Source organism: Amborella trichopoda, chromosome 11 (genome assembly GCF_054954075.1).
Source record: "Amborella trichopoda isolate Santa Cruz 75 chromosome 11, AtrichopodaSantaCruz75HAP2 v2.0, whole genome shotgun sequence".
In the NCBI taxonomy this organism is placed as follows: Eukaryota; Viridiplantae; Streptophyta; class Magnoliopsida; order Amborellales; family Amborellaceae; genus Amborella; species Amborella trichopoda.
In genome coordinates, this window is record NC_142346.1 from 4188638 (window position 1) to 4249446 (window position 60809).

The 60809-nt window shown below is 37.0% G+C and overlaps 5 protein-coding genes across 8 annotated transcripts; 3 read left to right on the forward strand and 2 right to left on the reverse strand.

Moving 5' to 3' along the window:
- Positions 1 to 1349: 1349 nt before the first annotated feature.
- LOC18441249 (Polynucleotidyl transferase, ribonuclease H-like superfamily protein) lies at positions 1350 to 13907 on the reverse strand. Of its 3 annotated transcripts, none has more exons than XM_006851368.4 (8): positions 13724 to 13907; positions 13495 to 13566; positions 7413 to 7536; positions 7230 to 7317; positions 6702 to 6839; positions 6245 to 6332; positions 5708 to 5828; positions 1350 to 1860 (listed from the first exon to the last, which is right to left on the reverse strand). In XM_006851368.4, the coding sequence occupies exons 1-8, from the start codon at positions 13809 to 13811 to the stop codon at positions 1680 to 1682; spliced, it is 900 nt and encodes a 299-aa protein (XP_006851431.2). In that variant the 5' UTR covers positions 13812 to 13907; the 3' UTR covers positions 1350 to 1679. The 3 variants fall into 3 exon arrangements, with proteins under 3 accessions (XP_006851431.2, XP_088706913.1, XP_088706912.1); XM_088850787.1 differs by lacking the exon at positions 1350 to 1860 and adding an exon at positions 4330 to 4712; XM_088850786.1 differs by lacking the exon at positions 1350 to 1860 and adding an exon at positions 4330 to 4746.
- Positions 13908 to 16918: 3011 nt separating this feature from the next.
- On the reverse strand, positions 16919 to 19799 carry LOC18441248 (hemerythrin HHE cation-binding domain protein). Its single transcript, XM_020671624.2, has 3 exons — positions 19064 to 19799; positions 18080 to 18234; positions 16919 to 17731 (listed from the first exon to the last, which is right to left on the reverse strand). Exons 1-3 carry the CDS (start codon positions 19521 to 19523, stop codon positions 17462 to 17464), a joined length of 885 nt encoding a protein of 294 aa, XP_020527283.1. The 5' UTR covers positions 19524 to 19799; the 3' UTR covers positions 16919 to 17461.
- A 7856-nt stretch (positions 19800 to 27655) lies between these two features.
- On the forward strand, positions 27656 to 33112 carry LOC18441247 (putative small nuclear ribonucleoprotein G). The gene is made up of 4 exons (XM_006851366.4): positions 27656 to 27859; positions 28044 to 28066; positions 32623 to 32744; positions 32831 to 33112. The coding sequence occupies exons 1-4, from the start codon at positions 27825 to 27827 to the stop codon at positions 32891 to 32893; spliced, it is 243 nt and encodes an 80-aa protein (XP_006851429.1). The 5' UTR covers positions 27656 to 27824; the 3' UTR covers positions 32894 to 33112.
- A 2970-nt stretch (positions 33113 to 36082) lies between these two features.
- On the forward strand, positions 36083 to 44702 carry LOC18441246 (rho GTPase-activating protein 1). The gene is made up of 5 exons (XM_006851365.4): positions 36083 to 36878; positions 42045 to 42165; positions 42523 to 42642; positions 43275 to 43505; positions 43850 to 44702. The coding sequence occupies exons 1-5, from the start codon at positions 36493 to 36495 to the stop codon at positions 44483 to 44485; spliced, it is 1494 nt and encodes a 497-aa protein (XP_006851428.1). The 5' UTR covers positions 36083 to 36492; the 3' UTR covers positions 44486 to 44702.
- A 711-nt stretch (positions 44703 to 45413) lies between these two features.
- Positions 45414 to 47550, forward strand: LOC18441245 (FANTASTIC four-like protein (DUF3049)). 2 transcript variants are annotated; one of them, XM_020671626.2, is made up of 2 exons: positions 45924 to 46284; positions 46487 to 47550. In XM_020671626.2, the coding sequence occupies exons 1-2, from the start codon at positions 46050 to 46052 to the stop codon at positions 46600 to 46602; spliced, it is 351 nt and encodes a 116-aa protein (XP_020527285.1). In that variant the 5' UTR covers positions 45924 to 46049; the 3' UTR covers positions 46603 to 47550. The 2 variants fall into 2 exon arrangements, with proteins under 2 accessions (XP_006851427.1, XP_020527285.1); XM_006851364.4 differs by having other exon boundaries at positions 45414 to 47550.
- Positions 47551 to 60809: the final 13259 nt, after the last annotated feature.

Consider the following 60809-nt stretch of genomic DNA (forward strand, 5'->3'; position numbering starts at 1 on the left):
ATCTTGACCTTTTGACAACCCAAATTTCGAGAAATTTAGCCAAAATTTTGACTAGAGAGTTGGCCTTCATGGAAACAATGGCCTAAGTTTTCATTGTGCTAGAAATGTACAGAAGGGGGACTATCTTTCTTGATATATTCTAACAAGGGTTGCTTCACTCTCTCTCTCTCTCTCTTGATTGTGTTTGGGTCTATCCTTTCTTTTGCACCTTTAAGCCTTGGGTCCTGAGGCAAACTCATAAATTATTAGGAAATATATACAATGAGACTACTTATCTTTAGTATAAGGTTGACACAATTAATCTCAACCAATGGATGTGAAATTGGGTAGCTACATTTATTTTATTGACCAAGCTCAAAGCTCAAAAGAAATTTTCTCAAATTTTATAGGCAATTGTGACCTCCATGTATGAAAGGTAAATGGTCTCCTTGTATCAACCCCAAATTATTATGTATTGACTCTTAATTGGCTTTATGCTGGCTTTGCTTCAAGATTTCTGACAACCCAATGATCCTACTAGAATGTTGCTAGACTTTCTGGAAGCCATTTATTGGCACTTGCTTGTGATAAACGTGTGAATACAAAATAGTACACAAGCCACTTCTGTAATAAATAAATCATCTACTCATGCATGGGCAACCTGAGTGTTGAACATAAATTCCACATGAGATGCAACAGAGCAAACCTCTCTCTCTCTCTCTCTCTCTCTCTCTCACGCGCACACATATTGAAAAAACAAGAACTTCAAAGCACTAAGTTACATCAGTCTACCATAAGTGAAAAAGTGTGACAGTTGATGCCTTTTAACAGTTCTTATACCCCAAATTCAGGATAAAGATTCAGCAACATCATGCATTTCAAGACAAAACCATGGCCCAAATTTCATGCAAGAGTCGCATAGCTGGTTCATTCAAAGCAAAGCCTAAGCTGGTTACTTTGATCCAAAATTCAGCTGAATTCAACAAATGTTTGATGCTTCTTCTCTCATTTTGGGCAAATTTAAATTAAATCTTGGATGAATTTTTGCGAAGCCCCACATATGCATATAAAAAATAAAGGCTTGGAAACTGAGCAAATTTTCAGTTAATTCAGAGCAAATCCCTTCACGGAATTTTGAATTTTCTACAAAGGGAAGGCCTTGGATATAAGATCACACATACAAAGTCCAGTGGTGGCTGTAAAAACATTTGAAAAATAAACAGAGGACACCATCAACGGTAAAGTCATTTCTATGTAATGTGCATGCACTTTGCCTTGTCCACTAGTGCGCAGAACCATGATTGTGTTGAAAGAAGCCAAATTAAAAAGGACAGTTCATTCATGACACAAAAGCTAGATAACAAAACAGATAACAGTAAAGATATACGATTGAGCTCTTCAGTATGCATGTTCGTTTTTGCAGACACAGTACACATCATGTGTATGACAGAGCAGTCTCACTGATCTCAGTCAACAGATAAGATAGATAAATAAATGAAAAGAAGTCCACTTCTTTTCATAATCCAGAAGGAAATGTGTGTGTACGTGTATGAGAGAGAGAGAGAGGGTTATAACAAAGGCAATACTACCCTAATATGTTTCGAGTCCAGGCCAAATCCAACTCATCAGTAAACCTTCTTTCTACTGAGAATCAGAATGCACCAATGATTAATAGAGCTTATCATGAAACATGCACTAAACTAAGAGAAATGAATGACCTGCTCAAGCTTGCGACTATGAAAAAACTTGCACCGCCCTTTCCCACTTGATTCAATGTCCTCAGTCTTTCTCTTGAGTCCTGTGAAGCCAACACTGCCTAATTTCAGTTGTCTTTTACCATTCCCATTACTGCATCCTTCATCATCTGTCGCATCTGACTCCCTGAATGAAACAACCAATTCAACTGAAAATTAGTGACACAAAAACCACATTCCTTTCCCTTTAGATTGGTAAGCTTCTTTTTTTTTTTAATGTGTGAGTGAGAGAGAGAGAAAGAGGGAGGGAGTGAGGGAGAGAGTTCAGTCACACAACCTTCATACAGAGCGTTGTGTGACTAAACTCACACAACCTTGATACAGAAACTACCCACAAGAAAAACTCCATACATAAAGGGTCTCACCATGTAAGAGAAAAGGACATAGCTTCTTTCTAAACACACACAGTGTTGTGTGCGGAAGCTCTAAACCCGATAGGTTGATTTTTGGTAAATAAAATACGAGAAATAAAACATGAAACACATACGACAATAACACAAAGATATACGTGGTTCACCCCAGAAGGGCATCTACGGCACGGCAAACTGAAATCCACTATACCAATGAAAGTTACATAAAAGATTTTGGGACAAAGAGTTACCTCTCTAACCTCGACAGAACACAGTCAAGCAAGCCCTATTAAACCACTCTCCCTTCTTTCTCTTTACTTCTGGCAACCATTACCGACAACACTAGATAGAGATGCGAGAGCAACGATCAACTATTTTTTAAACTCGAGGCAACCATTGTCGATATGTGGGTTGTTACAATACTATTTTTCAGCAAGAATGATGAAAAAATTTATTTGGCAAAAGATGAAGAATTTATGAAGCTATCCAAGAATTTATGAAGTTATCCAATGGATGTTGGCATAGTAAGCAAGTGATTTTGATATCAAGGTGAAGATTGTTGGATTTGGTGTTACCGAAAATCACCCACAATAAGGAAATCCCATATTATGTGGGATTGAGAATGTGAGATTGAGATTGATATTGATAAGTTTCCTAAAAGAAATAGAAACCCAAAAAGATTAAGACTCTTGGATATATCTCTTGGTTTTTGAGATATATGTAACATCTATAGGAAGTTTTCTATTTGGTATGGATTCCTAACTTTATACAGCGTTCTAAAATGCGGCTGCATCGCCGCATATGCGGTCGCATCATGTAGGATGCGCTCGCATCATGTAGGATGCGCTCGCATCCGCATCAGAAACAGGCGCATATGCACTTTTGACAGATGCGGCCACATATGCGCCGCCGCATCCCGCATAGGCTGCATCGCACCGCATCCCACTACTACAGTGTCTGCCGAAACTTTTTTTTGTTTTGCCCCTCGAGGAGGGCAAAATGATCTTTTTGACTATCCAAATGTTAGGGAAACTGTTTGGGGAGGTATTAGGGGCTCTAAACGAAGATTTTTAGCCACTTTTGTGGCTTTTTTTGCATCAAATCGAGGTAAAAAACAATTTAGGCGGAATTTTTTTTTTCATCGAAATCTTCGATTTGGCGGTTGTTTGATACTTGGAAGTTCATTGGATGCCTTTGATTGTTGATTTGGAGATGTTAGGGCGAATTTGTGATAAGAAATCGGGGATTTCAGAAGTCGTGAAGAAATCGAGCAATGCTTCACAGAGTCGGTAAATTTTTTTTCCTTCTTATACAATATTTACTATTATACATATTTTTGGAGCAATGGCTTCTTCCCAATCTTCTAATAATAAGGATCCAGCTTGGAAATATGCTAAACTAAAAAATCCCAAAGATAGAAATTGTGTAATATGCTTGCTCTGTGGAAATACTTATATGGTAGATACCTGCATACAGAATCTCCGACAGCTAATAGTTTTGAAGTTAATCATTAAACTAAAATACCTACTATCACATATATCACCTTCATATATTTTTTTATGCATTAACTTATTTTTTTAGATTTTTAAAAAAAAAATTACATTTATTGACCGTATCATCGCGATGCACCCGCATCCGGGCCGCATCACCGCATCGGTCCCCCACCGCATCAGGGTCGCATCCCACATTTTAAAACACTGACCTTATATATATGAGATGAAAGTGCAGAAAATTTGTGTGCCCTATTTGGGTCACCATATGGGAAAAGTGGCTTCCTCTAGAAAGAGAGAGGGGCAGGGCCTCCTGTGCATGAGATGCAAGGTCTCCCTTAAAGAGAAGAGAGCTTCCCATGGAGAGAAACATTGTGATGTGCCTCCTATAGATTCCTGAAGATGTAGAGAAGAAGATTTTCGGTGTTTCCCCTTTTTAGTGAGAGAAAATCTCAGCTGCTCAAAGTTCTCCTAGCCAGTGGTCTAGTTATGGTCTCTTCCTAGACAGTGGTTTAGTTATGGAATAGAGATGAGAGATTGGCAGTGGTGTTGTTTGAGAGAGCCGGTTTAAAAGGGTTTACTGGACTGGATTTTTGTCGAGGTTAGAGAGGTAACTCTATATTCCAAAATCTTTGATGTAACTTTCATTAGTATAGTGGATTTCAGTTTGTCGTGCCCGTGGATGTTGCCTTTCTAAGGTGAACCACGTAAATCTTTATATTCTTGTGGTATGTGTTTCACGTTTTATTTCTCATATTTTGATTGCCAAAAATCAACCCATCAAGTTTGGAGCTTCCGAGCACAACACACAACGCACGTGTGCACATACACACACACACGACCTCCATACAAAAACTGGTCTCATCACATGAGCCCAAACTTACAAGGCCATCTCTTTTCCTAACCCAAGAAGGTTCCCCTGTGGTCCAATATGTCTAGTTACTGCCATCTATGTTCAAAACACAGTTCAAAATCCCAAAGTTACACTCAAGACCCATCTCAATAAATCCAAGTTGTCAGACTAATACGTTGAGCCACTGATGCAGCCCATCCAACACTCCAAGCCCAAAAGCTTACTGAAGAGTCATATGAGCCCACGTAGCTATGTCACTTGGAGATGCATGTCCACGGTTTGTGGCCTGTTTCGGTACACCAAGCACACAATACCTGTCACTGAAACTTAGAGACTTATTACCCATATTGTTTTGAAGTGTCACTATGGACGTACGAAAGTATCAGTTAATAACCACCCCACCCCCTCTCTAAATGAAAAACTGAATTGTCATATTTAAAAGGCCAATTTTTAGAGTTTACATTGTATCCAAGTAAAGTACTGACACTTGCATTCACATCTTCATAGATATGCCATGAGTCTCATTTTCTATAGAACAGAGAAAATATACCATAGAGCAATGGACTATGGTAGCATTCCAACAGTCAATCTGCTGTCGATTCCCACTGATGAATGGTTGGAGATTAACTGGGCAATGGACTATGGTAGCATTCTAACAGTAAGTCTGCTGTCAATTCCCACTGATGATTGGTTGGAGATTAACTAAAGTGAGGCTTACAGCCTACAGGGACAATTAACTGGGTACAGTCGCCCCCATTTGGACATCCAGGTAGGAATAACAAGGCCTATCTAAGGTTACTTTTTTGCACATTCATGAAAATACACAATCAGATGGAATCTTATCTAAGTTTCGAGAGATAGTGACAAAAGAGTTAGTTTTTTAATTATTTTTCCTTTTTGGAACAGGGTCTTGCTTGATGGTCAGGGCTGAGAATAGAGGGTTTTCTTCTACCATTCATAAGGGTAAAACACCACTTATCTATGGCGTTTTGCCATTAAGCAGGGCTCTATTCCTTCTAAGTTGTATAAATATGGGGTGCCAAGCTAGCACGCCACCCATTCCAGCGCAACTATAAGACTGTCCTATTTCTATAACCAGAAAATGGTGCATCCAAATGGAGCCTCAATCTTGAACCATCTATCAGTGGGAATGCACATAAGATGTAGCCTGGGGAACAGGAATTCTAGATGACCTTGAGGCATCCACAGCCTTAATATTTCAAAACAAACAGTTTCCCTAAAAGAATAAAATCGATGAGCGAATGAAAACGCCAGACTCACCATATCACTTCAACAATGTCCTTAAAGTACGGATTGCATGTAGCCCAACTGAAGCGAACAAGTGAAGGGAACCCAAACACCATGTGCTTGTGATGATCAAGCCATGCTTTGGTTGCAGGGTCTGCATACAAGAGGAAAACAGGATCTATCAGATGAGAGTACTCCATGAGAGAAACAAGCTAGATAAGATCGTTAATTGTTGTTTTAAGAAAAATTATACAAGAATCCAATGGATTATGATACAGTCATCATCCAATTGCAATGAAATAATGGAGGGTGATCAAGAGATAGAGAGACCCAACAGAAAAGGCAAGACTGTGAGGTGGGCGCCACAGTCACTCCATAAGCATCTATGTTTCAATGGATGCACTATGGATTTCCAAAGTCAATTGGATGAACTTACCCAAAAAAAAGTCAATTGGATGACTCATGATTGTATACTTTCTGTTTTCTCAATCTATTAATGTGAGGGCTTAGTTACAAGAAATGAAAAGAATAAAAACAAACTAGGGAGAGCTCAAAAACTGTGTCAAGTACCTCCAGGATATCCAGATCCGAAATTCCTATTCATACTCTCTGCCACTTCTTCAAGTACCCAATCACGTAAAGCTCCGTCTCTAGTTACCTTAAGAAACAATAAGGTTTCTTGGGTCAATACCTTGGGAAAAAAAGTATTAAATAATAAGGCATCAAAGAAAAAATACAAACCGCATAAGAAGCAGGGAAAGTATACCATAATCCACTGGACAGTAGAAAACCATCAATTGGGATGGTTAATGTCCAGAGAGATGGACAGTAATGGAAAGAGTATGGCACCAACCAGAACAAGAAATGAGCAGAGGTGGTGCTCCCATTCATATCTACATCACTTCCATCATTCCACTAGATGATAATGACTCCAGTGGGATATAGTTTTCCAGGGTCCATTGGATTATAGGACACTTTCCCAAGTTGCATGTTAGAATCAAGAGCTTGAAGGAAATGAATGTAAGACCTTGGCAACAATGCTTGCCCCACTAACAACTGGATAAAGACTATCTGCTTTCTTTGCAACCACAAATTTTATGCCCGGGAATTTCCCTGACAATTTGATTCTATACTTCTCAGCATCACCCACGGTATCGACATAGACCTAGGCATTTGCAAGAAACAATGGACCTTTGATTATCATTAGCATTAAATGAAAGACAAAACAAAAGAAATTGTTACATTTTCTATTCTATATTTTTACTTCTCATTAGTAAAAAGCACAAAAATGACCAACCCACCAAAAGGGAAGCATAGTGTAATGGACATCATAGTCCACTGAGGTGATTGCCAATCAAATTATGGACAATGATGGAGAAAGAGTGCCCACCAAAATGGATACCCCGAATGGTGGTCCTTTCTCTTTGTGAGCTCGAATCAGAATTGCATGGTGATGGAATACTTGGATTATGGTTTTCCATAGTTCATTGGATTATGTAATTCTTTCCCAAGACAAAAGGTATTAATTGCTATATAGATACAATAGCATTTATACCTCCGTTAAAAGAACTCCCAAGCCGAGAACTCTACTGACGAGGCCCATTGCAGAATCATGAGAAATTTCGTTGAGATTAACTTTCACTCTGCTCCCATATGAAAAACATTTTGTGTCAAAAACCGCATTCGATTACCAATTGACCTAAAAAACGAGAAAAATTAAAATTTGCAAAGAGCCAACTTATTAAGCATTTTGGCTGAAAGCTCCCTTGGATCTATAATATCAGTGGCCCAACCAATGGAATCATCAGTTTTGAGATTCTCAAAAAGTTCTTCTCTCTTGTCCTCCTTCAGAGTCTTCGAATCTGTGGAAATTGATAAGCAACTCTCAAAATAAAATGGAGTGTAAAAGTAGGTAACTATTATGTATATTTCTTGTTTGATCGGTAACTTTACTTCATTGACAAAAATGAGTGTATGCATGTATTTTCTACAAAATTGAGATATCCCCATACAAAATGGGACATCAATAGTACGGACTAAACTAAAATTTTGAAATTACACAAGCCTTCTTTCCTACTCCCTCTTTGGAAAACATGTCTGCCTCCACATTTGCTTCCCTCCGAGCATGTAGGAAAGGTCACACTGAATAGTAATAATGATGTCAAGAATTTCTTCAAAACCACTTTAAAATTGCCATGGACATCACATTTATCCACTTCCACCGCAGGATGACATTGCTGGACATCTCATTTTATCATCATCAACATCATCTAATCCTTTTCCCAACTATTTGGGATAGGCTACACAAATCGTGATCCGCCATTTTGCTATATCAAGGGTCATACTCTCAGTGAAGCCATAAGTCGACATATATTTTCTCACTACTTCCAACTATGTCCTTTTGGGCCGACCCCTTGCCCTTTTTGAGCTTTCCATTTGAACCAACTCGTACGTCTTAACAAGTGCTATGTTGGGTCTACGCTGCACATGGCCAGCCCACCTAAGTTTACTCTCTCTCATCTTATCATCTCTCTCATCTTATCACCTATTGGAGCCACACCTAAGTTCTCCCAAATGTATTCATTTTGAATTCTATCCCTTCTTGTCTCACCACTCATCCATCTCAACATCCTCATCTCAGCTCTACTCATCATATGGATATGTTGTAATTAGACCGCCCAACATTTTCCCCCATAAAACAAAGTTGTTCTCACAATTATCTTATAGAACTTCCCCTCCAGCTTCATTGATATGCAGCAATCACATAAAACTCCAGTTGCACATCTCCACCTCACCCACCCAACTCTAATTCTATGTGTGACATATTCCTCAATCCTTCTATTTTTCTAGATTATCGACCCAAGATATCGAAAGTGCGTTCTTTTTAGCATTTCTTGGCCAACAATCTTACCTACCTCCTCATCTCTATCCCTTCTTGTCTCACCACTCATCCATCTCAACATCCTCATCTCAGCTCTACTCATCATATGGATATGTTGTAATTAGACCGCCCAACATTTTCCCCCATAAAACAAAGTTGTTCTCACAATTATCTTATAGAACTTCCCCTCCAGCTTCATTATTCACGGAAAGTTTTAGCAAAGGTTTATATTGACTGCCTACCTAACACAACCTATCTCTTTTATCTGGGCTTGGGAGAGGTTAAGGGAAGGTTCAAGGTCCTCACCCTTCTTAGACCAAGGACATCCCACTTATCACCTTCAACTACAACTTCGTACCAAGTATTGTCCCGACATTGTACTCTAACCAACAGGGCCCTTTCTTATGCGTCACGGCAGTTGACATTAGTCAATGGGCCTGAAAATGTCAACAGTATGCAGCCCCTACGGTCTCCTATAATCCCATCAAATGCCAGCCAGATGCCAATTACCTCAGGAACTATCATCAACGTTTAGCCTCACAAATACTTCAATTGGAGGCTTCAAAGTCCCATGTCTGGTCACTTTAGGGCTTTTTGCTATAGAAAACAACTGGTTTCGAGCACTGGACTTTTGCTATAGAGATCCATTGGGTTTCGAAGTCTCCCACTTCAAAAACCCCAGAACACTTTCTTAGTTGCTGCTCAAGATAGTTTTTGACTTTACTCAGCCCATATGCAATCTAGCCAGTGATTCAAAAAGCGGACCGCCTAGCGCCTAGGCGGCTGCCTACGCCCAGGCCTAGGCAGCCAATCTGGGCGGCAGTCTGTAGGCGGTACGGAACCCGCCTAGGCGGGCACCCAGCCCAAGGCCTGCGCCCCGCCTAGGCAGTATAGAACCCGCCCCACCCAGAGGCAGAAATTGTTTTTTTTCAAAGTTGATAAAAATTGATCAAAACATCACCCATTGATATTAAATTTAATTTTTGATGTTTTATAAATCTATTGGAGGCTTTTTTAGAAGATTTTGAGTCCTTAGAAGGATCTTTGACTGGGCAACCTTTTTGGATTCGACTGGGCTGCCCAGGTTCTGAGCGCCCACCTAGGCGCTAGGAAGCCTGGACCCCCCAGGCTGCCTAAGACCCACCTAGCGCTTTTTGAAATTATGAATCTAGCCTTGGATAGACTCATTTAAAAATCCAACTATTCCTTCCCAACCAATCAAACCACAGTATTAACCAAGGTTTGGGTACTAGGGGTAAAACTATTGGCTCATCAAAGCTTTACTATTATATGGAGTCTGCAGTTACCCACTGGATGTCAAATAGAGATAGCACCTCAGAACACATTTTGTTAACTGCCTCAGAATGTAGGAATAAATGCTCCATTGTTTCCGCCTCTTTTTTGCATATAATGCACCTTTTATGGAATGAGATTGTATACTATGAAACCATTTGTCAATGTTACAATGAAAGTCACAATTGTTCCTAGCCATTAGATGTCAAATTGAATGGTTGTGGGGGTGTCACGAAGTTCAAGAAATTCCTTTTTGAACTTTGAGTCTACTTATACAATCACAACCACCCAATTTGAAATCTGATGGATAAGAGTGATTGTGACCTCCTTGTATTAAAAGTAAGTGGTCTCTTTGTATACTTTTCCTTATGGAATTACCATTCCCCTCAGCAGTTATCAATGAAGCCAACCATCCAAAGCCTGCACTTTGGGAGGAGCTGAAACACTCCATACACTGCTAGCTATGATGAGGCCATGAGTTTCCCTAGTCAAACTATTATCAAGGAACTTGGCTGCGACTTTCCTTGGCATTGGGGTTCCATATCCTCTGGTCCTCCTTCCTTGCTGCAGACAAAAAAGATTGAAGTTCAGTCATCAGTCCTGCTAAGGCTGCAATCTCCTCTTCATATAGCCCTCTGCACAAGATCACATCCCATTCGACACTCTTTCCTGTCCCCTGGAGCATCTGTGCCACCCCCCTTGGTTTTAAGCTAAAGAAAATAGGGGAATGAAGCTTTCCTTAATTGGCTCAGAGTGAAGAAATACATCATGCCAAGACAGTATTATACGTCCATTCCCTACCATTATCCTTATGTTCATTATAAATTCACAGCTCACTCGATTCAAACCATTCCAAATACCTGACATTTGTGAGTTGTTACAAACTCTTTTTATCAAACAAATTACTAATCAATTCCATCTTGTCCGTGATCTTTTCCCAGAATTTCTCGGTCAAATCTCCCATCCTCCAGCACCATCTACCAAGCACGGCCTGATTTACTCTCCCAATCTCCATGTCCCCAATTCACCATGGCTTTTACGTTTACAACTCAATTCCAGTTTACCAGGTGTAGCCTTGGCATATATGTTGATCTGTTTTATAAGAATCTCTCGCAAGTCTTTCTTGGTCATTGACAATGAAATAGGGATTACATATAAAGACATACAAATCAAGAGGTAAATTGAATAAAGTAGATTTAATGAAAGTTATCCACCCCCGAAATGATAAGTACCTAGATTTCCATAAGTCCAGCTTCTTTGTGAATCTTTCCATGATGACATCCCATATGGCTTTGGGTGGTTTGCATGGGCACAGAGGCAACCAAAGATACATAATTGACAGCCTATCCATTCCACAGTCTAAGCACCTTGTGACTGCAGAAAGTTACCCCATCAGGGACCAGGATTCCAATTAGCTTGTTCTTGTGAGTCTAAGGCCTAGGAAGTCTCGACAAACATCCCGTGATTTCTCTTCCATGCTTGTTAAATAATTAGCATCAGTCTTTATGTTTCTCATGTTTACAGGAAGACAATCAAGGGGGCAGTGAATCTGGCATTTTATTTTGTGTTATTCCCTTGTCCTTCAACAATGATACTTGGACTGACATATATTATTTAATTATTATGTTGTGTGTAATTTATGATGTACTATTAGTCGAGATCTCCTAATAGTTCATTCACATTAAGTCAAATAATATGTCAACTTTATTTCTTTCTCTCAGTACCAAAGAATCTTAGATTAACGGATTCATCACCAATAATTCTCTTTCTTTATTTCAATTTTTCTATGCTTTCTAACTTCTCAGCAACACCACCACCATTACTATTGTTGCCGCTGCTACTGCTGCCAATTAGTAGTATTAGTAGCAGCAGCAATAGTAGTAGTAGCAGTAGTAATAATAGCAGCAGCAGCAACCCCAGTTGAGAATGAGTCCTAGGTTTTAGAACCACAACCACTTTCACCATCATTATTTATAGGACATCCACTTGAGTTTGAGTCCTAGATCTCAGAACATTGGTCAAAGTTAATCTTCCTTTCATCTAAGGTTCAATAGTTGCAATCCTATACCATTGTCTAGCATGATATGGCAGGCCAAGATTTAAGAACTTCTATTGAGACATTTCATTCAGCTGGCTGCAAGTTAACCAACAATGAGTTGATTCAGTAATTTTGGATCAATCCCAATAGTATTTTTTTCTGTAAAGGGTAGTTTGGTCATTGTAAAATGACTTCAAAGCTCATTTTGAGGGGAGAGAGTTGTATTTGTGAAGAAGAGCTCTTGTTGAGGTTGAGATTGAGGATTTTGGGCAAAACTCCGGCTATTATTGTGCCCTATTTTGCGTGATTTTATTGGCATTTTCATTGTTGGCAAAGCGGCATGATGGAGACGGCAATGGTGGTTGGTTCTATGGTACTTTTATGGTAGTCAAGAGGGGAACCAGTGGCACTTTGTCGATTGTGAAGTAACCCTTATATCTACCAAATCTTGTAATTCTTCCATAATAATGAAATCATTTCCTTGCCGGTTGCCCGTGGATGTAGCCCGACTAGAGTGAACCACATACATTTGCGTATTTGTAGTGATTGGATTGTCATTTGTAGCTTGTTATTGTGGTTTTAGGTTTCGTATTTTGCATCTCTTCGTTCCTTTTTAGTCTACATATATCTATTATACCAATATTGTTCTTCAGTATTTGGCTTTCTTGTGTTCAATTTGCTAGCGATAGGCCAGTTGGTTTTGAGGCATTGGAGATTTGTTTTGAGGTATTGGAGATCTGTTGTAGTGGGGGTTTCACCACACAAAAGGCAATCAAGTAAGTCTTATTTCCCAAATACACGAAAGATCAACGCAAACGCCATACTGTCACCAGAGCATTGGGTATCACAAACTTTTCAGTGGATGGTGGAGTCAGCTAATGAAAGGGATAGTACACTGCACATCAAAGAAGATCAACCCAGATGGGAAGCCCCACAATAGAACAATTGATAGAACAATTGATAGCCACAACTAATTTGGGATATCCAACTACTAATGTAGAATATCCATTAAGATTTGAATGATCCCTAACTCTTAATCTTTTTGGCTAGCACAAATAAACAACTTTGAGACTACAGTACTAGCACTTTCAAATTGATTCATAGGTTAATGCACGCTTATATCTACTCCATTTACTTGGGTATGTCAGCTGTGATTCAGACCGAAGATGCTTTGTTGCATTTCCTGACACCCTAATGCTTTGTTTCATTTCCCAACACCCTAACCATTAGAGGATCAGGTTCCAAAGAAGGGGATTAACAGGAACTATAAGTTAGATAAGTGGCATTTAGTGTACCCTTTTTGATATTATCATCTAGAACAGTGTTTAGAAGATCGCCTCGGCCCTTGACCTAGGCTAGTCACTTGGAGTGAACTCGGCAGAGTCCTCTAGATGGCCAAAAAACCCTAAAAAGTTTAAAAAAAAATACATAAAAAAAATTTTATGGACAACTTGGGGTAACTCGTAGGGCGAGGCCTATTTACTCGCCCAAGTCCACTACGATTCCGTCAAGTCCCAAAACAATGATCAAGAATTCATTATAGAATCATGGAATGAAAAACATACTACTCAACTTAAAGATTCATAAGACGAGTGAGAGATGTCAAACCTGCAAAGTTCAGGGAAGAAAGTTTGTGTTGGTAAGATAGGGCGCAGTATAAGCATCCATACACCATCGGGCCTATAAATAGTGCACAAACAATAGGTAGGTGAAACCAGAAGAATTCCAGGAAAAAGTAAAGGAGAAAAATAGAAACAAAACATTCGGGTAATAATACAAAAGAAACTCGAGAAAAGGCAACATAAATGGAAGAATCAGAAGAAAGAGGGCACAGTACCTAAAACAGGGCCTCTTCCGGCTTCATCGATGCCCATTATGCAGGGCTCAGAGGCCCAACTAGGTGGGGAACCCGAAGACGACCCCATCTCTCTCTCTCTCTCTCTCTCTCTCTCTCTCTCTTCTTCCCCCTCTCTCTCTACAGTCCTAGTATTTCAGATTTCTCACTCTTCGTCCTCTCCCTCTCTCTCGACAATTTTCAGTATTTCATATTCCCTCCAAAATACAAACCCCCCGCGCTCTCGTCCTTCCAACATGAGTTGGGGTCTTGGGGGACCTTAAATCAAGGGCAACTCCGTTCCCGGCTCGAAATTGAGCATTTCATTGATGAAAAATATTAAAAAAAATGTATTATAAACCTTTTTTTTATTTTAAAAAAATTTATATAGGTTCTTTTAAAAAAAAAATTACATATCCAGTCAGTTCACCAAAACCGGTTATCCGGGTGGTTAGGATTCTGACTGCTCAATTTTTCCTGCATTGTTGTCGACTATTTCCTAAGGTTTTGGCTCAAAATTGAGCATCAAGGCTTTTTTTTAGGATGATAATTTATTCTTTTGGCTTCTCTTTTTCTTCTCTCACTGGCAATGAAATTAAAGTTTCTTAAACTTAAAATTGGCTAGAGATTGACCTACGAAAATAAAGTTAAAGTTGTCAAGATTGGCATCGCCCACCCCACCAAAAAGACACATCAAGACATTTCTTTCTTAAACAAAAGTCAATATTAGGTAGGTGCTCTCATGCTTCCTAGTAAAAACACAATTTAAGAGTATTTCTGGGACATCGAATTATGGGCATGTTCCTGAGCGTAACAACCAAACTAAGAGGAAAAAAAAAAGAGCAGTATACATTTTGTATGTGCCTCTAAAAAAGATAAGATACTAGAATGAATAGAGACCAATTTTCAAAACGTTGATTAAAGTGTTTAGTGAATAGTTTTGTTTTTTGAAATTACTCATTAAGTGTTTAGTGAATTTTTTTGTTTTTTAAATTACCCATCTGGTGATACTAAAGTAGACCTAAAGATTTTGGATAGAAAAAATATTCCTAGATAGGTAATTTACTCAAAGGAATAAGTACAATGTAATCCTGCGAGAGCACGCAATACATTTTTAAAATATATTATATTACATAGGTTTCCTCAACCCAAACATCCCTCGATCGATCTCTCAGCACGACAAATCTTAATTTTAAGGATTTCACTTTTTAGAGCCCAATGTTTTTGCCCAGCATGAGAGAGAGAGAGAGAGAGAGAGAGAATCCCTATTTCTTAAGGAGAAATAATTTCGAATTAATGGTTCGACCTAATGTAAAACTCTCTCTCTCTCAATTTCTTAATAGGTCTCATTCTATACTTTCTTTAAATATAAAAGTACTTTTTTTTATCTAATTTCACATTGGATGATTGTAAGTAATTGTGACCATCTTGTGTCAAAAATAAATATAGTTTCATTGTTTATGCATTAAAAGCTCAATTTATTTCTTGTACAATTATCCCAGAGTCATTTTCCTTTTAACTTTCATGATATGTGTCTACCCTTCTTCTTTTTTTTTTTTTTTTTTTTTTTTTTTTTTGAACAATTCAACAAGAAAATTATCCCTTATCTTATGATAGGAATAAAATTCAAGACCTCGTGTTAAGGTGCATACCGCCCATACCACCTAACCTTGAGCCCATCCTTACGGCCTATGGGTCTATTCTTCACAATAACTTGATTTGAATGACTTCATTCTCTATCTCTATCTTTGTGGGTGGTAGGAGAGAAATGAATTTCATTAATTTAGTATAGAGATTCGGATTCATTTCCATTTATACTTTCTTTCGTGCTTTAAACTTTAATATAGAGATTTGGATTTATTTACATTTGTACTTTCCTTTGGGCTTTAAACTTAACAAAGATCCATCATTTCTATATGTATTAAAGTCTCAACTCTCAACTCGTAGTTCTTTTTTTTTGGGTAATTTAGTGACAAAGACAGTCCTACCCGTTTTTCCTAATAGTTTAAGAGTTTGATTTTTTTACCCAAGCCCATTTCCCAAATCTCAACTTGTAATATATGAAGAGTAACAACCATATGTTGTCGATTCTTTTGGCTACAAATCTATGATTTATGCTCTTGTCCATATTTACAGAGAAGGTAATGAGTTGGTAGGCCAACTTGCTAAATTTGGTGGCTCTCTACCCTTATAGTGGACGGACCGATCTCTTCATTGTAATTCTTTATCTTTATGCACATTATCAACAAATTAATTTGATATTATATTAAAAAAGGGATATGTTGTGTATTCTCACCATATTCAACATAAATTATATAGGGATTGTCTATAAAGAAACTATTTATCTTTTGTACATGGCGGTTATAATCATTCGAGGTCACAATAATTATTGTCCTTTAAATTTTAAAATGGATAGTTAACAGAGTATCATTGAATAGACACAAAGTTCCAAAGAAAAAACTTCGGACTTCATGATTTATCCCAAACCATCCAATTTGACGCCTAATAAGTATAAATGACTGTGACCTCTATGTACAAAAGATAAATGGTCTCTTTACAGACAAACCCAATTATATACTCTAGTGTGATTGCAATGGTGAGTCCAAACATGCAGACGCAAATGGAAACTTTTTCAATAAAAGTTTGATTGTCCGTTTGTGCTAAACAATAGTTGATACGCTCTATTTTGCAGTGGCAATGGGCCTAGTGGCCTATGTACCTAGCCTGGCCATAGTCCCTACTCCCCATAGGGCCGCGCCATGCCCAGCCGAGCCCTGATTGGGCCAAAAGGTCCCTGACCCAAGTCCTGGGGCTCTAACCCTATCAGGCTGCACCAAATAAAATTGGAAATAAAACCAAAAAAAAAAGAGGTATGGGCCGAACCAGGCCGGCATTTGCCCTGACCCAGCCCAGCCCTGCCCCTCAGGCCTAGTTGCCCAGCCCTCAGGCCACATTTCATGGCCCAGGCCTTAGTTATTTAGGGTCGGGCCACCCAGCGCATTGCCACCCTTAATTATATTATTTTTCCGGCTCAACAAGGACAACGAGAGTAGAAATTCCTTGTTCTAAGAACTGAGATATAGTTAAAATTCTGTTCTAAGAACATAGGGAGAGTTCAAATTCATTACTTTAAGAAACAGAGTGAGTGAGTGAGAGAGAGAGAGAGAGAGATTCAATTCATCATTCTAAGAAATGCACTAATCAAAAGCAATTCATCCATTATATTATTTTCCCGGTTTAGAGAGAGAGAGAGATCAATTATTTACATACAGGGGTGCAGAAATTACAACACCAATGTAGAAATTACACAGATCATGGGTCTTAATACGTTTCTGTTATCACTTTCATGTACCTCTCTTAAAGCTCATTATTACAAGGGCAAAAAGAAATGCCTCCAGGATAGAATTATAGCATATAAAGAGGGAGCGAAAACATAGAACCTACCTCATAGCCTTGTCGAAGTGAGACTGCCAGGGGTTTGATTCCTTCCTCGGCAGCCGAGAGAGAGGCGTCTCTGCAATACAAGCTCGTTCGTAGCTGGTTCTTTGGAGCTTTAGTCTAGCACCATAGACTGAGAGAAAGGATGGGTGTCTCTAAATGCAGGCCAGTAATTGCAAGCCAGTATGGAGCTTTAGTCTAGCACCATACATTGAGAGAGAGGATGGGTGTCTCTAAATGCAAGCCAGTAATTGGAGTTAGTCTAGCACCTCATGCCAAGAGAGACCAACCACCATTAACCCTTCAATAGTCTTTTGGAGCACGACCAAGCGATTGGATAATGCGAGTAACACGGTCTTTGTCTCCACACCTCTTTACCATTTCAATATAACAGAAAGCATCAATGGGAGAAAGGCCAGCAATGAAAAAGCTGAAGAGGTGAGAGTGGGTGGCCTCCATAACCTCAAAGCATTGACCCAAAGTACCCTCTTGCATCTCCCTACTCAGGTCTGCTGCCTCTAAAAGTGGAAGCAACTTTCTCTCCTCCTCGTCAAAATGCTCTTTACAATGAGCCTAAGAGATTGAATATAGAGCACAAGAAAATAAGAAGACTGAGAGATCAAACATAGGGAACAAGAAAACAAGAATTGTTCCTTGAATGCATATCTAGTTTTGCATGAGAAATAGTTTATCTCCATGTTCAATAGGGAAAAACCTTCCCTTTGGAAAACAGAAGTACCAAATGCTCCTTCTGTGAGGAAAAATAAACTTGATAAAATAACAATTCAGCCCATGTTCATATTCTAAAAGCATCTAATGATTCATCAAACAATTCAAGACATTTTGAAATTTTTCCTAAGAAAGCAAATCTGCCGCAAAATTTCTAAAAATAAATTATAGAGGAATGGAATGAATGCAAACCTGCAAATCATTCAATCGAGCAGAGAGGTTGAGGAAAGCTTCCTCATAAACAGGGCTCCCGGACTCAAGAACTCCAATGGATTTTATCTGTTCCCGAATGCCATTCATGATAGGAAAGTCCTTTGCGTGTTGTTCATTTGCAACTTTGGATAGTCCTGCAACTTAGTCACTATGGTCTCAGTCTTCAAACCATTATCAGTCAGTTTTCATTTTGACAGAAATTACAAAGGCATCATACAAGTAAAATAAACTCTTAAATAAACCATCTATAAAGTCCGGCAATGTCCAAATAGAGATTAATCTATCATAACAAGAAAGAATAAAGCTCAAATGCATTGTTGCATATTTTAAATTTCTAATAAGTAAAATATGTTATCAATTGTAGTTATTAAATACCCAATATATGTTAACATCAAGTGGAAATTTGTAGATAAGTTCTCCTAAGCTAACTACCCAAAAATAAAATAAAATAAAATAAAATAAATAAAAGAAAACAAAGTTCTTTTTAAGATACATAAGACCATTAAAAAAATATAGCAAATTTTAGGAACTTATTCATTATTATTGATATTAGAAAAGATACTAATTCTGGTTGAAATTATTGTGCTATGCTCACAAACTCTCACATTGCCTGCTATCAAAGGTGTTCAACTACAACATGAGTATCCACTAGAGTTTGCTTGAAAATAATTTTGAAATAAAACAAAGAAAAATTTACGAAGTAATACTACAGATCTATCAGTGCTTGAAAATAAGTTTGAAATAAAACCAAGAAAATTTTACGAAGTAAAACAACAGATCTATCAGTACTTGACAAGAATTTTGAAATAAAACCTAGAAAAGTTTATGAAGTAAAACAACATATCTATCAGCCTTTAATACAGTCCGTCATGAACATAATTCCTTTTAAACTACTTCAGCTTATCATGGATAATGAATGAAAAAATAAAAAAGTCACTATAGATAAAAACTTGCAGTAGTCACCTCTATCTGCTCTCTCCAACACCGGGAAGATGAATCTCTCTTCCATTTGTGCATGCTCAAGCATAAACTCAAGGAGCTGAGAATAACTTCTGCCCAACTTTTTAACTTCCATTCTGGGGCTCCCCATTGATGGATCAACAACCACTTGTGGTCCATGTTTTCGCCTATTTGATAAGTCCTCAACCCAACAAAATATACGATCAATGTGAAACAAAATGCTCTTATGCTGCAGGGTCGTCATTACAACAAGAGCAGGCATAGGCTTTCTCAATAAATCCTCACCCATGGTTGGAAGAAATTTGGGTTCTGTGAATTTTGAAAGGGGTACCGAACCCACATCAAAGCCACAATGGATAACAGGAAACTTGGATTCCATTTGATCAAGAGGATGGCCTTGAACGATTTGAGATGGTGAAGGTAATTTGGGTTTTTGTCTTGGCTTGGATGCGCAGCCCCCCATTTGTGAAGCTTCTTCTTTCACAATGTTATGATGGCTGAATAAAGTGAAAAGATCATAGGGGAATGAACAGATCTCCTGTTACTGAGTATACTGGGAAAATCAATAAGAAAAAGATGGGAGGTGTGCACGCTTGCAGGGTTTAAAAGAATTGTTGCAAAAGATCAGAAGCTTTAATCCATTGCTTTTGAGAGGTTTCTGCAGGAGCTTAATGAGGTAATGTATAGAGCTCACAATGGGAGAGCATGGAGGAAAACCATTCAATACCAAAGAGATTCAAGATTCATGGATAACAAGACGCCCAATAGAGCTTCTATAGTGATGCAAGTAATTGGTGAAGCGGCCTTTTCAAGGATTGAACAATTTGTTCAATCTAAAATCCACTGTAGAAGTAAATAAAAGGGGAAATAATCTAATCAGCAACCATTTAATGAAAGGAAAACTTGCACATCAATTGTAAAATAACAGCTAAGGGAGCTAATGATCACTGATCAAATAAATGCCTTTTGATCCATGGTTCTGATCAACGAAATAGAATTCACCAATACTAAGGTTTTCAAAGAATAAGAAATGCGTGCTGGCACCTTGAAAGGAAACAACTACGCAAGCCTCAAACTTCAATCAAATGAATCAACAATATGCACTTTTACTGAGAAAGAAACACTAAGAACTTGATATGTAAGCTATTTTACCAATTCTACTGATCTAGGAGAGATGAAACACAAAGAAAGACCAAATAATTTACAAATATTTGTAAATTTGACAAATATTTTGCAGAACAAAATCCACTAATAACTCATTGCCTAGAAAAGTGTTCGCAATTATATTTGAAGCAAACAGGCAAGTTAATGCCTCAAGAATTTGAGAAAAAGGCCTTTAATCACTTCATATGGTCAAAAGAACTTCATTCACGAGATCAAGGATACCAGAAATTCAAGAAACATGAAACATTTCGATCTTTCAACCACTTCGTAGAAGAAAAACCTAAATTTACTCAACACAAACCAACAAACGCCTCCAAATTTGGCGAAAAGCCATGAAACCTCACCAAGTTCAAAGAGAAGCCTATTTCTTGATTAAAGAGAAAAAACTCGGATTAAGAGGAACTCTGAAAAGAAAAATAAGGAAAAACAAGAAGAAATTCAAGTCTTCAATGGCTTGTCTGACAGAAAACCTAATCATTCCTTCTAAAACTCAGCTAATGTAATAGCATAAAGCTTAGTAATTGTAGTGGCGTAAGTGGCGTAAAAGGGAAATGCGTACCAGAAACGAAGAGAGAGAAAGTTCGCATCAAAAACCCTAAAATTTAGGAGAGAGAGAGAGAGAGAGAGAGAGGCCATTGCAGGGATCAGACCTGAAGTCCTCTGAAAATCAGCAGCCGAATGTTGGGCCTTTACACGCTCCGTTTTCACACGTGGAGGATGTTTGTGCTGCCACGTGGCGGGGAGACCGAATATCGGAGGCTATTTAGGCAAAAAGCACGTTATGAAAGAGATGGACAGTCCGGATTTGAAGGAACAAATGGCAGTGCGTATTGGACGGTTCGGATTTATGAGGCACCAACGTTCTTTTTTTTTGAAGGCTTTCGACTTTGGCTGCTTCGGTCAGGAAGACCGTTACCGTTAGGGGCTGTTTCTAAATAAAGGCATGTTTCTTCCCAGATGAGCCAAAAGATTATATGCTCCCACGGGAGCATTTTGTATGTTTACTCCTTCAGCTAAGATCGTATTTTTGGATGGTTCGATCTAAGTAAGTAGAAAAAAAAAAAAAAGTTTACATAAAGGTGAGGCTCTAAAACAACGCATACCTCAAATTTTTACTAGAAGAGGTTGTTTTGCTGCTGAAAAACCCTCGTTTCAATCAACTTGACCTCAAGATTCGTAAAATGGAAGGCTCGGAGCAGTTTGAACCGAACTAACCGAGGTGGCTAACCAGACTAACAGTCAAATAGATTTTTTTTTTTAAATGGTCAAAAACCCCAAAAAATATATAAAATATATAAAAATAAAAAAACTTAGATTAAGTGTATAATGTCTTATTACATATATTTATCTTATAAAAAATTTTGAAACAACTTTTTATAAATTAATATTTGAATACTATGGTCATGTACATGATCTCAATCAAGTCACATAAATCTTTTTGTTTCCTAAATTAGGATATTTTTTAAAGATATTTTTGTCATGCAACATTTTCATTCTAAAATTAACATATTCATCCCAAACCTTACATGAAAAACTTTCTAGTTTCTTTTGTACAAAAATCACTCACATTAAGAATGAAAGTTTATGCACTTTTTTACAAATAACAAAAGTAGTGTGATGCTATTACATCAGATGAAAAGCGCCAACTAATTAAGACAAAACGGAAAAGACTTCTTCCATAGAGTTAGATAAAACATAATTCATACAATACTTTTTCGATGAAGTTAAATAAGGCATACTTCGCAAAAAGTACATCTCATGATATACAACAAAACGAAAAATCAATGCACAACACACTAATATGTTCTATTGTTATTATATGTATCTACCATGTCCATATGAGCATGTTGTGCATTGATTTTATCAAAAAATAAAAACAATAGAATAAATAATTTTATCAAAAAATAATTTTATTGAACAAAATAGAAAAACACTTCCTATAGTTACCATAAAATATAATTTTATTAAACAACCGTAATTTTATCAAAAAATAATTTTATTAAGCAAAATGGAAAAACACTTCCCATATTCATCATAAAACATAATTTTATTAAAAACCAATTTTATCAAAAATAATAATTTTGTTAAGCAAAATAGAAAACACTTCCCATATTCATAAAAGAATATAGTTTTTTTTATTAAAAAAATAATTTTATTAATCAATATAGAAAAAAACTTCCCATGCTGATCAAACAACATAAATTTATTTAGCAAAATGAATTTTTTTTTAGGAAAATAAATTTCTCAAAAAACCCTAAAATCGAGCAACATTTCGAGCAAGAAACGACCAAAAAAGTTATGCTAATCGAACAAATCAACATACATGCATTGTAAAGGCCTCAATCGCCTTTCAAATGCACCAAAGCTCATAAAAAAACATTCGGTATTTTGGATTTGATTGATAAAAATGGCGGACATTTCAGATCAATGCAATTTTCAATACCTTGTCCAAAAACAATTCTTATAAAAAAAAAATCGCAATCATAAATAAATATACCAATTTTATTTGAGATATGAAGTCTCAATGATCAAAATCCACAACTCAATTTGATAAAAAAAAAAAAAACCATTAAATGGATAAAAAATCTATGTTTTTGAATTGAACACAGGTTCTCTGAGCAGCAGTTTTTTGAGCAAAAATCAAGTTTTGATCTTTGGTTTTTTGAACAAATTAAAACTTGAATCTAGTAAATACTTCTAATAGCAATCAAACCCCTCAAATTTCTTCAAGAACCATTAAATATTGAAGAGATTATTGAACGAATGGCTAAATTTTTCAAAAACCTGAAAAATCCGCTATTTCAATCCAAAAAACTCCTTTTTTTTTTTTTTTTTCAATGTTTAAATCCAAATTACTTGTTTTATATTCATTACATAGTGATTTAAAACATTAAAACAAGAAAAAAAAACCAAAAAATGGCTCCAAAACGAATACAAAAAAGTGAAAATTTGGATTCATAGTTTTTCTACTACATAGTAGCCCCTATTTCAAAATAACACCGTTATTTATACATTACCGTTATTTACTAAAAAACATCGTTATATCAGCGAACCGGTCCTGTTAGCTGAAAACCGGCCGGTTTGAAAAAAAATACGGCCGATTCAACCCCTAAAGGACCGGTTTTGGGCCAAAATTTTTTTGAGGTTATCACTTAGGCTAATAGATGCACGAAACCGGCCCTAATCGGACTCAAAATCCTAGCGGTTTCGATCTAACAGGCCAGTTTTGATTCTAACTGGCCGGTTTTTCTAATACTGAGATATATGGACATGAGAAAAAATAGATGGACGTGGTTAGCATTCGGGCCAAGCCCGCACATGTAGAAATGCGGCACCTCTTAAAAATCTATTTTTTAGATGGATTTTTTGACTTAATTTTTGAGGACATGTAATCTCTAACATGGAGATCATGAATATGAAAAAAAAATACATAAATTTTAAAATTATAATTTTATTAAGAAAACATTTGGACCATTAGTTTCCGTTGTTTTAAAGTGGACCACCTACTTGCATCCATCTTTAAGATGGATGTTTTACACTTTTGGAACACATATGTAGAAATGCGGTCCAGTCCACATGAAACAATTTTCCCAAATAGATTTCAAGTCTTGGAAATTGTAGTATCTTATAGCCTACTATCTAGACCATCGATTTTCAAGATTTTCAAGTGTTCATGCATTTGCTTGATCTACACTATTTTTTAACTTTTAAATATTATAATTAGAGACAAAAATAAATTTTCAAGTTATCATAAGATTTCTAATATTAAAACAACATATTTTGGCATTATTTGAAGGTGTGCCTTACTTTCATTGTTTAGTGCCTCATCCTTATACAAATAACACTGTTTAAAAAACCCAAATTCAACTTTTGTTTCTTGAATTTGATGCTTTAGAGGATGCATTGTGGCTTTTGCAATTTGCAACGTCCATTTTATTTATTCAGTGGACATTGCTGATTGCACCAAAATTCCAGAACGAAGAAACTACGGACCGAGAGCCCCAGTTCCTTTGTTCATCCAAAAATCCTGTAGTGGGTGGTATTCTAGAGAAAAAAAATAGATGCAGATTTAGAAAATTTGTGGTAGATGATGTTATAGATAGAGAAAAGATAACAGAGCAAGAAAAATATGGTGGGGATGCTTTAGAGTGAGTATGGCAAGTAGAGAAAAAAAAATCGGGCTGCAATGAAATGATTATGATATATTTTGTAAAAGAAATAAAGAATGCCTAAATTATGCCCCTTGTTGCATTAAACAAAGATTCGCATTCCTCTTTTTTTATGGAAAGAGCTCTAAATAATCAAATTAGAGCTCATTTAAAAATTTTCATTAGAAAAAGTTGTTTTGATGTTTAAATATCCTCAAATAGATCATCTCGCCATCAAGATGCATAGACGTTATAAAAAAATGGATTTCAAGTTTTAAAAACAGTGCAATTCAAAACGCATTTTTTGACTGTCAATTTTCAAGATTTTCAAATTTTTAAAGATCTACACGGTCTACACTATTTTTAAAGCTTTAAATTTTATATTAAAATTGAAAAATATTCTAATGATATCACAAATATTTCCATTATTGAAACCACATTTTTTGAATATATTTGAACGTGTGATTTACTTTGATTATTTAGAACCTCGGCTCTATACAAACCATACCCTTTGTTTGATAGTTATGAAAATATAATAGTGAACAAAAAGTATTTTTCATTAATATCTGAGGGTGCAATAGCAAAGTAAGGTAAAAAACCCTAACATGTAATAAGAAAGAGGGGATCTCCTCCAAGCACCTGCCCTTGCCCCCAAGTGCTATTTTGTTAAGATTGTTGTTATTGATAAGGTAAACTTGAGATTAATGGCACTAATGGAGGGAATGAACTCTAGTACAGAAGGGAAAATCGTTCTAGATTAGAAGGGACAGTAGAGCACAGTATTCATGTATTTATATCTAAATAGGAAAAGTATACAATGAGACTATTTATTTGTGCTGCAAGATGGTCACATTTAATATTGACTATTGGATGTGAAATAAGATAGATGCATTTATTCTCTTGACCAAGCTCAAATTTCAACATAATTTTTCTTGAACTTTGTTATACACTCAAGCTATAAGATTTCACATCGGATATATGTAAATAATCGTGACCTCTTTGTATCAAAAGTATATGATCTCATTATATACAATCCCATCTAAATGTCTATTTCCAGTCCTCCAAACAAAGAGAGACAGATGAAAGAGAGTGAGGTGATATCTTTCTTTCTATCCCTCCAAACTCAAGAAGAAAGAGAGAAATATATATAGAATGAGTGTATGAGATGAAATGTTGAGATAACTGAGAGACAAGACAATGAGGGATAATATTTGAAATGAATACATGCATGAAAATTTAGTTGTGGCACCAATAAGTAATAAAATAATTGTTGTGGTTTGTATAGAGCCTAGGCTCTAAACAATCAAATTAGAGGCTACCTTCAAATAGTATTGAGAAATGTGGTTTCAATCCCTGAAATTTTTGTAATAGCCTTAAAATGTATTTTCATTTTTATTTACAAAGTTTAAAATTTAAAAATAGTATAGATAGACAGATGTATAGAAACTTGAAAATCTTGAAATTTGACGGTAAAAAAATGTATTACAAAATACACTATTTCCAAAACTTGAAATTCATTTTTTTCTCATGTCCATACATCTCGATGTCGAGATGATCAATTTGAGGATATTTGGGCATCAAAACAACCTCTTCTAGTGAAATTTTTGAGGTAGGCTCTTATTTGATTGTTTAGAGCCTCGGCTCTATATAAACTTTTCCCTAAAATAAAAGAAGTAGACTTAAGTGGGTTGATGACACGTAGCACAAACGTAGTGCAAGTTACTTCAAGTGGAAGGCTAAAAACAGGGAAATGATTAGACCCAAAAGGATATATTGGAAGTAGCAAGAAAAGATATGACAACTTATGTTCTCACTGTGTGGGTATAACCTTTAATAAAACATAATGACATAACATAATTTGTGTAACCATCGCCAATTAGTTGGAAAAAAAAAGCTTTTGATGATGAGTGGCTATGAAAGGCTTGGAAGGATAAAGAAAACAAAACAAAAGAGAGGATTGAGGAGTTTTAGAGAAATAAATAAAAAAATGTGAAAAAGAAAATTAATAATTTGAGTTAGATGGAACAAGGTTGCTTGTAAGTGTTTCCCCTTTTATAGACTTTGAGGTGCAAGTTTCACCGTCCATTTATTTGGATGGTGCAAATGTTAGTGGTTGTGGTGTGTCCTTGATGTACAGATATTATATGCTCTTGTTGGATCATATTGTATATTCAATCCCTTAGGTAAAACCTTATCTTTAAGACCTTAATTTTTTGGGATATGACCTTGGGGTTACCTTAAAAAGAATCATACTTTGTATGAGAGGACACTTCGATATTGAACGTAGATTATAAAATTTTAGGATGGTTGAATCTATACTTTAGGAACCTTAATTCAACTTTTATCCTAAATTCAACTTCTATTTCTTGAAAATATCATCGAGTTAGTGGTTATTGAATTTTAGATTGATCCAAATATTTTAGATTGACAAAACCATCCCATGTCATCTATTACCCGAGGGAAAGTATATAGTATATGCTCCCGCAGGAGTATGTTATAGACCCATACAGAAACAACTTAGCCCAAGAAAAGTGGGTTTTTTTTTTGGCAACATGAGTGTATTTTTATTCATTTTTACTAATTATTTTATTTAATAAATTTATGAGTCTATTCTTCCATTCAACAAAAACAAGAACTAGCTTTTTGGCAAGGGCTATGTGTAAGTAGTTTGTACACGACATGATACATGCACAATTGTTCGTGTCATTATCAATTGTGTATTCTCAATACGAAGGTTGGAGAAAATCTCGAGGAAATCCACCAATCCCAAATTATAGCTTGTCTTCCATTTGTCTTTGACTAGTGTATAAAAAATCGGTGATTTGCATCAAAACTAGCTGATTTGGATTAGGAATGAGTCGGATTGATCTCAATCTCATAAAATATCCAGAATAGGCCGTTCTCCTCATAAGATGGCCTGTGCTGGGCGGTTTGAATCGGTTCTCTAATAGTACCAATCGGTTTTGCCAGAGAATCGATACAAACTGGCTTCACATTTTTTTAAATTTTTTTTAATCACCGAACCGAGCTAGTTTTGATCAATCTTGACTGGCCAATTCAGTCAGAGGTCTGCCAGACCAATCCCACTTATTTTTTAATTTTTTTTGAGTTCTCCAATCCTAATAGCAAACCTACTACCGATGTTTTTTAAAAATCTTGTTTGAAATATTAGACCGAGGGGCAGTATTAGAAATTAAACAAAAAGAGTGGTGGATCTCCCTGTAAAATTATTGGACCACGGCGTAGTACCCGTTATGGTACGTACGCAATTTTTCTCTCCTTTGACCCTCCCTTATTCCCTTGTTCAATTAAAAGGGCTCCCGTATTAGTCGTTCACAGTGTCGAGCAGACCTTGGGGTTTTAGGAATTAGGGTTTTGGTCTCTCTCCCTCTCCTTACAGTGTCGAGCAGAAGTTTGGGTTTAAGGAATAAGGGTTTTTGGCCTCTCTCACCATGAGCAAGTCAGGGCAGCCACCGGATCTCAAGAAGTGAGTTTCTCTCTTCATCTCTCTCTCTTCGCATTTGGCTACCTAGCAAACCCTAATATTTCATTTTGTTACATTTTGAAATTCAGTTTGTGTGTTTGCCATATTTGAGGCCTTAATTTAATATATTATTTACATTCCGTGTTTGCATTGTTAACATTTTCTATTTTTCATGTTTTTGCAACAGGTACATGGACAAGAAGCTTCACAGTAAGATATTTTTTTCCCCTAAATCTGGATATATATCATTTATCTCTTACGTTACTTATAAAGCTACCGTCTTTCTGAGAGTAAGTTTATTGCTACTTGTTATTTTGATTAGTAAACTGCAAAGAAGTGTTATGAACCTAAACCTAATTATATTTCAGCCTAAAGCTAAGTCTATTTACCTTTCAAATGGTCAGAATTTGTTTTATGTATTTTTCTGTGTATTCCTTGTTTTTATGCAAAGGGTAGGATATTGAAGTCAAATGTACAACTTGCTTTTCTGCTTCAAGGTGAACAGAGCTTTGGTGTACCATGTCTATTCAATATTTAATTTTCCCACAGTATTTGATAGAAAAATATGTGGTTATTTGTTTATGGAATTTAGTGGTGCATCATAAGAACCCTTATTGATGGAACATTTCGTTTTGGATATATTTAGTTTGACTTGAAATTAGCAGGCCCATTGAGCCACAGATCACATTAATGTTGCAGTTAACTGAAAATTAGAAATGTTTTTCTTGTTCCCTTTTTCTTACTTTTTCAGTATTTGGTTTTTCTATGGCAATAAACTTAAACAACTAAGTGCTATAACATTCAAATAAAAAAGGGATTTCTTGTGTCTGACTCCAAACTCTCGGTCTGGACACTAGATATAGTCCTGAGCCAGTCTGCATATTTCTAGTCTTTCACTCTATATTGCTTGTTAAGTTTCAAAAGAAAAAATGGATAAAAAGCAAGCATAACCCAAGGACACTGATATTAGAATTTGTGTCTGTCTCAGCTATGGAGAATCTGACACACCTACCTATATTTTTTAAATCTAGTACAACACGTGTCCAAATCATAGGCACACAACAAAACATGTGGACATAGTGTCCTAGAAAATGTGCACACATCTTACAATGCTAACACACAGCTTACAAAACAGGTAAGTGTCTTGTTTGTCTAATTTGTGGACTCGTGTCCACACAGCAACATGCGTTTGTATGTGAATCCAAAATACGGAACTTTTCAGACATGCATGTCAATAGGGATTTCTTGTGTCTTTATTCAAGTCCACACGCATGTCCAGTGTTTGCAAACTCGACCAGTCCAACTCAGAACCGGGCACTGGCTGATCCGGTTTTGGTGGTTCGGCCAGGCATTTAAAAAAAATTAAAAAAATATAAAATTCCAAAAAATAAGAGATTTGTTTGTAATGTGTTTTGGAGTTTTTTTTTTAATTATTTTGGCAAAAGATTGGAAAGTGTTTTGGCCATGAATATTTATTTTTGCATTTTTCCATATTTTTTTGGAAAATTTTAAAAATACACTTGGGCACAAATTGATTTTTAAAAATTCATTTTTTTACTACTTTTCCACTTCATTTGGATGTGCTTTGTTTAATCATGCTTTAAATATATTTTTCATTTTTTTTTTATTTTTTTTTTGTAGTTTTTCAATACTTTTTGGACCAGCTAGGACCTGCCCGTTTTGGCTGGTTGAACTGGCCAGTTTATCGATTACTCAGACCCAGCATTGGCCGGCTTCCGAGGTCGGTTTGATTTTTCGAACATTGCACATGTCTATTTCATTGGTGTGTCAGATTATCCCAAAAACATGCAACATGCAATGTTGTTACATAGAACATAGCCCACATGATATATGCTCCTAAGTTATGATCATACAACCTCACTTCCTCCGAGTTGCCTTTCTTCAAAGCCACAAAATCCTATTTTATTTGTTTTCTTTTTTGACTGGTAACTTTGTGATGCATGGAATAAATCTCTAATGCCACTGATCCAGGACCTTACTTCCTTCCTTAAGCTTATGAAAGTCAAGGTCATCTTGCTTCTTTGGGAAATCTCTGCATATTTTCCCAAAGGAACTTGTGGCTCACTATTTTGCATACATATAAAGTCTTTTAGTTTATTATAAAAACGTAAACACTCTATCTTTTATTATTTGATTCGCTAACACAACAGGCATCTGAAGTAGAGATCAAGTGTATCGGGATCTGTGTTATGTTGGCCTCAATAAGAGAAAATTTCCCACCAAAATACAAGTATATATCTTCTCAGTAATTCAGTGCCAACTTCCTGTCATGATGTTCCACCATTGAGACCCACCAGATTTTCTTATTTACATGCATAGCTGGAAGGTCCAAGTAGCTATCATGATTTGGCGCCCATTCCCAAGTATGGAGTTAGTAGTTTAGTGCAAATTGCGAAGGTTTTATCAGTAAACTGGAGGTTAAGGGCTGCATTGTTTCCTAGAGAAAAAGTAGCAAAGAACTGCCATCATCTGCCATACATGCTGAACACCAAACTCCATCTATTTCTGGCCTTCTAATCTATGGTTACATCTTGGAGTTTGTGGCCTAGTAGTTGATGATTGCAATATCTGAAATATGCTAGCCTCTTGCAAAGGTCTGTGAAAGAGAGATAATTGTCTAAATTCTTCCCTTAAGTTGGTGGATAGAACTTTTTCTACTATCTCTTGGGCACTACACACCAGGCCTGTGGGCCTCAAATTTAGTTGTTCTTTCCCCTTAATCTTAGGCTTCAGGCTGAGACCGTTATAATTCATCGCCATATTAATCTGGAATCAATGTGGAGCATACGAGAAACGTCCATCATCAGATCCTTCACAATATTCCCATAGTTTCACATACACAATACACACTACAAATAGTGGTCACCCATCTATTATGCTTTCAAACTTCAAAGCTAAGGCGGTTTAGTTTTGGCTTCTAGCATTTTATGAATAGTGATGTGTAATTCCTTTTGAAGACACCCTCATGTCTCCTTGAGATATATTTCTGTTGGTAACTTTACTGAAGAGCTTCATGTTTCAGTTTCCCTTCTTCAACCATTTCACTATGGCCTATCCGAAACGAATTCTTCTTGTCACAAAATATTTTGCTACTCCATTTTGAGTTGCATTGTTTTGACCTTACCTCATCTGTTACACGGTTAGATTAGATGACTCTTTCCTTTCATGTAGTTCTGCTTGCTTCCGGTAGGGTGCCTTTCCCCAACTTGCCAAAAATCTTCCCATTCTGCTCTTTCTGCTGCCACTTAATCATGTGATGCTTCCTGCTCATCATTGCCACCCCAACTCTTAATGTTGGGGACCATTGAATCAAAGCCTAGAAATTAGGACTCTTCAGCAATTTTTTTTTCCAAACCAAAAAGTGAGGCAAGGCTCTGAGTCACCTGATATCAGAAAATGGTCTGACTGCACAGGTTTCTCCTAATTTTTCAACCGTGTTAGCATGGAACCTCCTAGTGGTTGTTTAATCAGTCTATGATGTCCTACAAGTGATGTAAACCTTGATGTAACTTTGTTTTTTTAATAATTGCACCTAAACCGAAGAACATTACAATTATATTCCACACATTATGGATCCTCTTCACTGTTGGAAAAATTGGGCGATCTAATTGTTAACTGCCCGGTTAGATCGGAACCGGTGGCCGGTTCTGTTTTTGGGTGGTTTTGGTGATTAACCGGTATTTTAATTTTTAATTCTTTAAATGTATATAAATTCTCAAAAATAAGAAATTTGGTTTGTAATGTATTTTTTAATATTCTTTACATTATTGTAGATATTAAGAATTATTTTGTTCATTAATACTAACTTTCATATTTTCCCATTTTTTTCAGAAAATTTTAAAAATATCCCTAGGCCCAAATCGATTTGTTAAAATCCATTTTTTCATTAATTTTCAACTTTATTTGAATGTGTTTTGTTTTAATCCTTCTTTATATGTTTTTCATATTTTAGTGGATTTTTTTTTGTATAGTTTTTATTTTTTTTAACACTTTTTTGACCGTCTTTGACTTGCCCGGTTAGAACGATTGAATTGGCCGGTTTACCGGTTAGACCTGTTAAGCCACTTTTGGGCCCATGTCCGGTTAACCTTTCCGGTTCGATTTTGCGAACACTGATCCTCTTGCTTGTTTCTTGGCCCATCTTACCTATTTCTCAGTCCATCTAGCCGTGCCTATTATCATCTTGGCTTCCTGGACAACTTGGGCCTCACTCTGAACTTTAGCTGAGAATGAATTACCCCATAATTTCATCCACTAAATGAGTTGCCATTCCTCACCAACATAGTCACCCCTCTAAACTACGACTGTTTATTGCCCTCGATTCCCTATTTCCCATAAAGAATTCACATGCTGAGCATGTAAGGGAGAACATAATTACATCAAGTTTTAATTATTTTATGACAGCGGATTTCACGTGTAATTTCTGGGCGTCTAATGTTTCTTTTCATTCATTATTTAATCTAATGAGTTTTAGTTTATTACATTTTATTTTTTGAGAAAATACGCCATTCTTAAACCTATGTATGGTGTAAGATGCACAGCTGGGGCATCTACTATTCATTGTATTGGCTTACCATGGAGATTAACTGCAGTTCCCTGTAGCAAACATTCAGCTGGGAACCTTTAAACTCCATCATCCATGGTTAATATTCTGGCTCTGTACCATGTACAATGCGCTATTTATGGCATTCTTTCCATTCACTTTGTATGGTAATTATATTGAACCTGATACTCTTGTGTCCCAGTTAAACTCAATGCAAACCGAGTGGTGGTTGGCACTTTGCGTGGGTTTGACCAGTTCATGAACCTGGTGATTGATAACACGGTGGAAGTCAACGGCAACGAGAGAAATGATATAGGGATGGTGGTAGGTTTTGGCTTCGATTCTCTCTTCCCTCTAGCTATGGCCATTTTATTGTTCATAAAAGACATCTGTTGTTTTTTGTTTTTCAGGTAATCAGGGGTAACAGTGTGGTTATGATTGAAGCTCTTGAACCAGTTAGCAAGACCCAATAGTGGAATCTTGCTTTGATTTTGGCAATGTGTTAAAGTAGAACTGGGGTACAGCAGGGGGTTGTGTAGACTATACTTGCAGTGCTATACATCTTTAGGCTGCAGTTCTTTAAGGCTTTGGTATTGCTTTAGCCAGTTAAAACTGTGTAATGCTTGATAATATTTTCTCTTGAATACATGTGCTTTTTCATGACTTGAATCGAAATCTATCGATTGTCGTTCGAATGTGTTTCATGCTTTGATTGAAACTCCCTATCTTTACCACTCTAGTTTATCTCTTGTTTCATTTTGGGTACATAAGCATGGTTTAGAACCTTTGACCTAAGTCGAGAGACAAGTCCAGGCCATTAAGTCGTGGGCTTCCACCCCATGTTCTCTCATGAATCCATATACTTCTCATGCTTCTCTCTCTCTCTCTCTCTCTCTCTTTCTTTGTAGTGAACACATTCTCTCTCTCTCTCTCTATGTATTGAACACAATCTCTGTATTGAATATATTAACTCGAAGTGTTAAATACCTAATCTCTCTCTCTCTCTCTCTTATACACACACACGACACTTTGTCACACTCTCATATACGCACAAGACGCAGATGGATAGGTGCTTCATTTTTGGTGCAAATGATAAGTCAGGATGATAATGTCGCGCACTCACACTTTAAGAACTACTTATGAGATTCTATATTTAGATATTCAGGGCTATAAAACTAATTATGCCATTTCAAATCATCTGCTGTCCATCAATTTGTCAACTGGATATCCTTCAAATTGAGAACTCAAGATGTTTAATGGTCTCCTTCAATATGTATTTTGAATCTTGACGAATTGAATGGCCTTTATTAAATGGAATTTAGATATTCAGGGCTATAAAACTAATTATGCCATTTCAAATCATCTGCTGTCCATCAATTTGTCAACTGGATATCCTTCAAATAGAGAACTCAAGATGTTTAGTGGTCGCTTTTAATATGTATTTTGAATCTTGAGGAATTGAATGGCCTTTATTAAATGTTGAATTGCCTTATTAAGTTTGAGAAAGTCTCCTGAATTCCATTAATATGGAGAGATTGGCTTGGGAATATAGTTATAAAGACCGGATTAAACTGTCCCGTGTGACCGGTCTGATTGCAAACTGATGCTTTAGTGTATTTGAGCCAAGGTAAAAATTCATTCGAAACCAATGTTTGACCGGATTTTATTGGTCGAAATGGCCGGTTTTTGGCTCTTGGAGTGGTTAAATAAAGTTGGGCAGTAAACTGTAATAGTAATATTATTTGTATTTTTTATCTTTTTAATAATTTGGTTCTATTGTTTGGTGGCCGATCCAATTCTTATAACATTGCTTGGGAAGATATACAAATAAGTTCTTTTGGTTCTTTAGAGATGTATTTTTATTTTATTTTATTTTAGTTTTGATAAGTTAGGGAAAAGGTTCCTTACCTATTTTTTCATTAAAATAAAATCAGAAAAAAATACAAGCTCAAAAGTGTTGTAGGGCATCCGTGTTAGCATCATAAACCAACATTATAGAGCCATATGACTTAGTTGTTGCCGAAGTTGTAAATAATATTGATTTGGATTGAAATTGTCTAATCTGAATTAGAAATTGGTAGGGCCGGTCGGGTTGCATCATATATCGGGAATAAGCCAGTTCCTCCTAGGAGTTGGCCAGTTCTCTATTGTTAGGAATCGATTCAGCCCCACCTATTTGTTACTATTTTATTTTATTTTTTTATTTTTGACAAAAAAATTTGATTTTTTGCTTGATTCTCTAGCCCGATCCACCAATCTAAACTAGTTTTCGGGATTCGCAGTTTGACCCTAACTGTGTTTTAAACATGAAAAAAGTTTACATGCAGGCATGCCCGTATGCTAACCGCATCCTTTAAACATTGCTTGTTGCAAATAATTTGGTGTAAGCAAAATTCAGCACAACATATTAATGAAATTTATGAATCCAGAGCAAGAGAGACGGAGAGAGATTCAATTTTCAGCACTAGATATTAATGAAATTTATGAATCCAGAGAGAGAGAGAGATTCAATTTGGTGTAAACAAAATTCAGCAGAACATGGTAGGAGATTTGTAAATGCAGAGAGGGAGCTTTAAAATGGAGGAAGCTCCCTCTCTTTATGACTTTAAAGGGCAGAGAGAGAGAGAGAGAGAGAGATTTGAATTAAAGGGTTTGAAGTGAGCTGGGACCACGTATTTGTGTAGTGCAAGGCAAGAATACTCTCTGAATCCGGAGCATTCACGGCTTCACGCCTTTTTAAAAAAATGGGTATACCGGTCCTCATTTACTCTGATTACTACAATGCCCTTTTATTTTCACAATCACTAAATAAAATTTATTTATCATATGCCCCCACATAAAAATAGAGGGCATTTTATTTATTTAAAAAAGTTTATGATGATGTCAAATCGGTCTATTTTCCGTGTGTACAAGTACCGTGTAACTTAAAAACCAGGTTGCTTCTATTAAGATAAACTCCCTAATCTATCATCTCCACTTGGAGATTTAAAAAAAAAAAAAAAAATTAAAATCTCTTGTCTTAAAAGTATTTCATCTTCTAACACATTATCTGGACCATCCATTTTTTAAATTTTCAAATGTTTATAGATATATATGATTAACTTTATTTTTAAAATTTTCAATTTCATATTTAAGTACAACAATAGATTTCATATCATTTGTAGCACCGAAGCTGTATTTTTTACAAGGTTTTGAGATGTACCTTACTTCTACGGTATAAGAGTGACACCTTATGCAAACTTTATTTTACATTTCAAAAGAGTACCAAACAAAAGCTTCATTTACTTTGTTTACATCCAAAACAATAAAAAATAAATAAAAAATAAAAATAAAAAATAAATAAAAATCATGTCATATGTTTATTTACTTATTGAAGGACATTTTTGTCATTTATTGTATATTTTTTTTTGAAATAAAGGAGAAAAAAGCTTTTTTTTTTTTTTTTTTTTAAGCAAATGAGAATTGTGTATGTCTGCATCAAACCCAGACTTCCACATTCCTTTATAAATACAAAAAATTGCAACACATAAAACTTATCGAAATAAAAAAAATGGAAGTTATAAAGAATGTATATATTCTCTATCCCATGAATTTTTCTCTGTGAATCGTCTCTCATTCCATGGCTTTGTCTTTGCTTCAAGCCCTTGTCAATCTCTTCATGATTCTCACGTCCCACCATCCACTCCTTACCTTCATTCCAACTCAACCAACGCCTCCAATATTCAATCCTCTTTCTCTCTCTTCCCCTAATTCTCTCTTTGTCTCTCTAGATTCATCCTCTATCTCTCTCACTCACAGACAGATTTATTCCCGTCCCACTCTCTAATCCTCTCTCTCTAGCTCTGTTTCGTTCTCTCTCTAGCTCTGTTTCGTTCTCTCTCTACATCTCTGAAATTTTTAAAGAAAACCCATCTCTTTTGCCCCTCTCACTAATTCTCTCTCTCTCTTTCTTTCTCTGTTCTTTTTCATTATCTCTCTACATCTTTGAAGTTTTTAAAGATAACCCATTTCTATTCTCTCTCTACATCTTTGAGGTTTTTAAAGAAAACCCATTTCTTTTTCATTGCCAACTATGACGGAAGTCCTCCATTCCAGTCAAGCTTATGGGCCAGAGGCCACCACCACTCCCTGTTTTCCTTCCTCCTCAAGCTCTTTCTCATCTGCGAATGATGACCCACATGTGGAAGAGGGGTTTAACAACCCCAATTCCCCTCTCTTAGACCAGGAGAATGACCAGAAAGAGGACGAGTCTCTCTCCCTTGTTGCTCTTCTATTGACTGCCTTTCGAAAGTCAGTTGTGGCCTGTAGAACTGGGAGAGACGAGTTGGGTTCGATGGAGATCGGATGGCCGACAAATGTGAGGCATGTTGCTCATGTTACATTCGATCGGTTCAATGGCTTCCTTGGATTGCCTGTCGAATTTGAACCCGAGGTTCCTCGGCGTGCACCTAGTGCTAGGTATGGGAACACACCTCTCTCTCTCTCTCTCTCTCTCTCTCTCTCCTGTTTTCTCTTGTTTCTTTTATGGGCTTTTCATTTGTAGAGCATTGGAGGTTTGGGATCTTGTTTTGCGGGAGTTCATGGATTGGGGGTTTTGTTACTTCGTTGACCTCTATTAGTCTTTGTGTCATGAGTTTTATCCAATTTTAGTCAGTGGATTGGTTATGCATACTGGGTAGAGTTTCTTTTTGATTGCATACCCAGTTTCAGTTTAGCATGGGGGTCCAAGATCTTGTAGTGATTAATTTCTTGAATGGATTCTCTTAAAGTTTTGACTGATCTGTGAAATATGTTTTCGAGGTAAAAAAAAAGAAACTGCTTTATGTAAGTTTCAGTTGTTTGGATTGGACTGAATTTATTTCGACTGTTGGAACTGAAAATGCTAAAACTAGAGAAATAAGGAGGAAAAATCAGGAATGAGACTTAAAGAAGAAATAGAAACATTGGCAAAAGGGGACTAGCGAATGGCAGTACAATGAGGCTGAAAACTTACAATCAGACTTGTTCTGATACAGTATGAAATAGTGCCTAGACAGAGAGTAAATCTCAACTTGACCATGGTGATGGCACGAGTATCTCGAAGTCGTGCATGTCCTTAGCTAGATTGTTGAGGCTGATTCCCAGTAGGTATCTTGACATCCACCTAAGCCTTGGAAAGCTAAGCAAAAAGGCATGGGATCGGTTAATGGAGACGCCTTGCCTTGTGGAAGAGTCAGATTTAGGTTGATGCTCATTGAGGTGATGCAATGTAGCATCTTTGGTACTTCATGTTCCTTGTTCCAAATTTTGTAGGAGCTGATTGCAAATTTGGAAGGACATGATTTGTGTTGTTATAGCAACGTAATAATGAAGGTCACAAGTTTCATTTTGTTGAAATGGATGTAAACCTACAGTGCACCGGTTTGGATATTGGGTTTTATTAGATGGAGTGGTTAGTATCTTATAGGAAAAGGGCTTTGGAGATACGGGACATAGTTTTGGAGCTTGAAGCTTCCAAGTCATAAGCTTTGTCAGAGATTGTTTTGTGTTGAGGAAGATAGTCTTATCGGGGAGGTTAATGAGTGGTTTGGATGTTAGAAATTGTATTTCACTATTTCTCTCTCCTTTGGTGTTAATAAGATTGCATGGGTCAAGTTGTCCATTCAACAATCTGCGGGATTGGGGTGTCAATGACTTGATTTACCTGGGGTTCCCTGAATTTTCCGAGAAGGCTAGCATATCCACTACAAAGTGTTATTTAGGGGAATCTTCTCCAAAAGCATGACTCCTAGTTTTTCTAAAATTTGCATTATGCATCCTTGCGCTGAGGATCATTAGGCCATTGTTTCCTACACTGCTCCTTTTCTATAAATATTTGTAGCTTCTCTCTTGACCTCTATGGAGTACCCCATGTGATGGATTACTCCAGTCACTGTCTGACACTCTCACTTCTTCTGAAAAGGCTTTTGATTATGGAAGATGTGCCTCTGAGTCATTTGTTTAGCGCATCTAGAAAGAGAGATGGTGTGGTGTCATATGGTCTCTTGGGCCTTGACCCCCTTAAGGAGTGGCTCTGATTGAAAGCACAATATTTGATGTGTGTAGGAGGTTGGGCTGGGTAGTGGTTGGCAAAGAATCCCCTTTCGCATTCAGGGCTTTCCCATGAAGGGATTGTAACAGTTAAACTCAAATTACAGCTTAGGAGTCATATTTTTTTACTATTTAGGGGGAAGCTGGAAGGTTTTCGCAAGGAAGATAGCTTCGTGTCATTAGATAAAAGTTGAAATTAAGTTCTCTCGATAGAGTATTTCATAGTTCTTTTCAGATTTCCTGCTGGTAGAAGGCCACCTTTCAATGTGATTTGATGGATATATTGAGGGAAAGAAAACATGACGAGGATTGCAGACATTGCGGAGGAAATTATAAACATCAATAAGATGTAAATATTGCTTCATCGTGTCCCTTGAGATGCCAATACTATATGAGATCCTGGTGTCAAAGGCAAGGTAGAGAGATGTTGATGCTTGTGGACAAAATTGAATATTTTGAATTTCCTTTAGTTTGGTGAATTTGATTTATGCTTTTTTCCCTTGCTTCCATGAGATCCTTATTCCTTGGAGCATCTTGATGTATTCAAGTTTCTTAATGTTCAACAGGCATTTCTTGATTTCTTGAAGGGAAAATTTTCTAAAACACACCGCAAAATCAACAGAATCATGGTTTCCATTTGCAACTTTGTCAAAGTTTTTCTTGAGAATGCCTCGGGGTGGTAGATACCAATTCTCCTGTGCTAAAGGTTCAGAACTCTTGACTTTCATTACCATATACCAAACTGAGCATCTTTAATTGAGTTCCACCACTTGCATTTTAGGTCATAGCTTGACCCATGAGGTAATGTGGTGATCAATGATTTCCATCGAGGCATCAAGATATTTGCATTCTAGATGGTGGTGAATGATTTCCATCAAGACATTGACATATTTGCATTCGAGAATCATTACGGTAGGTTCCCATCGAGGCACCAAGATATTTGCATTCTAGATGGTGGTGAATGATTTCCATCAAGGCATCGTCACTTTTATATTTTTTGACTATGTTAACTGTTCTATTTATAAGAAAAGAGGTTACAAGAGAGCATAGAGGTTACCCACAAGGTGGGGCTCTAGCCAAAAAAATAGGCTTCCCAAGGAATGGTAGCCTTATACAAAAAATGGGGTTACATCATATAAGTTAACCCAGGTAATATAAACAAAAAACAGAGAAACAAGCAGCGAGATCTTAACTGTAATATAGCATCGGCACATTTGCATTCAAGATTCATTACTTTAGGTTCTGTTATTTTAAATGTTCACCAAATGCTCAATAAGAATGCTGATTCGCTTAGATTAGTTCACCTTTCGTTCACGTTTGCTTCCCAAACCTGCACCAAACAAGAGTATCATCACCTAAGCAATATTAAAGCTCCTAATGACCACCTTCAAGCTCTATCTGTGTTGAACCTATGAGCAATCTATAGTTTCTTCTACATCCCTCTATAGAAGACATGTCTGGCGACATCAAGCCCCAACTAGGGGTTCTGGGTGGACTGAGTGAGACCTTTGATTTTGGTGAATTGGCTTGAACTTAATGACTTAACAATAACTATAACATGGTGCCAATCAACAAAATTAGACATGCTCGAAAATGGTATTTGAGGCTTCAGTCTAGGTTTTATTTTAATCAAACATTGAAACTCAAAACTTCTATTCGGGATGCTGCTGCCATATAAACTATGATGGTCTTACCAGATTTGAGTATCAGGGATAACCATGATGGTTATTATTTAACAAAAACGGGGAATAGTCAGATAAGGATGTTCATTGTTATGCCTTTAATTTCATAATTGTTGGTTTTCTTCAGTAAGAATGTTTTTCTCAATTGGTTTCATGCCAGATAAGATGAGTGAATTAAGATTGAATTGATTGAAATCATACATTTTAGTATTTGTTATCTATTTCTTTGTAATTCTCTGATTATTGTTGTTGCCATCACTGAGTTCAGAATAGGTTAGCCTATCACATTTATCAAAATTTATACAGCAACTGTTTTGCAATTCAATATCCCCTACATTGCTTGAACATTTACAAACTTTATGCTAATATTATCCAGGACATGATCATCTTGTTTTTGATCATCCATATAATTTGTTTTTTCTAATTTTCTTCTACTACCATGCCGTATTAGATTGGGCGTGCAATTGTTCCACCTGTATGCTTCAACTGTTGTAGTAGAATTGTTGTTACGTTAAGGTAATGAGAACAGCTAAAGGTGTGAGGCAAGCCCAAGCTGACAATGAAATTGGGTTGGGCACTTTGGATGAAGATTGGGGATTAACTTGAGATATTATAAGAACTCATAAGAACTCACAACTAACATTAGAAATTATGAACAATGATTGAATATAACCGGGCCCTTTGGCCATTGGAGGAAAAGATTGAAAAGTAGAACTGTTCATATTATTTATAAAGAGGATATTAAGAGTTCCTAATAACTTCAGCACTGAATATTATTGGAAAATGTATTGAGACATATGTATGTGTTTGTCTGCCCAACATTCTCAGTACCTGCTTTAATTGATTGATTTCTTTAGTTCTAGGATGCAATGACCTTGGCCTTTAAAGCAATAATCGTGTGGATTAGTTTGTCTATTGGTTGGTGATAGGTTCATTTACTGCCTCTTTTTCCCTTCTGTCTGTGTTCACATGCTACATGGTCAAAATGCATCCAAATGCTGACTCTTCGAAGTGTAAGTATACCATATTCTGAGTTAATAGGAAATGTGGCACCCCAATCCATCCGCTATCCGTACTCAGTTGAATGTCCCTATGGGCTCTGCTCCTGTTAATCTCCAACCATACATCACTAGGAATGGGTTGGTAAATATAGCTTAGCGTTCCACATGCCCTAGCACAAGACTACAGTAAACTTTCTCTACTCTAAAATATATCTAAAATAGTAAGAGACAGACAGTGTTGCCTTGTGCATAGCCACATCCGAACATCTCAGTTTGCGCGATGGGTTTCCTTGCGCGATGGGTTCCCTCAAATCATCTGGCTGGTTGTTTTGCTTGTTTTTTCAGACAAACTCTACAAAATTTTGCCTTCTTGTACTTGGTAAAATTTACCATAAACAGCTGGTGTATAGTAGATGACAAACTATTGGAGCATTCTCTGTTCTCTATGGCAGATGGTGGAGATTAACTGTAGTTGCTTTTGATGGATATTCACCTGCATACCGTTAATCTTCGCTGTCTAGCATGGAGAACAGATGGTGGCTGCTCCGATGGTGCACTTGTACAATATGCTGGCTGTCTATGGCAGATGGTGGAGATTAACTGTAGTTGCTTTTGATGGATATTCACCTGCATACCGTTAATCTCCGCTGTCTAGCATGGAGAACAGATGGTGGCTGCTCTGATGGTGCACTTGTACAATATGCTGACTGTCTATGGTACATTTTTTTTTTTTTCTGGGAATGTTACCAAATCTATGGTGCATTTTTCTAAATATTATAACTTTAAACTTGCTTGAGATCTTCACCTTATGCATTGAATTCTGTGGCATCCCAATATCACTGTGCTGACCTCTTTTTCCCTTTGTTTTGTAGTGCAAATGTATTTGGAGTTTCTACTGAATCTATGCAGCTTTCCTTTGATTCCAGAGGGAATAGCGTGCCAACAATTCTCCTGCTGATGCAGAATTGTTTATATTCTCAAGGAGGACTTCGAGTATGTCCTTTACTTGATTAGTGTATTGAATTTTTAGCTGCAATGCCATGAATTTTACCTGAAATTTGGTTTACATGTACTGGAAACAAATGATATTTGAAATTTTGTTTTTTCAAATTTTCTTAGGAAAGTGGCATTTGCAGAAGTTCGAATCGAAAATTTGGCCGTAACTCTGATATTGTGTTTGATTCATTTTTTTATAGCAAATAATTCTTTCCACTAGGGGAACTTGAGTTGCAAACTTTAAATCTTGCTTTTTTTTGTCCTTGCTGAGTTGAAAATAGTAACCTTACTTGTGTTTTTTATCTTGTGTTTTATGACATTTCACTTGGTATACTATGGAAACTGAAACCACAGGCAGAGGGAATATTCAGGATAAATGCTGAAAATAGCCAAGAGGAGTATGTTAGAGACCAGTTGAACAAGGGAATTGTGCCAGAGGGGGTGGATGTCCACTGTTTGGCTGGTTTGATTAAGGTAATAAGTCTTAATGATAATGTTAACTGAATAATCCACGGAGGTCCTCCTTTCAAGGGCTCGACATACCAGTGTTTTAAAACTCTTTCGCTGAGTCAGACTCAGACTCGGTCGAGTTCCTTGGACTTGGCAGGGGGCTCAGTCCAAGTAGAAAACATTGGTAACCGGCTGAGTGGTTCCGTGAGTTTCTCTGCTAGATATGTTAATTAATGATAATGTTAACTGAATAATCCACGGAGGTCCTCCTTTCAAGGGCTTGTGACCATACCAGTGTTTTAAAACTCTCTTGCTGAGTCAGACTTAGACTCGGTTGAGTTCCTTGGACTCGGGGGGTTCAGTCCGAGTAGAGAACATTGGTAAACGGCTGAGTGATTCCCTGAGTTTCTATGCGAGATATGTTAAGACTCTGCTGAGTCCTACTTGGCATTGGCCGTCGAGCAGCCTGACTCAGGGCTTAGCTAGCAAGTCCCAACCCGAATACACAAAACATTGGACTATACTGTTAAAATTGAAGTTTCAATTATCACTAATGGAGTTCTTATTCTTTCTTTCATCTCTTATTTGAAGCTGTTTTCCTTTGTGAATGCATGTTATCATTTAGAATCAAATCTCTCTCTCTCTAAATTTTGCAGGCTTGGTTTAGAGAGCTCCCTAGTGGGGTTTTGGACTCTCTTTCACCAGAGGAGGTAATGCAGAGCAATACAGAAGAGGAGTATGCTCGGCTCGTGAGGCTTTTGCCCCCGACTGAAGCAGCTCTACTCGACTGGGCTATCAACTTAATGGCAGACGTCGTTCAAGAGGAACATCTCAACAAGATGAATGCTCGAAATGTGGCGATGGTGTTTGCCCCAAACATGACTCAGGTGCCAACATACCACCACCTCATTTAAGGCTTTGGGATTTCATTCATTTTGTGTGTGTAAGAGAGAGAGAGAGAGAGAGAGAGAGAGAGAGAGATGAGGATTGATTTTTGATTGATTGAGTGCTTATTTGCAGTTTGATCATAATCACTTCATATTTAGGTTCAGAATTTCATAACTTTTTGTCCCAGTTGTCTTACTAGTTTGCAGTCAAATTTGCACTTTGTCGGTTTGCTTCCTATCTTTTCTGTTTAGATATCTTTTATTGCATTTTTAACATTCTTATTTGAACATGAACATTTAGTTCTTAACCATCTGAGTTAGAACTCACCTTTATACAATTGCAGATGGCAGATCCTTTAACTGCACTAATGTATGCAGTGCAAGTGATGAATTTTCTTAAGACTCTGATCATAAAGACCCTAAGAGAGAGAGAGGAGCCTGTTCTTGAGGCAGCTTCTTGCTCTTCCAATTCCGATCCTCCAAAAGGTAATGGGGATCATGGCTCATCTCAGCGATGCCCAGAGGCCCACATTGGAGAAGAAAAGGAGGAAGAGAGAGAAACTCATCAAGAGAAAGAAGGGAGAGAAGAAACCGGTCAGTCACTCGAGGCTTCTGAGGCCATTTCAGATGGCATTTCACTAGGAGCCATAGCTGATCCTCTGTTTGAGGATTCGGGTGGGGGTTTAACCAATTCTAGAGAGAAGTCTACCCATAGTGGAAATGGGTTTTCAGGTGATGGGTCAACGGATACAAATTCTCTTCCAAACGGGGTGCACAAGCCTGTTAATGGCCTCAAGATTGAGGAAGTAGAAATTTGCTGTAAAAATAAGACCTGCAGCACCGGTAATCTAAATGGCAGGAAAAGCGCTAGAAACGGACAGCCTAAAGTTCAGATAAATTCGACTGTTGAGAAGTCGAGGGGAATCAATATCATAAGCCGTATAAATTCGAGGGTGGAGAGGGTCGAAGCATGGAGGTAGAAGTGGGAAAAACTGTGTGCTTGTGTTTTTCAGAGATTGGAAATGAGATTGGGTGTGCTTTTATGTCTGTTTCGTGGGTGGTTTCTTATGCATCACTGCTAATTGGGGAATGTGTCAAACCCTTTTCTTTTCATTCTGTTCAAAAACGGTTGGTTTCCTCTGATGAGGATGAAGTTGGTTTCGGTGTTCTGTGATGTGTGAGATTTGCTTTTGGTTATTTGGTTGTCCTCTTTCTCTCTCTACGACCATATGCTCACCTTCTGAGTTAGGCATTCTTTTATGCGACTAACTACCTCCAAGGGTCCTATTTCTGTGTATTTTGAGCATTGGCCTTACATCTTGTCTAAATTAATACATTATTTTTTGTATATTAATCTTTGAAATCTTGGGGCACAAGATCTCTTTCTAGCATGATCTTCCCCAGATTTGATACTTGGAATCCAAAACGAATATCCAAAGATGTTGTCAAGTGACTACGAGTGTGCATTGCAAGCACTCTTTTTGTAGGTGGATTAGATTTGAAATGGCTCCAATTGTTGTATATAATAATGGTAATTGCAACAAGTTGTAGGTGGGTTGTAGTCTATAAAACTGTTATTTTTAGCCAATCACTCGTGGCCGTCCCATTTGAAATCCGCCAGTTTAGAGAGTGACTAAATTTGAGATAAATACTTTTTTGGATTTCAAATGTACGACACACCTTGGCGTACGATTTGGCATCCATTGGTGGCTAAAGCAATTGAGCAAAATGACGGACAAAAATTCATGTAGTTGAACTCAATTAATTGAAAAAAAAAACTATGATGATGATGACGATGATGATATTAGTGGTGGTTGCTTCAAACTCTTCACGATTTGTTTATCATCATCCAATTACTTGATATAGAAAACTTCTTTTTCAATTCTTTACCCCACTTATATAGGAAACAAAATCAACCCTAGATTCCATGCCCCACCAAGATGTTAAACGAAATTGACATAGGGTTGTAAGGCATCCACTTATAGCCTCCCATTTCTCCAACTAGAGATGAACACCAAAATACAGCCCATTTACTCGAAAATAACAGTGTTGATTATTCTAGAGAGAGAGAGAGGACAATAAAAATAATTCCAGAGAGAGAAAGAGAACCCCAAAAAAAGACTCGAGGTGGGCGTATCTATCCTGGCTGGCTCAGCCCAACCCTGAGTTAGCCATAGGGCCACATAAAAACAGTGGACATTGGTGGCAAACCCAAGCCATCCATGAGCTTTGCGTATCTTTATCAGCTCCATCCATTGAACCCCTCCGGCTTTAACCTGTGGTGTCCAATCCACTTGTCACCAGATCCACACCCTCAATCCAACAAACTCCCCAACTGGCCATTGGGAGAAGAACTCGATCAAAACACCTCTCTCTCTCTCTCTCTCTCTTTCTCTCTCTTCCCCCAATTATAGCATCCACAACAAAGCCCGTGGCCGTTCCATATCCACACACAGTAACCCATCGTCTCACTCTTTCTGTGCCATATATATTTGTACCCCACTTTCTGATTTCTATTCTTTCTAAGAGAAAAACCCATGTGTCATGGCTGCTTGTAGGAGCTTACAGTATTACTTTGACAACCCAAAAGCCAAAACCTCTCTTCTGAATGACCTTGATGCCTTGGCCTCTTGGGGTCGAATGAATCCGGCCAGGGCCCAGGTGGAGCTTGCGGCCATTACCGAGCTCTTTGGTGAGCTTCACTTTCAGGAGAAACCCAAGTTCCAGGTTGCTAACGAGGAGGAGGAGAGTGCTGATCTTAGTCAAGATCAGGAGAATGGTAATTCTCAAGAAAAACCCAGGAAAACTTGCTCGGCTTTCGATTCTTTGTTCCATATTCCTGATGGAGAACGCGAAAATTACCTTAGTTTTCTTGATGCAAAACCAGATAAAAGTAGTTCTTCTTCATTGAATTCCTTTTTGGGTCTTGATAAAAAATCAGGTAAAAATTCTTCTTCGCTGAATTCCTTGTTGGGTAACAGTTATTGTTGTGCTTCCAAGGACCTCGAATGCTTTTCTCCGAAGTCTTCACCTTCTTCGAGATATTGCACAGAGGGATTGGGGTTTGAGAGCTGTGAAGAGATCGAAGAAGCCATGAATCCATCGACCTCATCATCATCATCATCAAAGCATGAGAAAGAAGAAGAAAAAACCCATGATGATGATGGTGGTAAGCATGAATGCAGTAACCATGAAAAAGCACTTATTTCTAAGCAGGTGAAGCCATGGCCCAAGGTAATGAGCTGCGAGAGGGGATCTAGTGTGAGAAAGAGAGAAAGGGTGGGTAATTTCCCACCCCCCATTTCTTGTATTGGGAGGAATGGTCAGCCTTGGGTTTCTCTGAGATCTTACAGGCATGATGGAAGGTTTGTTTTGAGAGAAATTAGAGTCCCAATTGCCCATGAGTTCTTGCGAGCATGTCGCGAAGATGGCAGGCTTAAACTCCGTTTTATTCAATCAGAAGAGGAAGAAGAAAAAGAAGAAGATGGTGATGAAAACTAGTTCAAGAAGAAGAAGAGAGAGGAAGACCAGGACCAGAAACTGGTTCAACCCATGTGGATCTTTCCTTGGAAGATGGAGATTCATAACAACATATATGTCATAGGTATTTGGCTTTATCAGCCACTGCTCAAAACATAAGAAAAAACAAAGAAATTTTTGTCCATCCTAACAAAAAGAGATCATGCTGGATGACGGTTTCTTCCCCTAAATTTTAAACCATATTTTGCTGATGGTTTTAGAGAGAGAGAGCTCAATAACCGGAGAATTGAAAGGGACAATGGTTTATACCCAAAAATGTTTGGAATCTCTAAATACAAAAGTCCATGTTGGGTGAATAATTGGAAAATCCAAGGTGAGGGGAATCAGGTGGGGAAATGGGATATGCCGAAATGAGAGTTTCAATGGAAGGGAAGTTTGGGGAAATGAGAAAAAAACTGTCTTGTTTACCAAAATGTGAAGTCTTAAAAAGCAAACAGTCCTTACTGCAAAGGTTGTTTTTGTTTTTATTTTGTGTGGGCTCTCAATGATCAAATGCCTTTTATTTTATTGTTTTTATTTTTTGTCATTTCTTGTGGTCTCTGTTCTTGGAGGTTTCGTCACTGGAGAACGATTCTAGTTGATTGCATTAACTTGCTTCCGTAAAGAATGCCATACACCAGCGGGGAGAGAGGGGATTGGAAGGGTTTGGACTCCACAGGATGTCAAAATCTATTTTTATATCTTATTATAAAATTTTAAATTTAAAACATGGTTAAAATCAAGTAGATCTATAAACATATGAAAATCTTGAAAATGGACGGTGTAGATAATACGTTGTAAAATGCACTATTCTTGATACTTAAAATCTTTTTAATTTTCATGGTCATACATCTTGATGTCGAGATGATCAATCACATGGTTTTTCAACATTAAAACTACTTTTTCCGATGGATTTTTGAGGTGCATCTGTAGTTCTACATTATAAGGTTGCATCCTTATATAAATTTTTTCTTTTTTATAAAGGCAACAATAGAAATGAGCAAGTTTTCTATGCTTTCCCAATAACATAAAACTTATATACTTCCCCTTATCCAACCTCCATTCTGAATTAAGGGCTAAGATTGCCCCAATCACAATGTCACGTCTCTACACTATTTTATTTTTTATTAACTATTTTGACACCAAATTATGGACGACCAATCCTCTATTAACTAGCACTAGTGAAAAATATAAAAAAAATATTTTCAATAAAATAAAATGATCAAAATACCCTTGAAAGTTTTAAAGGGTATTTTGATCATTATATTTTATCAAAAATTTATTTTTAGTATTTTTTATAGGTGCGCCCCAATGAGAAGATGACACGTACTAAATTTTATATTCATATAATTTGTATAAAAAAATTAAAAATAAAAAACTTTGAGACATTGGATATAAGATCAAACGGTGAGTGGCTCTCTTGATCAAAATTGAACATCTGGATGATAGAGGAAGCATAGATCTTCTATGCTTATATAAGTTTTTCTTTTTTTATAAAGACAACAATAGAAATATTGTTAATTCCTTTTGAGACAATGTAACAAGATAGGAAAGTGTAATTTCTAAAAGAGTTCATCTCTTTCTCTAAAATGCTTTATAGTATCAGAGCATCACTGATTATGTTAGTGTTTCATCTCGAAGTAGTTTTTCAATCTAAAGCGGGCAGCACTGGTCAGGCCAGGATCCCCCTTGCTTGGGCTCCCTCGGGGGCCAGGATCCCCCTTGCTTGGGCTCCCTCGGGGGCCCGGGTCCGATAGACCCCCTCTCGAACAACCGCCTGACTTCCACGAGTGCGCGTACAACTCGTGTGTCACGTGCGGATAGGTATGTCCAACTATGAGAGGATTTTAATGCGATAATGTAACAATCTTAAATTTTCAAAAAAAAAAGAAAAAAAAAAAAAAAAAAACTTTTAATAAGTGATGGTCCATATGAACATGATAGTCTTTAAGGACCATCACCATTTTCAAAGCTTTTAGTTTGAATTTGTTTATTTGCTGCTGCCTTGCCACGTCCAGTGGACGTGGGCTTTAAGCATATAAGAGGTAATATAAACGTTACACCTCATGTATGAGGTGTAACTTAATAAAATATTATTATAAAGTGTCGTAAGAGTTTAAATACGAGAGACGAGGTCTCTCTCTCTCTAGCCGAATTTTTATCGGAAGCTCCCTTTCAAAATATTTTAGGTAAGTGACATCGTCTTCCTGAAAAATAGTCTGTTTTTAATAAATAGTGATATTTCCGTCCAGGATCTTTATTTTATAAGTTTTATGTGTAAGTGACCTCATTGTCTCGAAAAATAATCCATTCTTTTTAAAAATAAAATGAAATAATTATTTCAGCTTATTATCATGAATTTTAGGCGCGATAAATTTTATGCACACACGACCTCATTATCTTGAAAAATAATCTTTTTAATAAAAATTGTGATATTTTATCTATGTTAGAAATTTTAAATGCTGTAAATTCTTAGAAAAATAAATTTATTTATTTTTCTTGTCTATTATTAGAAAATTTTAGATACTATCAAATTATTAGAAATAAATGTGATATTTCTGCTTTTAGTAAAATGGTGAGATTTCTTTCTACTGTTTTTAAATATCTAGACATTGTAAATTTCATGTGCAAATGACTGCCTTATTATCTGAAAATTGATATTTTTGCATTTGATTATAGCATTGTTGTGAAATGTTTATTTGCAAATTAACATCCCATAAATTATGATAATTTCGTATTCTTGAATTTCTATAAGAGTTTTTCTATACATATTAGATTGGCAATTATGCTAGAATGTCTTTACGAACTGCTACCTTTCTAAATTTGAGCCCAAAATATTTGATTGGTTGAAATGTTAATGAAAGTGACTGTTATTAATGGTGTCAGTGAAATTTATATTAATGATTTCAGTGATATGTTGAGTACATGATATTTGCTGCTTTCGAATGTTTAAAGATATTTAAAAATAATTTAAGTATGCAAGTGGACTCATCCGGTTCGCCGGTGAGGTATAAGTGAATCTATCCGGGACGCCGGAAGGGATTAAGTGGACTCATCCGGTACGCCGGTGAGGTATAAGTGGACCTGCAAGGATTAAGTGGATCTATCTAGGATGCCGATAGGGATTAAGTGGACCCATCAGGACGCTGATGGGGGTATATAGGTGACCTACTTGGGACACCAGTAGGGTATTTTGTGAAATCTTTTGAATTATGCACTGCCGTTAAAGTGTTATATGCATTTCAATTATTCGGATTATACTTAATTATAAATTTATTGAAAGTGAAACTGTTGATGCATTTCTGTTAATAGATCTCCTTTTTGAAAATATTGATATCTTTCAACCATGATTATTTTTAGGATTATGATGATCACTTACTGAGTAGCCAAACTCATCAAACTATGGTAAACATTTTTTTAGGATAACTGCGGATTCATTTTGAGTGCTAGTCAAGATCAACCTTGGAAGATATTGTTGTTGTGCTAGCTTTTTTTTGTTACTTTGTAAGAACCCACCACTATAAATTTGTCCTATCAAGAGATGTATATATGTTTTGACTGTCACATCTCAAGAATATCTGTATTGTAAATTCTTGGGGTGTGACAGATAAAGAGATGGACTCCAGCATCTACCTCACCGCGGTTGCGAGTTTGTGGGATAAGCCCGGACTATTGCCCTCTTAGATCAATGAACGAAGCCCTTCGACTATCCAGTAGCGCGGTTTGGATGAAGCACCCTCTCTCGAAACTCAACACTTTGTCTGGACTCTTTTTTGAAATCAGCTTATGAAATCAAAATGTGATGTACTCCTCCCTAATATACGTTTATATGGGGTGAGTGGCTTTAGTTTTGGGGGTAGAGTGATTAAAGAAGTAAGAAAGAGACGGAAGAAAGAAGATAATGTGAATGGATGAATGAAAATTTAGTTTATAAAAGAGAAGAAGAAGTGAAGAGACAAAATCGGGCAGCCTCCCGACGTAACCTCTCCTAAGAGGTATTACCGGAGGTACCAGGCTTGAAGCCTTGGTACTCGGAAAAATTGAAAAGTAGAGTTACAAGATTAGAAAAGTACTAGGCTTGAAGACTTGATACTCAAAGGATTTGGAAAGTGGAGTTACAGGACTAAGTCTATAACTATGTCACTAAACCAAAGAGCCCATTAAATGTGATCAAAGGAGAGAAGAAAATGAGAGAGAGAGAAAAGAGAGATGAAGGTCCCTTATAACCCAAGCACTATGTGGCTTGATGGTTAGAGTAGTGAAATGGTCAAAACTCTAAAGAAAACTAACTCAAGATGACCCCAACCCTAGTGACCGAGTGTAAGAGAATCAGTATCTTTTATGACCCAACTTCATTGTATGAGCTGATGGTTAGAGTAACAATCCGAGAGGTAGAACCTTAGGGCACTACCTCAAGATGACCCAAATCAAGTACTCAAGAGGTGAAAGAAACAATGAGTTAAAGAGAGAAATAATAGATTGATAAAGTTAAAATGAAGTAAAATAAATGAGAAGTTGAAATATGACTTAGAGGGAGAAAGAAATGCTTAAGGTGAGATGAAGTGGGATGAATGGAATCAAAGGATGATGGACCCACCTATGGTGCAATCCAAACCCAAAGGAGAGATGAACATATAGAAGAGATAGGCTGGATGAAAATATGAGAGAGGAGCGTATAGGGGTTAGATGAGAAGGGCGAATAGAGGTGCTAAAAGAGAGGGGCGGATGAAGATGTTAAGAGAGAGGGGCAGATGAGAGTATTTAAGGGAGATGGGCGGATAGAGGTGCTAAGAGAGAGAGAGGTAGATAGGAGTGTTTAAGAAAGAGGGGCAGTTGGAGTTTTTAAGAGAGAGAGGGGTAGATAGGAGTGTTTAAGAAAGAGGGGCAGATAGGAGTTTTTAAGAGAGAGAGGTTGATGGGAGTGTTTAAGGGAGAGGGGTGTATAGGAAGGTGCAAGCGATAGTGCGGATGGGAGATGTGAGGTGCGTGAGGAGATAGGGGGGACATGAGTGTATGTTGCGTGAGGAGATAGGGCCAATGGGAGATGTGAGGTAGAGAGTAGGGAATATAGAGGTGGAGAGCAAGAGGAGAGAAGATATAGTTAAGAGAGTGAGGGAAGGGCATACTTGCCTATGGAGTGGGTCCGTGAATAGACGAGAGGGATAGGGGGTAAGGGAGAGAAAACAGAGAGAGGGGAGGACAGATCTACCTGAGGTGCGGGTCCGTGTCTTGGGCTGGGGAGAAGAGAGCGAAAGAGAGACTGAGAGAGGGAGGGAAGTAGGGCAGACCCATCTAAGGAGCGGGCCCGTCACTCTGATGAGAGGGATGATGGGTGAGTGTGGCCATTAAAGGTTTTTATGAGTGTTTGTAAAATGAAATGATATAGTGGAACATAAACTTAATGGGAGTGTGGTCCCGTGTGGACCATACAAAGCAAACGATGTTAGCTGATATCAGACTGAGCTTGACGAGCTAGGCCAGTCCGTTGGGAAAACCTATGTTAACCTGGCATAGAAAATTATCCAATAAGGGTTTTAATAGGTTATCCATTGATGAGGTCGAAATATGTCTGGATGAGTGAGTCGAGGGATTGTGTGACCCTTGTGTGTGATGGTGGCCTTTAGAGATGGGGGCCAAAGCCTCATTCGGGAGACATCACACGACATGCATAATGATAGCCGTTTCGGGAAAGCGAACCACCTTTTAGGGTGAAGCTTATGCATGTACGAGAGATATCCTTATGCGCCATAGGAGCGGTGGTCACATCAGGTTTACGTGACATTGGTATGTCTTTAGGGTAGAACCTGAAATCCACAAACTGGGATTACAATTCATTGGCCAGACTTTGGTGACTTAACTAATGAGCCCCTGCATGGACTGTGGGTCATAGGAAACACTGTGTTAGTTTGATAAAGCAAGTAGTGGCCGTAGTCCACAATTGAAGGTGGAGTACTCCAACGTTTATTTATTTAATTCCTAGACCATATGGATCTTTTTCCCATTTAATGAATTTAGTTATGTTTGTTTTAATGATATATGATTTTTAGAATTATTTGAATTTTTTTCTAGATCTCTGGATATTTTATTTATTAAATTTGAATTTATAAAAACAGAGATATTGATTTTCGATTGATTTAAATATTCAAATTTGATTTTATGGATTTCTAAAAATCATATAACTAATTTAATAATTTTAATATTGCATGGGAGGGCCAATATGTTAATGGACGCACCATTGCATGTGGGTGGGGCTCATGAGGTACCTCCTAGGGTGGCACACCCCACCCTAATGAAACTTTCCTTGTGTTAGTTCAAGCTTTGGCTTGAAGAGAAAGCTTTGAATTGTTTTTGGCTTCAAGAGAAAGCTTTGAAGTGTTTTAGAAAGATTTTGCCTTGAGAAAGCTTTCAAAAGATTTTTGGAAAGCATGAGAAGGCTTATGCATAATTTTAGTAAGCACTATATTATGAATAGAATTATTTTATTTAATTTATATTGATGGAAAATAGTTTAGGAATGAGGGATAAAAGCTCTAGCATCTTCCATAATATTGATGACTCATCTATGGAATAGAGGGCTCAAATCTCTCACCCTACAACTCACCAAGATCAATGGTTCATATTCAATCCCACAAGAAGAGGTTAACAAAGAAAATCCTAAAAAACACTAATCTTGTTCAAAGCCTCTAAAATAGATTGTCTTTGCCCAAAATCTCTACACCTTATCTTCTATCTCTCTTAAAAAAAGTTTTTTTTTCTTTCTCATGAAAGCCCAAAGGGGGCATGCCCCACTCTCTCATCTTTGAGATATGTCTCGCTCTCTTCCACATTGTGAAAGAACATAAGGGTTTAGGCTATTGAGACTTGTCATCTCTCTCATGGTGTCTCTCATAATCTCTCATCTCTCATTGGGGTTTTAGATTATAGAGTTGAGGTAGAAAAGAAAAGTATTTCTCTTAAACTATGTTGCTAAGGGGATTCACCTAAGGATTTGAGATTTGTGACGAAGGAGTTCATAGTTCCATTAGAGGGTTTGGCCTAAACTTGCGTTCCCGGTTGAGATTAAAAGTTGATCGTTGATCCTGTGCTATCGGATGGTGGTGACTTGGTGTGGGGTGTAATAAAGCCGATTAAGGTAATCTCCGACACTGTTTTTGTTTCTTACCATATTTAATTATATTGTCTTTATATTCTTAAATATAAGAGTTGTGGATATTTTTTTTGTTTAAAGAAAATTGATTTAGTGGCATCAAGGTTTTTAAGATATTGGATTTGTTAGTTTTATTTTCTTTGAAGCAAGAGCTATTGTAAGTGATCTTTTGAGGAAAGAAAAAAAAAAAAGAAAAGAAAAAAGGGTGAAAAGAATACAAATAAAAAAATATATTCTCCGGTAAGATCACATTAGTCTTTCTTTCAAAGAAAAAAAAGGTAAGAGAGAGAAAAAGGAGCCGGGCCCGCCCTAGGTGTGGGTCTAGGTTTCGAAGAGAGACAAAGAGAGGGAGGGAGGGAGAGATAGAGAGAGAGTGCTCGGACCCGCCCTGGGTCAAAGATAGAGAGAGAGAGAGAGAGAGAGAGAGAGAGAAGAGACAATGAAGAGAGAAAGAAGAGCGAGAGGGCGAGAGAGGAAGAAGAGAGACAGAGGAGAGAGAGTAGACCTAGAAAGAGCTTGAACCTAGGTGTATCTTCATCGATCCCTTTGCATACACATGAGAGAGATCTTGGTTTTGGTGGGTTAAGGTTAGGATCTAAGGCCTAAGTGTATGGTTTAGTAGGTTGGTTTGAGGTGTGGTGTATGGGAACTAAGGAGTATAGGGTAGGCTAAAGTTCATGGGGGACAATGGTGTATGGTATATTATGGTATAGGGTATAGGTTAAGGTGTAGGATAACTAATGTAGGGTATAAGGTGTATGGGGTAGGATTGGAAGCTATGAGTTCTAAGGTGTATGGAAGCTAGGAATCCTAAGGAGTATGGGGTTGGGAGTTGGAAATCCTAAGGCAGTTGGAATTTTGCGGTTCTAAGGAGTATAGGGTTCTAGAGGTATTTTCTCTCTCTAAGAAATGCTTATCTCTCCTCTCATCTTGAGTCTTGAACTTGAAAACAAAGCAAAGAACAAGCAACAAGTTGATTGCAAATAACTGAGAATTCAAGAGAGTTCAAGAGCTTACTCTAAATGTTCAAGGGTTTTATTACAAATGACTTGGGTTTCCTTATATAGAGCAAACACTAAACAATGGTAGCATGCTAAAAAACACCTAAAATTGTCAAAAAATACACATTTATGAATTAAAAAATTAATTTCGTTTTTGGATCAAATGACCAAAATACCCCTAGGCACTTTTCAACAAATGACAACCATCATTCCATGAGACGCCTCTTGCCATTGCTAGGCATCGAAAGCTTTTTTGGAGGCTTACAGTGGTAATTCAGGTGATCAATCGTCGTAGAATCGATGCTTGAACTTTTGCATACGTTTTGATACCCTTTGATCATCTTGCAACAGATATTTTAGGAAGAACCTAAATTCCGGCCAAGTTTCATAAACTTGTGATTCTTGGACCACCAATCCGGCACGATCTATGACATTCCAAGGCTTCATTTTGATCACAAATTGAAAGAGATACTATCACAATCATTTTGCAATAAATTTCGTTTATTTTGGTCTTTGTTTGAGCATATTCCAATTTTGGGAATTCGTTAGAACATGGGATTCTGATGAATCGAAAAATATGTCATTTTCAACCTCAAAATTCGTGTCATCCGGCCTCCAATCGTACGTAAAAAATTATACTAAACTATTGCTCTTCGAAGCACGGCCGCAATGGACCCATAATTGCAACTATTCGACACCGAGATCTTGAGCTATGTCATCTCAAAGAATTGGATATTCTTCTTTTTTAAAATTTGAATTTTCATGTTTTGAGTCCATTTTCTATCTAGAAATTCTCGCGTTTTGAGCCACTCTATGACACGTACCATTTGTCAAAACGACGGGGTCGTCGAGATCTAGCTCGTGTCCAAATTTGAGCTTAATTGGACTAACAAAGAGCGAGTTATGAGAATTTTAAAATCATTTCGAAATGAGAAACCACAATTTTCATAAAAAGAAATTGATTCACCAAGGTTGCAGTGCAATAATGTTAAACCTACGATTTATTGTCCCGGAGGATCCAATTGAGCTGAAATTTGGTACTTAGGGGTTTTCTAACGTTTCAGATCTAATGGCGGTGTTTTAGTACTGTTTTGAGACCCATAAAATAGAACTATAGTTATAGAGCCAATTTTCAGCATGATAGGAACTGGATTTGAAAACCAAGTTTCGTCCTGATCATATCAAAACTTGTTAGAATGTAATGAAACTTTGTGGGTATCCTCAGGGTATCCAAAACTACCCTCTCATAGAATTTGAGGCCATTCTGATACTTCTTCAGATATAACCTAGTTTTAGGCTTATTACTACAGTGTTCTTGTGGTCTGGTAGTATCTCGGGCACCTGTGGGATCAAGTTACTACTAGCTCTCTCCTTATTCGCCCTAGAGATAAAAGTACGTAAAAAATGACGTATAACAAGCACCTCATCTTGACTCATGATATTTTAATCTTTTTCCTTTGCCCATCTTTTATTTTTATTAAGTCATCATCTTCCAATTTTCCTTCCACCACTTTTCCTCTCACGATTTTTCTTACCGCCGTCCAAAATCCACGCTCTCTAATATCCTTCAAAATCTTCTTCCAGTCTTCCACCACCCTTACACTTCGCATCCCACGAGCCACCTTAAATCATCTTCCTTTCCCATCTTTCATATTATTAATCTTTGTTTTTCCATAACTTCCTTCCATTGAAGCCCTCATTCTCATGTTTTCCTTTTTTCTTTAACTCTCTAAGATACAAACCCATCTCTTATTTTCCATTAGTTATTTTCTCATCCAAAGCAATCAAAACACTAAGCTATCTCTTTTCCTTCTCAAGATAAGTCGATATGACCTTCACCATGCTCGTCATCTTCCCTTCTTACGCATCTTCTGAAAACCTTCCAACACCCACTAAAAGCCCATTCCATCTTTAGCAATTCAAGCTCCGTTGTGTACCATTCATCTATCCTCAAAGATCCTTTAGGTGTAATGGACACTCCAATATCCAAAATATCCCCATCCCTCCACCATTCACATAAGAAATTTTGTGTCGACAAAATTAACATAGAACAACTATCTATTATGAGAAACCTAGATACTAGCACTGTTTGAGAGTCAGGAATTTTTTTGATTTGTTAGTGGTGATTGCCCTACACCAATTCAAAAGATTTTTCTTCTGTAAGAGTGAAATCGAAATCCCAGACTACAAATTATAATTAAAGTGCGACTAGCTTATTAAAACTTGGATCACATGGACACTATCAGAATAACGTCTCAGTCTTGTGGTTGGCCTTAACACTCCGCAGAAGTATGGAAAGTTCTAAAGAATATCTATGCAGGTAATTCTCAAGCTAGGGAGTTCCAACTTATCTAGCAACTCTAACTCTATCAGAATACATATGCAGATTCAATAGTATTTATGATGATTTGGCTGCTATTGGCATACCTGTACATTCTTAATGGACTTTGTCCAAAATATGAGAGTTTTGTTACCACTATGCTTAAGCCTCCAGTTCCTTCCTATTTTGAAAGTACACTTCTTCAAAGCTATGAGATTAGAAATCAGCCTCATGTCTCTGAAGAATACTCATGTCCAAATCAGAATATGGCCCTTGTTGCACAATAGAAAATTTTTGAACCTAACAGAAGTATTAGAAATTATAGAGGTAGAGGTCTACACAACTTTGATGGTCAAATTTTTTTCAATTCTCGGGAGCGTGGATTTACTCAAATAAGCCAGAACAATAATGGGGGATGTGGTGTGACTCGTACAAACCAAGAAAATGGTGGTACATCTATGCAACACGTGAATCAAAGGTTCCAACAAGATTCACAGATACAATATTTAGCTCAGACACCCCAGGAAATTTGTCAAATTTGTAGAAAATTTGGATACACTGCATTGAAGTGTTGGCATAGATTAAATTATAAGTACCAAGAAAATGACATTCCTCAACCTCTTGCTGCAGTGACCATAGCTAATTCTCAAGACTCGGAATGGTTTCCAGATACACCTCAACTCATATGACATGAGACCTAGATAAACTGCAAAACCTTTGTCCTTATATTGGTAGAGATACAGTCATGGTTGACAATGGTGAGCAATTGATTATTTCACATGTTAGAGCTGCAAATATTGATATTAGGTTTAGAAAATTTAATATTTCTAACGTTCTTTTCATGCCAGAGATGAAAAATAATTTATTATTTGTTGGGCAATTTATAAAAGATTTTTCTTGTATTTTTTAGTTCTCATCAAATGATTTTTTGATTAAGGAAAGAATCACAAGGAAAATTCTAGCCAGCAGGTGTAGAAATAGCGGACTTTATGCACTTGAGGATCTACCTGAAGGTTTATTTTCTAATTGAAATAAAAGAACATCAGAAGATGTGTAACATCAACATATCCTCAAAATAGAGTAGTATATAATTTAAAATCTAAACAGCTGATTAATGTTGATGCATGGAATAAAGCTTTCTGTTTGTGCTAGTTATCAGATGGGAAACAGTTGTAAACTCCCATTTGTAGTACTGATGAGACCTCTACAGAACCTTTTTTTAAGATTAATTGATTTATGGCTCCAATTTTATCTAATCAGAATTATCACTTTTATGTGGTGTTTGCGGAAGATTATATGCATTTTTCTAGGATTTATCCTTTGAAAAGAAAATTTCAATTTTTCTTTGTATTTGTGAAATTTCATCGTATGGTTGAAAGGAGATTTGAAAAACGAATTTGAATTTTTCAATGTGATGGAGGTGGTGAGTTCGCTAAGAAAGAATTCATTGCTCATCTTACTGATAATGGAATTGTGCAACACATATTATGTTTGGGAACCCCTGAACAAAATAGAATAGTTGAAAGGAAACATATGAATATTGTAGAACTGGCCTTACAATGATGTTTCATGCGGGAGTTCCTAAACGGCTTTGGGTTGAATCTTTTCATACTGTAATCTTTGTAATAAACACGATCCCCTCGGCCATTTTGCAAATGGATTCATCAAATCCTTTGTTGTTTGACCGCCTACCGGACTATTAATCACTTTGAGTTTTTAGGTGTCAGTGTTTTTCGTACCTTTGAGACTATGTTGCAAATAAAATTTGTCATCGTTCTCTTCCATATGTATTTTTTGGTTAAAATATTCAACATAAGGATAACAAATGTCTGCATCTACCCACAAGGCGAGTCCATATCTCTAGACATATTGTAATTGATGAAATTAGTTTTTCCTATGTTAATCCATATTCTTTATTTGATGGTGCACATGTTCTTATGCAGAATGGTCTGAGTGTCATGAATCTGACATACATACTTCTTCTTCTGATTCATCACCTCCACATAGATCGCCCATAAGGGATGTACAGTGTGTTGATTCCTCTACCTGACTTGCCTCTTAATAATGATAGCTATCCAACTCCTCTTGTAGAGGAAGATGCCACCAAGATGACAACCATACATGATGCCCAAGATGATACAGCCCATGTTCATGGTGATGAAAATGCCATCACCCAAGATGTCCAAGATGATACAACACATGCTCATGATGATTAAAATGTTGTCACCCAAGAAACCAACCAATTTAATTTTTCACGAGTCCTTGAGCGCCATCGTTATCACGTGGTCATAAGAACTCAAAATGTACTCAAAAACCTCGAATTCTCCCATCCATGGTGACAGTCTCAAATGCTCTTACTTTTGAAACTATCCATTATGAGCCTAAGTCCATCAAGTTTGCCTTGAATGGTTTGGGTTGGCATCGTGTAATGGAAGACGAAATTAAAGCCTTATATGTTAATTCCACTTAAAAGTTGGTTCTTTGTCTTCCAAGTATGAATATTGGTGGTTAACGTTGGGTCTATAAGACTAAACTAAAGTCTGTCGGTAGTTTAAAGAGACGCAAGCTCAGACTAGGGGGTAAAGGATATAATCAGCTTGTTGGAGTTGATTTCTTTGAAACTTGTAGTCATATTATTAAGAATGCTAGTATGCGAATTATGCTCACTATAGCTATTGTTTGTCACTAGCCTATCAAACTGCTTGCATGGCTTTCTTAAGGAACATGTATTTATGGAACAACCATTTGGCTTTGTTAGATCGTAATATCTAAATCATGTTTGCAAATTAAATAATTGGTCACAAGCAAGTACATCGAGCTTAGTTTGATTGATTTAGTACCTACTTATTATCATTAGGGGTTTATTGCAATATAGTTGATTCATCTCTATTTGTTTGTTGCACTACTTAAGACACAATTATCCTTTGATGATATTATTGTTATAGGTTATAATTTTGATCTTTTGAAATGGTTTATTTCCCAACTTGAAAGAGAATTTGCAATGAAAGATCTTGGATCTCTTCACTATTTTCTTGACATAGAGGTGTCTTATTTTTCTAGTAGAATCTTCCTGTCACAAAGCAAATCTCTCCGGGATCTTCTTGATCGTGCCTAAATGTTAGGTGCCAAACCTATTTCAACACCAATGACAGTGAAGAATAATGTTCATGGGAATCCTGATCTATTTCTTGATCCATCTCTCATCGGAACATTATTGTTGTGCTCTAATACATCACTTTAACGCGACCCGATCTTTCGTACATTGTTAATACATTATGTCAACTTATGCATACCTCTACAATTGCATATTTTCAGGC

Bases quoted from the DNA above. Each gene is read 5' to 3' on its own strand.
- LOC18441249 (XM_006851368.4), bottom strand. From the start codon at position 13,811: ATGGGGTCGTCTTCGGGTTCCCCACCTAGTTGGGCCTCTGAGCCCTGC. The intron at 7,537-13,494 runs GTTTGACATCTC...CAATTTCCACAG, and splicing joins TTCTTCCCTGAACTTTGCAG to ATTCGAAGACTCTGAAGGAG. The intron at 6,840-7,229 runs GTATAAATGCTA...GCAAATGCCTAG, and splicing joins TGGGAGTTCTTTTAACGGAG to GTCTATGTCGATACCGTGGG.
- LOC18441248 (XM_020671624.2), bottom strand. From the start codon at position 19,523: ATGGGGGGCTGCGCATCCAAGCCAAGACAAAAACCCAAATTACCTTCA. The intron at 18,235-19,063 runs GTGACTACTGCA...ACTAAGTTGCAG, and splicing joins GTTGGAGAGAGCAGATAGAG to GACTATCCAAAGTTGCAAAT. The intron at 17,732-18,079 runs GTTTGCATTCAT...TCAATCTCTTAG, and splicing joins CTCGATTGAATGATTTGCAG to GCTCATTGTAAAGAGCATTT.
- LOC18441247 (XM_006851366.4), top strand. From the start codon at position 27,825: ATGAGCAAGTCAGGGCAGCCACCGGATCTCAAGAA. The intron at 27,860-28,043 runs GTGAGTTTCTCT...TTTTTGCAACAG, and splicing joins CAGCCACCGGATCTCAAGAA to GTACATGGACAAGAAGCTTC. The intron at 28,067-32,622 runs GTAAGATATTTT...CTTGTGTCCCAG, and splicing joins CATGGACAAGAAGCTTCACA to TTAAACTCAATGCAAACCGA.
- LOC18441246 (XM_006851365.4), top strand. From the start codon at position 36,493: ATGACGGAAGTCCTCCATTCCAGTCAAGCTTATGGGCCAGAGGCCACC. The intron at 42,166-42,522 runs GTATGTCCTTTA...CTGAAACCACAG, and splicing joins ATTCTCAAGGAGGACTTCGA to GCAGAGGGAATATTCAGGAT. The intron at 42,643-43,274 runs GTAATAAGTCTT...TAAATTTTGCAG, and splicing joins GTTTGGCTGGTTTGATTAAG to GCTTGGTTTAGAGAGCTCCC.
- LOC18441245 (XM_006851364.4), top strand. From the start codon at position 46,050: ATGGCTGCTTGTAGGAGCTTACAGTATTACTTTGACAACCCAAAAGCC.